Source organism: Vicugna pacos, chromosome X, assembly GCF_048564905.1.
Source record: "Vicugna pacos chromosome X, VicPac4, whole genome shotgun sequence".
Lineage (NCBI taxonomy): Eukaryota > Metazoa > Chordata > Mammalia > Artiodactyla > Camelidae > Vicugna > Vicugna pacos.
Window position 1 is genome coordinate 92023691 of NC_133023.1, and position 72089 is coordinate 92095779.

Genomic DNA, 72089 nt, shown 5'->3' on the forward strand with positions numbered 1-72089 from the left:
TCAGATGTATCATTTGCAAATGTCTTCTCCCACTCAGGTTTCTTTTTTTATTCTATTAACGGTTTCCTTTGCTGTGCAAAAGCTTTTAAGTTTGATGTAGTCCCTTTTGTTTATTTCTGCTTTTGTTTTCCTTGTCTGAGGAGACAGCTAGAAAGATATTGCTGAGACCAATGTCAGTGAGCACACTGCCTACCTTTTCTTCTAAGAGTTTTATATTTTCAAACTTTTCATTCACACTTGAATCCATTTTGAGTTGATTTTTGTGCATGGTGTGAGACAGTTGTCAAGTTTCCTTTTTTTTTTTTTTGTTTGTTTGTGGCTGTCCAGTTTTCCCAGCACCATTTATTGAAGAGATTATCCTTTCTCCGTTATATGTTCTCTGCCCCTTTGTCATAAATTAACTTTCCATATAAATACATGGGCTTATTTCTGGGCTCTCAGTTCTGTTCCATTGATCTCTGTATCTGTTTTTCTGGCTTTGTAATATAGTTTGAAATCAGGGAGTGTGATATCTCCAGATTTGTTCTTTTTTCTCAGAATTGCTTTGGCTACTCAAGGTCTATTGTGGTTCCAAATAAATTTTAGAATTTTTGGTTCTATTTCTGTGAAAAGTGTCCTTGGGATTTTGATAGGGATTGCATTGAATCTGTAGATTGCTTTAGGTATATGAACATTTTGACAAAGCTAATTCTTCCAGTTCATGAGCATGGATAACTTTCCACTTATTTGTCATCAATTTCTTTCAACAACATCTCATAGTTTTTGGAGTACAGGTCTTTACCTTCCTTGGTTAATTTATTCCTAGGTATTTTATTATTTTTGTTGCAATTGTGAATGGTGTTATTTTCTTAATTTCTCTTTCTTCTAGCTCATTGTTGGCATATAGAAATGCAACAGATTTTTGAATATTGATTTTGTGTCCTAAAACTTTACTGAATTTTTTAATTAGTTCTAGCAGCTTTTTTGGTGGAGTTTTTACGGTTTAGCTGTGGGTTTGTAATATATAGTCTTTATTATGTTGGGGTAAATCCCTTATTTATCCACTATATTGAGAGTTTTTATCATAAAATTGGTGTTGAATTTTGTCAAATGCTTTGTCTGCATCTATTGAGATGATCATATGGTTTTTATCCTTCATTTTGTTAATGCACTATATCATGATTGAGTTACAGATATTGAACTATCCATAAATCACTGGAATAAGTCTCACTTGATCATGATGTATGATCCTTCTAAAGAATTGTTGAATTCAGTTTGCTAATATTTTGTTGAGGATTTCTACATTTATGTTCATCACAAATATTGGCCTGTCATTTCCTTCCTCCCTTCTTTCCTTCTTTCTTTCCTTTCTTCTTTTTTTTTTTTTCCTTGTTGTTGTGTATTTGTCTGGTTTTGCTATCAGGGTAATGCTGGCCTTGTAGAATGACTTTGGAAGCATTCCTTTTCTCTTTATTTTTTCGGAATAGTTTGAGAAGGACAGGCATTAAATTGTCTTTGAATGTTTGGTAGAATTCACTTATGAAGCTGTCTGGTTCTGGACTTTTGTGTTTGGGGAGCCTCTTGATTGCTGTTTCAATCTCTGTACTAGTGATATGTCTTTTCAGATTTTCTATTTCTTCATAATTCAGTCTTGGAAGGTTGTATGATTCTAAGAATTTGTCAGTTTCTTCTACACTGTCGGATTTGTTCACACAGTTGTTCCTAATATTCTCTTGAAATCCTTTGTATTTCTGTGGTGTCTATTGTTATTTTCCTCTTTCACTTGTGATTTTATTTATCAGATCCTTTTCTTTCTTAGTGAACATAGCTAAAGTCCTGTCAATTTTATCTTCTCAAAGACTCAGCTGTTAGTTTCTGATTCTATTTATCATCTTACTCAATGTTTTGTGTACTTTTTACCTTTTCATTTCTAGCAGAAGAGCTCATTTCAACACTTCTTGTAAGGCAGGTCAGTGCTGATGAACTCCATCAGCTTTTGTTTGTCTGAGAAAGTCTTTATTTCTCCTTTGTGTCTGAATAATAACTTTGCTGTAGAGAGTACTCTTTGCTGACAGTTTTTAATCTTTCAATATTTTGAGAATGTTATTCCATTCCCTCTTGGCCTATAGAGTTTCTGCTGAGAAATCTGCTGATATCCTAATGGGAGTTCTTTTCTAGGTTACCATCTTTTTCCCCCTGGCTGCCTTTAAAATTCTTTGTCATTGACTTTTGACAGTTTTATTATAACATATATTGAAGAAGATTTTTTGTACTGATGTAATTAGATGTTCTCTTAGCTTCATGAACTTGTATATCCAGTTCCTTCTTCATGTTTGAGAATTTCTCAGCTTTTATTTCTTTGAATTCTCTTCTCCCTTCTCCCTCTCCTCTCCTTCTGGGATACCCATAATCTAATGTTGCCCTTCATAAAAACAGTCAGATAGCTCATGTAAAATTTCTTCGTTTTTAAAAATATCTTATCTCTCTTTCCTCTTCTTCTTCTATTGCTTCTAGATTTCTATCTTCAATCTTGCTAATTCTCTCTTTCATATGATGTGCTCTATTTCCAGTGTTTTCTAATGCAGTCTTCATCCCATTTATTGCGTTCTTCAGATCCAGGATTTGTTTGTTTTAGAGTTTCAATCTCTTTGGTAAACTATTCCTTCTGTTCATTAATTTTATTCCTGAATTCATTAAATTGCCTTTCTGACTTTTCTTGTAGCTTGCTGGGTTTCATGAGCAATATTTTGAATTCTCTATCAGATCACAATACTCCATAACTTTAAGTCTGGTTTCTGGAGAATTGTTGTTTCCTTTTTGTGCTACAGTACAAAAAGCTATTTTGTTATTGTGTAACACAGGCTCATTGTTACTGTAGTTCTTCACAGTGCTTGATGAATTTTTCCTCTGCCAGTGCACTTGAAGTTAAATGATAGGTTGGAAGTTAGAATTCTGTTTTTGTTCCCACAAGGTTTTGGTTTTGCTTACCTGTGCTGCCTCTGGTTATATTGCCTCTGAGAGTTGACTTTCCAGCCTCCGATGTCTTTGTAAAAGGTGTGGTTCCATGCTTTTGTCATTGCTTCTTGTGGCTCTGGGGTCTTTGCTGCCTTGCTTCTACCAGAGACACTGTCATCACAGGGATGGTGGGTTCTTACCTTGTGCCCAGGATCCCCTGGGTTGCAGAATCTTCCACGGGTTGAAGGAGACATTTAAAGAGGATCCAGGATGACTCTAGTCCCTCTACCATGCCCAGTGTTGTAAGATTTGTAGTCTCCACCTCTGCAGATGGGAGTATGGGGACCAGAGTTGTGAGTGCTTAGTAGCTGGAGAAACGGGGACCCAGAGTCCCCATTGCCACTGCTGCCCCATTACCTGTGGCCCAGGGAGGCTGCAGTCATGTGCAACCCTTTCACTGCTGTTAGTGAGTTCTCTAAACCTGCATACTCAGCTGCTACCTTCAGAGGGCTGGGATTATAGGCACCAACTACACTGTTCTGCCTCTTCTATGTGTCCTAGTACACCTACCTTTACATATACAGATGCATAAAGTTCTCTGGCTTCCTGTTGTATTGGGCAGAGGCATCTTTGTTAAACTGTGGATGTTTTACTGGTTGAAAGCTGAAGGGGATAGAGAAGGGTAGTTTTTCAATTTGCCATGTTGCTGACTTCACCCCTTCTTATCTTTTTGATAATAGCCACTCGAACATAAGTGAGGTGATACCTCATTGTGGTTTTCATTTGCATTTCCCTCATGATTAGTGATATTGAGCATGATTTCATATACCTATTGGCCATTTATATGTCTTGTTTTTACCTTTTTTATAATTGAGATATACTTAATATATAATATTATGTAAGTTACTGGTGTACAATATAGTGATTCAGTTTTTAAAGGTTACACTTCATTTATAGTTATTGTAAACTATTGGCTTTATTCCCTGTGTTGTACAATATATCCTTGCAGCTTATTTATTTAATGCATACTACTTTGTACCTCAAGCCCCTACTCCTATTTTGTCCCTCCCCTTTTCCTCTCCCCTCTGATAACTAATTATATCTGTGAGTTTGTTTCCTTTTTGTTATGTTCACTAGTTTGTTTTATTTTTTAGATTCTACTTATGAGTGATATCATACAGTATTTGTCTTTCTTTGTCTGACTTATTTCACTTAGCATAATACCATCCAAATCTATCCCTGTGGTTGAAAATGGCAAAAATTCATTCTTTTTCATGGCTGAGTAGTATTCCTGTGTGTGTGTGTGTGTGTGTGTGTGTGTGTGTGTGTACCACATCTTCTTTGTCCATTCATGTGCTGATGGACACTTAAGCTGCTTCCAAATCTTGGCAATTAATAATTCTGAATTAATTAGCAGACACATAAATCAGAATTATTAATTCTGCTATGAACATTGAGGTGTATGTATATTTAGTGTTTTTATTTGGGGGGAAATTTCTGGGTCATATGTTTAGTTTTTTTAGAAACTTCCATAATGTTTTCCACAGTGGCTATACCAATTTACATTCACACCAACAGTGTTATGAAGGTTCCCTTTTCTCCATATTCTCACCAACATTTATTGGTGATCTTTTTGATGACAGCTACTTTGACAGCTGTGAGGTGCCATCTCATTGTGGTTTTAATTTGCATTTCTCTGATGATTAATGATGCTGAGTATCTTTTCATGTGTGTTATCCATCTGTATGTTTTCTTTGGAAAAATGTCTCTTCAGATCTTTTGCCCATTTTCAATTGGGTTGTTTGTTTTTTTGATGTTGAGTTGTATGAGCTATTTATGTATGTTGGATATTAAACCCTTATCAGTCATATCATTAGCAAATATCTTCTCCCATTCAGTAGGTTCTCTTTTTGTCAGTGGTTTCCTTTGCTGTGCAAAAGCTTTTAAGTTTAGTGAGGTCCCTTTTTTCATTTTTGCTTTAGTAGACAAATCCAAAAAAAATATTGCTATCATTTATGTCAAAGAGTGTTCTGCTTATGTTTTCTTCTAGGAGTTTGATGGTTTCTGGTTTTACATTTAGGTCTTTAATCCATTTTGAGTTTATTTTTGTATATGGTGTAAGAAAGTGTTCTAATTTCATTCTACATGTAACTGTCCAGCTTTCCCAGCACCACTTATTGAAGAGACTGTCCTTTCTCCATTGTATATACTTGCCTCCTTTGTCATAGATTGACCATAAGTTCAAGGGTTTATTTCTGGGCTCTCGATTCTGTTCTATTGATTTATGTGTCTGTTTTTGTGCCAGCACCATACTGCTTTGATTACTGTAGCTTTGTAGTATAGTCTGAAGTCAGGGAGCATGATACCTCCAGCTCTGTTCCTCTTTCTCATGATTGCTTTAGATACTCGAGGTCTGTTGTATTTCCATAGACATTTTTAATTATTTGATTTAGTTCTGTAAAAAATGCAATTGGTATTTTGATAGGGATTGCACTGTATCTGAAGATTGCCATTGGTAATATAGTCATCTTAACAATATTAATTCTTCCAATCCATGAACAGCATGTATCTTTCTACCTGTTTGTGTCATCTTCAGTTTCCTTCAACAGGAAGGAAACTGTCTTATAGTGTTCCTAGTCCAGGTTTTTACTTCCTAAGTTAAATTTATTCCTAGGTATTTCATTCTTATTGATGCAATTGTAAATGGGTTGTTTCCTTAACTTCTTTCCCTGATTTGTTGTTAGTATATAGAAATGTATCAGATTTATGCATATTAATTCTGTATCCTACAACTTCACTAAATTCATTGATGAGCTCTAATAGTTTTTTGGTGCCATCTTCAGTATTTTCTATGTAGAGTATCATATCATTTGCAGTGACATTTTTACTTCCTTTCAATTTGGATTCCTGTTATTTCTTTTTCTTTGTCTGAGTGCTCTGGCTAGGACTTCCAAAACTATGTTGAATAAAAGTGGTGAGAGAGGATGTTGCTGATCTTATGGGAAATACTTTCAGCTTTTCACAGCTAAGTATGATGTTAGCTGTGGGCTTATAATATGTGGCCTTTGTTATGTTGAGATATGTTCCCTCTACATGGACTTTGTGTAGAACTTTTTTACCATAAATGGACTTGAATTTTTGTCAAAGGTTTTTTCTTTATCTATTGAGATGATCATATATTTTTATTCTTCAATTTGTTAATATAGTGTATAACATTGTGTTGTTGATGTCAAACCATCCTTGCATCCCTGGGTTAATTCCACTTTATCATATATGATCCTTTTAATGTATTGTTGGATTCAGTTGCTACTATTTTGTTGAGGACTTTTGCATCTTTGTTCATCAGTGAGATCTGACCTATAATTTATTTTGTGATATCTTTGTCTGTTTTTGGTATCAGGGTGATGCTAGCCCCATAGAATGGGGTCAGACTCTTTCCTTTCTCTGAAATTTTTTGGAATAGTTTGAGAAGGATAGGTGTTAAGTCTCCTTTAAACGTTTGCTAGAATTCACCCATGAAACCATCTGATCATGGACTCTTGCTTTTTTAGTACTGATTCAATTTTAGTACTGGTAATTGATCTGTTCATATTTTCTGTTTCTTCCTGGTTCAGTCTGGGAAGATTGTACATTTCTAGGACTTTGTTTATTTCTTCTAGTTTGTCCATTTTATTAGCATATAGTTGTTTGTAGTAGTCTTTTATGATCCTTCGTGTTTCTGTGGTATTAGTTTTAACTTCTTTTTCATTTCTGATTTTATTGATTTGGGCCCTCTCTTTTCTCTTGACAAGTCTGGATAAAGGTTAATCAATTTTGTTTATCTTTTTGAAGAACCAGCTCTTAGTTTCACTGGTCTTTTCTAGTGGGTTTTTGTTTTGGTTTTTGTTTATTTGTTTTTGATTTCTATTTCACTTATTGGTGCTCTGATCTTTATTATTTCTTCTATTAAGTTTGGTTTTGTTTGTTCTTATTTTTCTAGTCACCTTAGGTGTAAGGTTAGATTTGAGAGTTTTCTCATTTTCTGAAGTAGGCTTGTATCACCATAAACTTCCCTCTTAGAACTGCTTTTGCTGCATCTCATAGATTTTGGATGTTGGATTGTAACAATCCTGTATTTGTACTCTCCTCCCCTCATGATTAGTGTTTGATACTATATTTTACATCTAATTGTTTTGTGTATCCCTTAACTGCTTATTGTAAATATATATGATTTTACTTCTTTTGTCTTTTAACCTACTAGCTTTGTGTGTGATTTCCAACCTTTACTATATGTTTGCTTTACCAATGAGCTTTTGCATTTCATGATTTTCATATTTCTATTTATAGTCTTTTATTTTTCACTTAAAGAAGGTCCCTTAACATTTCTTGTAAAGCTGGATTGATGATGCTGGACTGTTTTAGTTTTCACTTGTCTGTAAAACTTGATTTCTCCATCAAATCTGAATGAGAGTCTTGCTGGGTAGAGTATTCTTAGTTGTAAGTTTTTCCCTTTCATCACTTTAAATATGTCATCCCACTCCCTTCTGCCCTGCAGAGTCTCTGCTGAAAAGTCAGCTGATGGCCTTATGGGGGTTCCCTTGTATGTCATTTGTTTCTTTATCCTTACTGATGTTAATATTCTCTATCTTTAATTTTTGCCATTTTAATTAGAATGTGTCTTGGTGTGGTCCTCTTTGGGTTGATAATCATTTTATATTTTAATCAGACTTACAGTAGGGTGAATATTTTATTGATATTTTCAAAGAATCAGTTTGGAATTCATTTATTATTTTTATTGCACTTTTGGATTTCTATTTCCTTGAATAGATTTTAATGATGATTGACTCAGTCATTCCTTTTGAGGAGAATCCTTTGATTGTTTATTAACATTTAGTAAAATGAGTTCATTTTTTCTATCTTATTTCTTTAATTTCAAAATTATAAAAGCATTTATAGATGAAAGTTTTCCTCTGAGTAAAGCATCTACAGGAATAATAGAATTTGATTTGGTGTCTTCTTTCTTTAATTCTTTCTTGAATGCTATGTCAGTTCCCTTTTATTTCCTATTTGAGTCAAATGAAATTTAAAACATATACCTTAATTTCAAATTAGATAAAATTTGGTAACTTTTATTAATCATTTCTAAAATTACTAGTAAGACAATGGACAATGTGAACTATAAAATACTATCTTAATATATTAAGTGATTTTTGTCCCAAACAAATGACTAATGCATATAAGTATTTCAAAACTTTATTTAATAAGTAATGTATGTTTATTGATTAATTCAATTCTCTATGTCTTCTATGAGGGCTTAAGACTGGTGTATGTGTAAAGCAAAAGAATCAGAAGTGAATACCCATAAATTTAATTGTTGATTATTTTGATTGATATGGTCCATTTACATCAGTGATTTTCTTTTTTGGAGAACATTCCCTTATTTCCTCTATCCATTTACAAATAAAAGGTATTTTCTACTGAAAAAATGGTAACACAGTTCAATAAATAATAAACAAAAATCTCAAGATATAGAAGAAAGCTATTTAATGAAACTGCCATCTTAAATGAGACCCACAACAAGCATATGCTACAAAAAGAGCATGTCTATTATGAAAGGAGTGTAGAGATATGTGTCACTGCACTTAAGGCATCATTTTGAATAGAGTGAAGAACAGTAAATAGGCCCTATTGTGAGGCTTAGAAAAGGGCTACTTCCCACAAAATAGAGGTTTCAGTGCTAAGACCAAAAATGGAATCAGAATCTCTGACAGCCTCAGAGATAGGCTGGACGGCTAGAGATATCCTATTCTAGGCTTTGAACTTCTGGGATTTTCCTTTCTCTCTTAAACTTGGATATCTCAGACTTCTCCCTTGAGGCACAAAACTTGATGCCAAGAGAAAATACTGAATATAAAATGCTGAGTGAAGAAAAATAGAAATGCATAGGCGAGGTAGGGCAGAAATGTAATTTCTGAAAGAACAAGATACCTGATGAGGGTGGATGGTTTTAAGCCTCAGTTTGATTTCAGATGGAAAACAAAAGCAAAAGTGTAGCAGTGTGAGCAGATTTCCTCATATGGGACAAAATGTTATGCAGTCTGGTTCTTTTGTCTCTTAGTGGCGTTTTTTCAAACTAGAAGGGCGGGAGAAGAGAGTGCTGAGGACAGGGCCTGTCGGCCTACCTGCAGCACTACTGCCATCGTGCGGAAGCAGTCTCACAACACCCTCGGTTGTCATAGCTTCCTTCCTGTGAGGCCCACCCGTCAAGAAGGTTGGACCTATTAGGGGATAGAACAGGCTTGGGCTCCCAGCTGGGTCTCCTTGTCTCTTCGCCTAAGGTCTTATCCGGATGTTGGCAATATCTTGGGGTAGAACCTGGAGTGCGAGGGGCCTGGAGTGAACCAGCTGCTGCCAGGAGGTCAAGGCACAGGAAGTTGTGGGGCGGGGCCCAGGTTTCCTTCCAATATGGCAGGCCTAGAAGAATTCACACAAAAACAAATCTCCTGTAGGCGTTTGTTTCCTGTTCCTTCCCCTTATAGCAAGAGTTAACAGGCTTTCACTTGGTATCCCTGTGCTATGGGACTTGAGTCCTTTTGGCTGAAGTGTTAAAGCACTTCCTGTGCCGTGACCTCCTGGCAGCAGCTGGTTCACTCCAGGCCCCTCGCACTCCAGGTTCTACCCCAAGATATTGCCAACATCCGGATAAGACCTTAGGCGAAGAGACAAGGAGACCCAGCTGGGAGCCCAAGCCTGTTCTATCCCCTAATAGGTCCAACCTTCTTGACGGGTGGGCCTCACAGGAAGGAAGCTATGACAACCGAGGGTGTTGTGAGACTGCTTCCGCACGATGGCAGTAGTGCTGCAGGTAGGCCGACAGGCCCTGTCCTCAGCACTCTCTTCTCCCGCCCTTCTAGTTTGAAAAAACGCCACCAAGAGACAAAAGAACCAGACTGCTTGCATGTTGTCCAGTATGAGGAAATCTGCTCACACTGCTACACTTTTGCTTTTGTTTTCCATCTGAAATCAAACTGAGGCTTAAAACCACCCACCCTCATCAGGCAGTTTGTTCTTTCAGAAATTACATTTCCACACGGCCTTCTCTATGCACTTCCAATTTACTTCACTCAGCTTTATATGGCCAGTACTTTCCTGTCACATCAAATTGTCTCCTTGAAGGGATAAATTAGGTAAATCCAGATGGAAAAGGAAGAAATTGCTTGAAGCCTGGACATTCTCTCAACCCAACAAATCACAAATTCAAGTGGTCTTTGACCTGGATCACCTGGCAGACAACCTGGGAATATTTCTCCATTTTGTCACCTTTTATGTCAAATTTTAGGTAAGTTTGGCATGAGCCATAAGAGAAAGTCCCAGACAGCTGCTATTACTGCATGTCATAAATGAGATGATACATAGACTTGCATATGACTAAATTCCAATTAGAAGTTAGTCAGAGTTTTGTCTCATGGTTTCATCTTTAACATTAGAACAGTCTTTTCTCATGCCATTAAACATTATTCAATTACTTCCTTTGACTTTATGGCATTTGTCTGTGTCTGTATGTGTTAAACATCATCTCTTAGGTAAAAGGCTTACAATATTTTCTTATTAGTAAATTAAGGAATCATGCATGCCAAGGATCTGGAAAATAATCATGTGATGATCAAGAAGAAAAGCACTATCTTAGAACATGTTTACAACTGATAACCTTTTTATTTATATCATGTATTTTAATATATATACACATATTTCTAGATTTAGTTTCAAACAACAAGTAAATCTGTCTTAAAATTTGATTTATGTAAACAAGGTGGTTTGGATCAGACCAGATGTTTACAAAAGTATTGAGGGGAACGAATTGACATTAATATTATCAATAATAAACCCTGTTTGCCAATATTACAAGCCTTCATTTTATGTATATAAAATTGTGTGTGTATGTGTATGTATGTATATATATATATATATATAAAGCTTAAAAGTACACCCTCAAAAGATTGATTTAGAAAGAAAGACATCATTAGTTTGGGGGGAATTTTTTTTTTGGAAATTTTATACATACAACACAAAGAACATATTGGCTGTCTAGAATATATACGATCGTGAGTTTGGATCAACATAATCATACATGTTAGAAACACAGTAAAACACACTTTGCCTCTTTACTTACCTGCTGTTAGCAAACTTTTATGGTTTGATTCTCAAAGTCCAACTGTTGGCTTTTCTCCCTAAAACACAAGAAGAGAATGTCTCTTCCTATTAGGACAAAGAGAATGGAATTCAGGCTTTGTGAGGGCTGAAGGGAGCTCAAATGAATGGATTTAAAAAATTAAAATAAAAACAAAATGATGGCTCTATTGCCCATCCACACTATCAGCTCTTGCAAAGGAAACACTAATGAAACTTGGCTCCATCACTGAGACGTTACGTGAGACTGACTTAGGCTTCCATTCACTACTAGGCACGGGGCCTCTAATAAAGATAGTCCACAAAGGATGAACACAACAGTGTGGAGCTGAAGGAATTTCAGGTCTAGAACCAACCACATTTCTAGCTTCAGATATGGGGACACTGTCTCCAAATATATGGCTGTACCCTTCCAAGAAAATGGTCAGGTCAGACTACTCCTCCATAAGAGGCAGCCCAGCTACACTGGTCCAAACTCTCTGGGTCTACTGAAGGTGAAACAGAAGGGGGACGTTAGAGGTCATTTCTCTCTTTCACACGACCTAGAGCCATTGAGGCATGTTTCCCAAAAGCTCTCCAAGAAACATATCTGCCAATAGCACCAATGTCTACATACCACCAGTGAACTCAACCATGACCAGCTTGAAGGAGAGCTAGGAGCAGGTGAGAATGACACAAAAGCCAGTTCTCTTCCCCTGGTATTAATGGAAGTTTACCTTTCAAAGCGGAATGCCTGCATGGGTTATCAGAGTTCAGGAGAGGCCATACCTAAAAACCACCTCGAACCACTAAAAGGTCACAGCAGAGCAACAGTCTGATATCACTTCCTTTCTTTTAAAAGCTTCATATACTGACATAAGAGATTAAGAAGGATGCCATGAGGAGAGAGGCACCCATGAATTTTTAGTCACCCTCTTGATTCTATAATTATTAGTCATGAGGTATTTGGAGTCTCCATACCAAGAGGGTGGATATCTTATAAGGTTGTTGAAGAATATATCTATGAAGCAGGCACAGAGAAGAACACTAACTAGTATTGTTAGTGAGCAAGACCCTATGGGGTCTTCCAGGATCAGATACCCATCTCCTGCAAGTCCTCCACCTGCCGCTTGTCTATAGGAAAACTTTAGTCTCCTAGGCTTCCCCGAGTTCCAAAGAGTACATTTAATTGGAGAAGAAAATGCAGAAAGAAAGGAAAACAGTCAAACAAGACAAAATAGTAATTGTTTAACCATTAAACAAAGCCAAGGACCTTTGGTTCTTCAGCAAGGGCTAGAGATAATGTCCTGAGCCAGATCCTGTGAGCTGTATTGCATACTGAAACCCCACCAGGTGGGAGAAGTTAACTGTATGCTGCCCACAAGCATGTAGAGCCCAGAACAGTTGGAACCAGTAGGTTGATGATGTTGACTCCTAATGACCTCACCACCAACTAGTCAGAAGAATGTCCACGAGATGATCACACATCCCACAACCCTGCTCTCTCACCCTGACTTTAACAACTTTTCCCTGAAAGCCGTCAGGGAGTTTGGGCCTTCTGAGCACTAGCTACCTGGATTCCTTGCTGGGCATTCTGCAATAAATGCTGCATTTTCCTTCACTGCAAGCAGACTCAAGTTTGGTCCCATATCAGTATGAGGCAAATGATGTTTCCTCAAGGCCAAAATAACGCCGTCCTTTTCAAGGGCATACCAACCGCCACAGCCACCTCTCTGCCCTCCTTACAACAACTGAGATAACATCAGGGGCCTGTCAGGACAAAGGGATGGACCTTGGCCTTTACAATGAACCTGCAAAGCAACAGGAGCTGCCAGACGGTGGGCTCAGAGAATTCCTCAAGGTGTTCACCCACTTGAGCAGCTCCAGTCTCCCAGAAGATGTGCTGGCCCACACTGGCACGTCAGTGTATTCCCACTCCTTCTATACAGGTCCTTCTTGCTCCAGGCAGTGGTACTTTAGACTTTTGGCATGCCTCAGCTCCATCAATGACATCGGCTACTTGGGGTTCTTGGCATTGGCCTGTCCAATGCACTCTGTCACTGCTGTCACAACGGGACCAGGCCCCACGACACACCGATAGCCAGCATGCCTAGGCCCCAAAGGGCATATTCACAGGACAAATGTCCCCAGCTTCTGCACTTGGCTCTATGTCCTGCCCTCACTATTAGCAAACACTGAGGCCCCGCCTCCCTACTTCCTGTGCCTGGACTTCCTGGCAGCAGCTGGCTGGGTTCCAGGTCCTGGGCCCTGGCGCCTCGCTCATCAGATGCTACACGAAGACCCTGACTCTGTCCACTGCTCCTGCCAGGCCACAGAGAGAAACGTAGGGAGGCCAGGCTGGGTTCAGGATCTGTTCTACCTCCCATTGGCCTGAGCTCCCTCAACTGCTAGGCCTTGCATGGAGGAACCATTCATGGCTTGGGAGTCATCAAACTATTTCCGCGTGATGGCAGTATAGTCCCAGAAAAGCCAACTAGCCCTGCTCCAAGCATTCTTCTCCCGCCCTTCGCATTTGAAAAAACACCATGAAGAGACAAAGACACCAGAAAATATGGCCACCCTGTATCTTGCTCAGTTTGAGGAAACCTGCTCATAGTCTTTGTATTTTGCTTTAGGTTTTCCTTGGATATCAAACTGAGATCTGAGCCACCCAACCTCATCAGGCATCTTCTCTTTTCCAGATTTCAATTCCCACTTGAACAATTCTTCCCATATCTGTTCTTCTTCCCTCAGCATTATATCTCCAGCATTTTCTCATACTATCAAATTGTTGGGGGCTATCAAGGGGCAATCCTCAGGGATCCAGGCCTAAGAAAGAAAAGAAAATGATTCTACACAAGGCTTAGAGAAGAGCAAATCTAGGCAAAAGGCCACATGGTTATTATCCTGACTCATATATTAGACCTTGTGTGTTGAGTTGGAGAAGCCATTTGGTGAAGCTCTAGGAAGAAGGTCCAGGTATCTCTTAAGACTGAATGCCAGACAATGCCCTAATTGGAATGATACATTCTTAAATGACTATAAATTCCAATCAGATGAGACACATGACTTTGTCTCATGGTGTCATATGACATTAGAAAACAAGCATTTTCCATGTCAAAAATGGCCTTACACTTTAGTATGTATCCTTGTCACTGCTTTTTACTTAAGGACTATTCTTATATTTTTTTCTCATTAGTAAGACACAGCTTGTTTTTACTTTTGCACAAAATCTTTAGCAGCACCATATACCATTTACATATATCCATATTAATAATTACTCTTTCTGAGTGCTTGAATTTTCGTATATTTTATTCCAGAACACACTTAGGAAATTATACAGTCAAAAACATATGGTATGTCACTCACTGTGAGAAAAAATAATCACTTTCAAAATGTCTTTCCCATGCATTATCATCCCTTCCCTATGTACATATAATATGTACTTTTATAAAATATTGTTCAAATTTCCCAGTACTATGATTGTTAAAGTAAGTTTTTATCACTTATAGCTTGAATGCTTTTCAAATACCATTTACAAATCTTTGGAATACTAACATGTTTAAAAATATTGCCACTTTTTAATTTTGAGGTAAAATTCATGTCACATGAAATTAACCATTTTAATGTGTACAATTCAACGATGTTTAGTATAGTCACAATGCTGTGCAAGTATTATCTGTATCTACTTCCAAGTCATTTTCATTCCCCAGAGGCAACCCTAGATCCATGAAGTAGTTTTTCTCCATTACCCATTTGCCCAGCCCCTGGCAAATACTAATCTGCTTTCTGCCTCCATGGATTTACCTACTCTAGTTATTTCATATAAATGGAACCACGTAGTATGTGACCTCTCCTCTTTCCTTTTCCAATTAGCATGATTTCAAGGTACGTCCATGCTGGAACACTCATCATTTTGTTTATCCATTCCTCAAGGGATGGACATTTCTCTAGTGTCCACCTTTTGGCTACTGTGAATAGGCTGTTATGGCATATGTATATACATGTACTTCTGTCGTGTAAATACTTATTGTCAGTTCTTTTGGGTATCCACCTTGGAGTGGAGTTACTGGGTCATAAATTTTTAAAACCATCTTGGCATTTTTCTGCTGACATTGGTTGGACTTTGAGATTTCATTAAATATTCAATTTCATTTGTTTTGCTGCAGGGTAAGTTCTAAAAGAACTCCAAATAACCTTTTCTTTTCTTTTTTTTTAACTTTTTTAAAAAAATTTTTTAATGGGTAACAAATAGCCTTTTTTTCCACAGTTTACTTGCCGTTTTTATTGTTCTCAAGTGAAAGATCCCGCCTTCAGACACAAAAATATGATACTAAAATTCTTGAAAAAACTCTGTGCCATATGGTACTTCTATGTTTAAATATTTGAAGCATTGCCAAACTGTTTTCCATTGCAGCTACACATTTTGCATTCCTACCAACACTGTATGAGGGCTCCAATTTCTGCACATCTTCATCAATACTTGTACTTTTCTTTCCTTTTTTTTTTAAACTTATAGTGGGCATGAAGTGGTATCACTTGGTTTTAATTTACATTTCTGTTTTGACTGTTGCATATCTTTATGTGCTTGTTGGCTATGTATCTTCTTTGGAGAAACATATATTTTCAAGTCTTTTTTCTATTTTTTAAATTGGGTTATCTGCCTTCTTGTTGTTGAGTTGTAAAAGTTTTTTTATATATTCTGGATATTAGAACTTTGGCAGATAAATAATTCACAATTTTCTCCCATTTTACAGATTGTCCTTTTACTTTCTTGCTAGGACCTTTGACACACAAACTTTTTTTTTTTTAATTTTGATGAACTTCATTTATTTTTTTCTCTTGTCTGTTCTTCTGGTGGCATAGCTAAGAAACCACGATCAGATCCAAAGACATGAAGATTTGTCTTTATATTTTTCTCTAACGTTTCATGGTTCCTCCTCTTACATTTAGAACTTTGACCCATACTGAGTTAATTATTGTATATGGCCTGAAGTATGTGTCTAAAGTCTTTCTTTTGTATGTGGATATCCTGTCATCTCAGCACCATTTGTTAAAGAGACTATTCTTTGCCTTTGAATTACCTAGACACCTTTTTTGAAAATCAATTGACCATAGTGTATGGGTTTATTCTGCACTCAATCTATTTATTGATCCATGTGTCTATTCTTAATTTGAGTACCAGACTGCTTTGGTTACTATAGCTTTGTAGCAAGTTTTGAAATATGGAAGTGAGTCCTCTAGCTTGTTCAAGATTCAAGATTGTTTTGGCTACAGAAGTCACTTGCAATTCCATACAAATTTTAGGATTAGCTTTTCCATTTCTGCAAAAACATTTGTTGGAATAATGACAGCGATTACATGAAATCTGTAGATCCCTTTGGTAGTATTGCCCTCTTGACAATATTTAGCATTCCAATCCATGAATAAAGGAAATCTTTTTTTTATTTAGGTCATCTTTAATTCTGTCATCAGTAATTTTCAATATACTAGTCTTTAAATATTGTCCTAAGTATATTATTCATTTTAATACTATTATAAATGAAATTGTTTTAATCCACAATGCTAGTGGATACAAATACTGTGAGTTGCTTTTCTATCCTGCAGTGCTTTCTGAATTCATTAATTAGCACTAATACATATTTTTCTTGCCTGATTCTCCCTGAGATCAGGAACAAGATAAGAGTGCCCACTTTGCCAATTCTATCAAACATTTTAGCCAGGGCATTCAGTCTTTTACTATTGAGCAAACTATCAGGTGTGGGTTTTTCACAAACGCCCCTACCATGTTGAGGAAATTCCCTTCTATTTCTACTTTGTTGACTATTTTCAGTTGCTCTTGCAGAGGGGTACAGAGCTGAAGTTTCCTCCTCTGCCATATTCATTGATGTCAAATTTGCCACCTGTTTTGGTATTTCTAGAAACAATCATGCTTCTTTAAAACATACCTTTATAACAGTCATGTATAAGGAAGTGAAGCAAAATCACAGGTAATGCCACTTCCAATAGAAAAGGACTTTTAAAATGTAGATTGATATTTAATCCTTTTCACTGTTTTTGGTACCCATCTGTTTATACTTATCTGCTCCACTCGAACACCTAAACCTTCTTTGCTTAGCTGTTCCACTTACATTCAGGTCCTCCTAGTTCCAAGCAGCGGGTCTTTAGACAATTGGGTGCCTCGGAGACCTTCAGGAAGCACAGTGGCTCCTGCAGTATGCCACCTGGTAGGCCTCACGGGATGGAGGCTGCAACAAAATTAGGGTATTTTGAAACTATTTCCGCACGATGGCAGTAGTGCCCACAAGCCCTGTCCTAAAGCCCTCTTCTCCCGCCCTTCCTGTCTGAAAAAACAGCACCAACAAACAAGAGAGCCAGAAAACATGGCGGCCTTGCATTTTGCCCAGTTCTGGTTGTACTTTTGACTTTGGTTTGTGTCTGAAATCAAATTGAGTTCTAAAACTACCATCAGGCATCTTATCTTTCAGAAATTAAATTTCCACCCAAACTAGTCTATATGCATCAGCTTTTTTTCATTTAATATTATGTTGACCCTACATATCTGTGGTTCAGCATCCAAGGATTCAACCAAGCACGGATTGAAAATTTAAAAAAAAAGAAAAATTCCAGTAAGGTCCAAAATGCAAAACTTGAATTCGCTGTGGGCCAGCAACTGTTTACATAGTATTTACATTGTATTCGCTATTATATGTAATCTACAGATGATTTAAAGTTCAGGGGGGATATGCTTAGGTTATATGCAAATACTGCGCCATTTTATATAAGGGACTTGAGCTTCTGGGGATTTTGGCATCTACACGGGGTCCTAGATGATTGTACTTTCTAGCACTTTAACATAAAATCAACTGTCTGCTTCAAATGATAAGTTACATGGATCCAGGTTGAAAAGTAAGAAGAAATTGCCTGGACTCTGTAGGAGATCATCTCTAGCCACCAATTCACAAATCCAAGTGGTCTTAGACCTGGCTTCCTACCCAGGCAATGGTAAAGAGTCCTCCATTTTTTGCCTCATGTGTTGAATAATTGGCAAGTGTTTGGGAGAAGTTATTGGAAAAGGCCCAGGTAACTCACATCAGTATATATACCATACACTGCTCCACAAGGCATGATACCTTTACTTACATGAATATAAATTCCAATCAGAAGTTAGGCAGGGTTTTGTCTCATAGCTTCATCATTTAGCATTAGAACATAGCGCTTTCTCATGTCATTAAACATTCTTCAACTTCTTCATGTGACAGCTTCATGAAAATCTTAGTATTCACAAATATTTGAAGGACAAATAGAAATACTTGATCACAAATCACACTTTCCTGACGCAACCACCATTACCAACTTGATAGATACACACATTCAAATATTATATATGACTGATCATGATTGCCGATACCATTTAACTAAATAGATATAAGCTCATCAATATACTCCCCTATTTGTTCAAAGGAGTGTTCAAATCACATAAAACACATACATTTGTAGACAATGCATTAAATCTTTGTTCAATTCCATCCTGGTCACACTATACGTACAATTCAGTGCCATGGATATTTCACTCAATATTAGTTAATGGGAAACTTCCAATGACATTAAGTATTCACAAGGTAACTGATAGTACTTTATTGCTAAATCTCATAACACTTCTTTACTGTTGCTCAAATCCTAAGGATATTATAAGTATCTGGCAAAGAAATACAAAATTGAACAATTCTAAAGAAGTAAATGAGGGATATTTTTTATTGGCAAAAGCTCAACAGAAACTCAATATTTTGATTTATTGCATTCTGATCATTCTACTTATATTTTTACTGGATGTAACAGGTGTGTATATACATGAAAATTGTGTTTGTCATGGATTTCAAGTGACATCATTTATGTGGAATTTCCTTGTGGCTTGAGATTTCTCCTATCACTTTCTCAAGTCTTACGTAGAGAGTTTACTTGAATTTCATTAAATATATTTTGGTGATCAGATTTTGTGCTAAGAACTAAATTATTAAAAGCTTTTAGTTTCCTTGACTATAAAAAGCAAGATATTTAATCATTCTATCATGTAGATAGTGCTGTATGTCTTTTTTAGAGAATATAATTATTACACAGAATATTATCAAAACTAAGCCTTGTTTGTTAACATTTCAAGCCTTCATTATGTGGACAAAAAATGCTGCCTGCCATATCAGCAAACAAAGAATGTTATGGCCATCAGGCCCTCAGCCACTGCAGCTGCCCCCAGAAAGGGGAGCCCTGAGGGAGCTCAAGATGGAAACAAACAGGCCATCAAGCCCTCAGCCATTGCAGCCATGCCCAAAGTTACACCCTGAGGGAATTCAGGATGGGAAAGAATAGGATGCTGGTCCTAGACAGTTAAGGTGCCTAACAATGGAATGATTTCAATGAGCACAGTCTTCCATTTTCCCATACATGAAAAAAAAAAAGCACTAAGTTCTTTAACTTGAGATGTCCGATGTTTCTTTAATTAACAATAATCTTTTGATGTTCCCACTACCCAGTTTTTGTTGCAAAAACTCCTATATATCCTTGCTCCTCTCTTACCCTTTGGAAGTCTCTCAGAGCTATCTGAGACGCTGACTCCTGGGCTTAAGTCCTCTGAAAGTCCAACAAATAAAACATAATTCTCAATGTTCAGGTTCTGCATTTTTTTTCTAGTTGAAAATTATATATAGGCAAAACTTGAAAGTACACCCTCAAAAACACTGCTTTAGAAATGAAGACACTGTTAGTTGTGTTCTTCAAAATTTTAAACATATATCCCATATGAATATAGGCTCTGTAGAATACATAAATATATGTTTGGTTCAAATATATCACATATGTTAGAAGTAGAGTAAAACACAATTTGTTTTGCCATTTCTTTTACCTGGTGTTGGAAAACTTATATTTTAATCTTTGAGGTCCAACAGTTTGCTTTTCACCCTAAATCACAGGAAAGGAATAACACCATCCTTTTCAGGGGCATTCCAAGGACCACAGCCACCTCTCTGCCCTCCTTACAACAACTGAGATAACATCAGGGGCCTGTCAGGACAAAGGGATGGACCTTGGCCTTTACAATGAACCTGCAAAGCAACAGGAGCTGCCAGACGGTGGGCTCAGAGAATTCCTCAAGGTGTTCACCCACTTGAGCAGCTCCAGTCTCCCAGAAGATGTGCTGGCCCACACTGGCACGTCAGTGTATTCCCACTCCTTCTATACAGGTCCTTCTTGCTCCAGGCAGTGGTACTTTAGACTTTTGGCATGCCTCAGCTCCATCAATGACATCGGCTACTTGGGGTTCTTGGCATTGGCCTGTCCAATGCACTCTGTCACTGCTGTCACAACGGGACCAGGCCCCACGACACACCGATAGCCAGCATGCCTAGGCCCCAAAGGGCATATTCACAGGACAAATGTCCCCAGCTTCTGCACTTGGCTCTATGTCCTGCCCTCACTATTAGCAAACACTGAGGCCCCGCCTCCCTACTTCCTGTGCCTGGACTTCCTGGCAGCAGCTGGCTGGGTTCCAGGTCCTGGGCCCTGGCGCCTCGCTCATCAGATGCTACACGAAGACCCTGACTCTGTCCACTGCTCCTGCCAGGCCACAGAGAGAAACGTAGGGAGGCCAGGCTGGGTTCAGGATCTGTTCTACCTCCCATTGGCCTGAGCTCCCTCAACTGCTAGGCCTTGCATGGAGGAACCATTCATGGCTTGGGAGTCATCAAACTATTTCCGCGTGATGGCAGTATAGTCCCAGAAAAGCCAACTAGCCCTGCTCCAAGCATTCTTCTCCCGCCCTTCGCATTTGAAAAAACACCATGAAGAGACAAAGACACCAGAAAATATGGCCACCCTGTATCTTGCTCAGTTTGAGGAAACCTGCTCATAGTCTTTGTATTTTGCTTTAGGTTTTCCTTGGATATCAAACTGAGATCTGAGCCACCCAACCTCATCAGGCATTTTCTCTTTTCCAGATTTCAATTCCCACTTGATCAAGTATGTGTAATTAATATATACTTTATATTAAATAATAAATTAGTTTTTATAGTATACAAAACCTGCCCCTCTACTGGTTCAGAATCTCTTTTTCACAAATTATATCTTCAGACACTGTACGCCTATTAACATAGATTTATAATTATTGCTTGTATACTTTGCTTTTTAAGTTACATAGGGAAAGAAAGAATTACAAAAGAAAATTACAATATTCTGGCTTTTATATGTATCTATGTAGTTACCTTTGTTTTATTTTTTCGTATGACTTTGAGTTATTGACTATTGTGTTCATTTCACCTTGAAACACTCCCTTTTGCATTTCTGTTAGGCTAGGTATTCTAGTAACAAACTCCATCTGTTTTTATTTTCTAGGAATGTCTTAGTTTCTCCTTTTCTTTTTGAAATTTAGTCTTGCTGGATGTGGACTCCTTGGTTGACAATTTTTTTCTATTTTTTCTTTTAAAATTTTAAATGCCTCTTGGCTTCCATGGTTTCTGAAGAGAAATCAACTGCTAATCTTAGGAGATCTTGTATATGATGAGACCCTCTTGATGCTTTCAGGATTCTTGCTTTGTGGATCTTGTCAGTTTGATTATGTGACTTAATGTGGATCTCTTTATGTTTATGTTACAAAGAGTTTCTTGAGCTTCTTAGATGTGTATATTCATGTCTTTTATCAAATTTGTAGTGCATGTCATTATTTCTTCAACTCTGCTTTCTGCCTTTTTATCTCTCTCCTCCTTCAGTAACTCCTTTCAAGTATAAGATGATATACTAAATCATGTCCTACAAGTCTCATAAACTTTATTCATTTTTCTTCATTATTTTTTTGTTCTGCTCCTCAAACTGGATAATCTCAATTGATCTAGTTTCAAGTTCCCTGATTCTCTCTCTTAACTATTCAAATCTGCTTTTAGAATATTCTAGTAAATTTTCGTAACATTTATTGTACTTTTCAGTTCCTCCAACACATTTCCTTTCACATTCTCTTCCTTCCTATGCTTGTCCATCTATCTATTACTTGTCCTAACTATTGTCCCTTGCCCCAGAGAGCGCTGATCAATACTTAGACCTTTAAATTCTTTTAGTAAATGCCTTTCTGCAAGACTGCCCAGCCCTAGAAACACACCAAATAAGTCAAAACAAAGGCAAGCTCTTGGACCAACCCTTCAGGGAGCCTCCAGATAGGTCAAAATGGACAACCACAATTCTTTAAGAATAAAGTCCATATTGCTCCCTCAGGGACTAACATCATGCACCAGCATGGCAAGAGCCATCTTTAAGGCAGTATGGTTTGGGGGAGTAGGAGGTGGGGAATTTAAAATGCCACATCCCCCCCTCACTGCTAAGTAGTCGATTCTTTCTTCACCAAGCTGTGTTTGGTTTTCTTAAGTTTTCAACTAGATCTAGAGTTTCATAAAATTGCATTCTGAGACTTGTCAGCTCATTAGTTCCTTTTATGGAGGGATGAATCACTGGAGTTCCCTACATACCACCTTCAGTAACATCATCTTGCCACCTGTTTTTGCATTTCTAGAAATAATCATGCTTCTTTACAATGTGCTTGCTACAACAGATACATATGAAGGAGTGAGGCAAGGTCATGGGTAATGCTACCTCTGGCAGGGAAGGATTTTTAAATGTGTTCATTTTCAATTCTTTTAACTTTTTTGGTACCTTACAAGTTTTAACTTCTCAGTTTGGCTGGGTGGTTCTTCATCACTTCAGGCCCTCTGAACTCCAGGCAATGGGCCTTAAACATCTGGATGTACCCAAGAACTTCAGCAGGGTCACCTGCTTCTATCATGATGCCATCTGGAACTGGCCTCTCTGGTGTTCTGACACTGCTGCCACAAGAGATCCATGCTCCAGAATACCAGGACAGCCCTTGATAGCTTGTTACCTCTTGTTACAAGGAACAGCACCAGCAGACAAATGGCCACCGGAGCCTACATTTGTCCTTCAGTGGATTTCTCTAATCCTGTCCACAGTGGGTGGAGAACAAGGCCTTGCCCATGACTTTCTGGACCACCTGGCAGCTGCTAGCTCAGTTCTAGCCTCTCACTCTCCAAGCTGTACACCAAAGATCCCACCAATGTTCAAGTATCTTATAAAGCCATAGAAAAGAAGGCAAGGAGGCCCAGCTTCGGTCCAAACCTATTCCAATTCCCCATAGGCATGATCTTCCTCAACTTTTGGCCTCATGGGGACGAAGTTGTGAGGGTTTTTTGATGTTCTGAAACTATTTCCGCACGATGGCAGTAGTGCTCCAGATATGCAGGCAAGCCTTGTCCCGGCACTCTCATCTCCCACCCAACCAGTCTGAAAAAATGCCACCAGGAAAAGGCACCAGGAAACATGGCTGCCTTGTATCTTGCCAGTTTTTAAGAAATTTGCTCACGCTGTTATTTTTCTTTTTGTTTCTATCTGAAATAAAAACTGAGGCCTAAACTATCCATCCCCATCCGGCATATTTTGCAAGAGCTCAATTTCTACTTGACCTGGCTCTGCCCTTCTTCACTCAGCTTTACAAATCTGATGCATTTTCCCAAGTTATCAAGTAGTCTGCTTTTGAGGCCAAGTCTCAAGGAGCCAGGCCTAAGAGAAAGAAGAAAATTCTGGAAAGTCAAGGGCAGGATTAGGGCATTTCTAGGCCATAACAATTGCTAATAATTATTGAGTATTTACAGTGTACCAGTAAATATTCCAAGGATCTTGATAAAAATTCATATATTTATTGATTCTTCACAACATCCCTCTGGGCAAGAAGTATGATTCTTGACACTTAATAAATAAGGAAAGGTAGCACAAAAGGTTTAGAAAACTTTTCTAAGGTCACATAGCTAATAATAGAGACAATTTAAAAATCAGATTAGCCAGACTTCAAAGCGCACACTCTTAAGCATTAGGAAGGCAAATTATAACCCCTCTTCTGAGGCACTTTGAGGAAGCCTCCCAACTTTTTCTGGTTTTCTTGCATTCTCTAAGACCCAGGTGCAGAGAAGATTCAGAAAACAAGTTCAGTTCTATCTTGGATTCTTGGCAAACAGGAACAAGAGGTAGAAATAAGTCAGATTCTGTTGACCTTCCAACCTTTAGTCCACTTATTTCTCAGGTTCAGCCCTTTCCACAATGTGTTGCTTTTTATTGCAAACCTTGAAACTTCCCAAAGCTCCCTGATCTAATTTTTATTTCCTTAAGCAGGCCAAGGAAGAAATTCCCACAAAGGCCCCACTTAATGCTCAGCTACTTATAGATCCAAGGACTCCTTTGGCTCAGAAAAAACAGATGAAATGGGAGTAATAGGAGTGGAGAGGGATGGAACTACATTCAGGTCCCAGTGCTTCAATAATCAGAAAAGCACTGACATCGTTTAATCGTGTATGTGGTACATGTGTGTTGATTTTATGTATTTTTTAGTATCCTATTATGATATTTATTTTGGCTATTTACCAAATATTTCCATTACTCTTCCTGGATACTGTTAAGATCAGTGATATCTGGCTAAGGGATAGAGCTAAATCCACAGTTCTGATTAAATAAATACCCCAACCTATCTCTGAAATTCTACCAGAACCCTCTATGGCAGAACATAACCAGGACTCAGAGCAAGACAGCCAGATTATGTAATCAATACATGTCAACCATTTGAGACACAGAGAAGTAGAGAAAAATGAAGAGTGGAAAAAGAGGAGGATATAAATAAGAAAAAGTATATGTGCATGTATGTATAACTAAATCACTATGCTGTACAGCAGAAACACAGCATTATAAATCAACTATAATTCAATGTAAAATAAATAAAATTTTTAAAAAGTGGAGGATATAAAGACAGCCAGTAGAAAAAAAATTCCAACATAATTATCAAAGTTGTGTATAAAGATAACATACATAGTTTACAGTAATACTATAGGTAACTTTGTGTTCACTTTATCTGAATTCCATATTAATTAAATATTTTATATTGAAAAAAGGTTATTTTTCATACACGGAAAAATTGCTTTTTTCACATTTTAAATTATGCTTTGGGATAACTAAAGTATACTGTCAAAATGCTCATAAAATACAAAAGGGAAAAAGGTATAAAAAAGACATGCAAGAGAATACCTAATTAATGTAAACATGTATGTATATATATAAATGAAAATGTATCAATATATTTATGTAAATCATGGTAAGGATCAAATAAAGATGTAATCAGTATTTGTCTCAAGACTGCAGAATTATAGGGTAAACATATCTCTTAGTTTTCCTTGGGAAATCATAGTTTATAGCAGCTATCCAACTTGGACAATAAATTATGTAAGCACTTAAGGAGAGTAAACAATTTATGTTCTCTATTTAATTACCAAATTCATTATTAAAGACACATTTCTATATTCTTATAAAGTATTAATACTTATGCCAAAATTAAAATATGGATATATATGAGGCATCAAAGTGTAAAAACATAAGAAAAACTCATATGACAAAGTTGAGTTTTAACATATGCATTCAAAACCTATGTAAAGCTTGACTCTTAATTTCTTTTAAAAAGAAAACCTCAGGCCCAAAATGAAGTCACTTATGCCAGGCCACTCCAGCAAACCCAGTCTTAATAGCTAATCTAATTGAAGCTTCAACCTCCCCCAGAAATGTATTCTTAACTGAACCAGTCAGTCAGTAACTTTCTTATCAGCATCCATGAGGTAGTATGTCACAAGGGCCCTCTCCATCCCCCAAAGGAAGGTGAGGTAACCCACTTGATAAGATCCTTTTTCCTAAAAGAGAGATGACCTATTCTGAAATAAAACTTTTTTCTGTTTATGATTTTCTTTTCCCACCTTTGAAAACTTTTCCCCTTTGGTAGCCCTTTGGAGCTCCCCTATACCTGCTAGGTGAGGGTCTGCCTCAGTCACTAATTACTCAATAGAGCCAATCAGATCTTTAAAATTTACTCACTTGAATTTTTTTTAACGTATCCTTAAGTGAAATAACTAAATATGAATATTTATTTTGAGCATCAGGTTTGAGCCACTGACATACTTACTAGTGAGCTCTCCACCTGTAAAGACTTTTAAAAAGAGAGACGCCATTTTGGTTACTTTCTAAATGTGTGGGCCAGAAAATGGAGGACGCCACAGGAGCCTGAGAAATGAGCCTAGTCAAACACCACAGATCTAATGGCTGCAGATGGCTTCCTGCAAGCTTTGAGATGACAATTTCTTGTCCTCATGCATGGATCCCTGAGACTTGAGTCCTGCATCAGAAAACCTGAAAATGTGAAAATCCTACAGGCCAAATATTGACTGAAGAAGAGATCGGATCGGCAAAGCTGTGGTCTAGTGGAAAGGGAACTCTTGAAAAGACCCTGATGAGGGTGGGTGGTTTTCAGGTACCTTTCGATTTCAAGTGGAAACCAAAAGCAAAGCTGTGGCACTGCTAGCCGGTTTCCCCAAACTGGGTTTGATTCAGGGCAGCCATGTTTCCTGGCTTCTTTGTCTCCAGGTGGTGTTTTTTTCAGACTAGACGGGCGGGAGAAGAGGACCTGGGGGCAGGGCTGGTTGGTTTTTCTGAAGCCATACCGCCATCACGAGGAAGTACTTTTAGAAAAGCCAAAATTGTTACCATGAATTCCCGGAAGATCTAGCCTTTAATAAATGTCTGGCTAATTCCAAGGCTGAATGGGCCCCGACCAAGCTGGGTCTCCTTTACTTGAACTCCGAGGCCTTCCAGGAGCTCTGGACAGAAGAACAATATTGGTAAAGAAGCTTCTGAGTGAAGGGCCAGGACTGTGGCATGGTTTTTGTTTCCTCCCACTGTGGGCAGAACTAGAGGGAAGCACTCAGAACCTATGCAGAACTTCTGGGCATTTGTCTGCTGTCCGTATCCCTTACAGAATGAGAGAGTTGGGGTGGCACAAGACATCCCTGTACTCTGGGGCCTGGACCCCCTGTGTCAGCAGGGTCAGAGTTGGGGTGGGGGATAAGAATCTCATTCCATGTGACATCTAACAGCAGCTGGTCTGTGATCTGGAGTTTTCAGGGACACCCAAAAGTCTGGTACACCCATTGCCTGGAGCAAGGATGGCCTGAGAAAGAGTGTGTGTCACCCTGCCATGCCAAGCCAGTGAACTCCAGAACATCAGTAGGAGTACTGATGTAACAACTAGAGGGAAACCAACAATTGAGAAGGCCTGGAGCTATTTCCTGAGCCCTGGAGATTAGGGCTTTGCAGCTGTTTTTCTAGGGCTCAATGTGAAGGCCTACCCACTTAGAGTGACCTGCTCTCATCAGGGACAGAAATGGGTTCTTTACTGATTGGCTTTCCCCTAAGGAGGATGAGACCCTTGGGGCTTGGGACCTAATCTTTCATTCATATCAAGTATTATTCTCTGTGCCTGCTTCTTGGCCTTTTACTGATGAGGGTTCCTTGTAGGCCTCACAAGATAGCATCCTTTGGAGAGTTGAGCACATCCGGACCCCCAAACACTTGCCTATTTTAATGCTACTCACTCTTCAATACCTGAGATGATCTCAGTATATAACCCCCTAGAGAAAGGTGAGCAGTCCATGGAAACAAGCTTTCGTATTTTTACCTTCTTTTTCCTGCTCTCTCTTCTAAATTTATCTCATTTGAATGTTTGCATGTGTAGCTTCCATGGGGTTGTTGGTATGACTTTAATATAGGGATATCCTTGGGTTTTGAGTTTTTTCCTTCTGTCATACATTTCCCAGTCCTTAGATCACAAGGCCACCTCACATGTCATTAACTATCCTTAGGATGATTGGATTTTTGTATTGCTTAGAAGTTTGGTCAAAGATTTTTGTTTTCTTTACTATAAAAAGTGACCTTTTTCTTTTCCGTATGTAAATAGAACTACGCATATGTTTTGTAGAGAAATGGAATTTTACACTGGAGGTTATTTTATAGCCTGAGGGGTATACCTTGTTTTCTTGATTTGAAACATAAGTCAGATTTGTTAATATTTCAATTGCAGATATGTATAAATTTAGAACCTGATAGCATAACCTTAGAAAAATTACTCCAGAAAGGTAGACATAATGAGTAGTTTGCCTAGAACCCTTCCTTTGTACATATTCACTCTTTAAAATCCATATATATTTATGTATTCAACTTTACGGTAATAATAAATGTGATAAGCATAGACTATTTTTCCCTTTCTCTTTTCTTATATTAACGAACTAGGATGGTTTAATCCTGAAGATGTAATAATTTGCTTTAATCCTTAATGAAAGGTGTAATATATCTTGCCTGATCAGGACAGAGAGTGGAATTCAGTCTTTGCAAGGACTTAAAAGGACTACCTAGTGTAGCTGCACCACGTTGAGAGCCAATATATCTGTAAACAATAGGTCCTTTCCCTTCCACAGTGTCAGCCATTGCAAAGGAAAGCTCAGAGAATCTACTTTCCAGTGGGAATGTGGCTGTGTGATCACTTCTGAAGGGCAGAGTCTCTGAAAGAAGGGTATGGACACGTGAAAGGTTAACTGATGCACCCAAATTGTCCTCAAACAAGTTAAACCAATTGACAATGCTTCCCAACTCATAGGAACTTGTCTGTTTCTACAGATAATCACATAAACTGGGCAATATAGATGTCTTCATTTTCATCAGCTCACTCTGGATAAATTAGTTGGGACTGAGGCATAGCTGAGAACTTCTTGAACTGTAATTTACTTGGGTATTGGTGAATCTGAGAACCTCTGCCAACAGATTGATTTTTCTGTTCCATGGCCCCCTTCTTCTAGGAGTTCGAGCCGTGCTCTTTTTTTCCCCTTTCCTGTTACACTGTTTTCCTTTAGCTTTTCATTTTGGGACAGCTACTGATGTGTAATGGATGTCAATGGTTGAAGGGCAGTAAACATTAACAGCAGTTGTTCTTGGTTTCCAGTTTTTGCTATTTCCATTATTATAACTAAAACACTGAAATACAGCTAGGGGCTAATACCTTAGGCTTCTATCCACTCTCAGTCCATTTGGCTTCTGTTCAGGATCGCTGGGGTGGGGTGAAAACAACATTCTTAAGCCTGCAGAATTCCAGAGCTGAGGCCACTTCTATTGTTGTTTACACTTCTGTCTCCATACATTTGACTATTTAAGCATGTGGCCAAGTTAAAGACTATTCCAAGGCAGGCACCCCAGCGTATCTGGTCCAAGCTTTCTCTCTTGGTCTGTTTTAGCAGAAATAATTTCTGGAGGTCAGTGATCACCTTTCACATGCACAAGGCACCTGGGATTGTTGAGGCTTGCTCTGCCTAAATGTCTCCAAGACACTCCTGAGATATAACAACACTTTGTCAATGATCAATTATTGCTTCTCAGCTTGAAATATACTCTCCAATATATCTTCTATGATAAACAGTGAATTTTTTCTCCTTCAACTCTGAGCTCTGACGCTGCTGCCAAATGGGACCAAGGCCCCATTGTGCCAAGTACTTTCTCCCAGAATGTTAACTTCATGCTCAAGGGACAGGAAGACACAAATGATCATAAGCTTTGCACTTGGTTGTGAATCACTTCCTTTAGTCCTGCCTGCACTGGGAGGGGGTCCACACCCATGACATCCTGTGCCTGGAGTTCCTGTGTCTGGACTTCCTGGCAGCTGCCTGTTCAGTCCTGGCCACTCACTAGCCAACTTTTACAATTATATCTAGCCTTTGTCAATGTATCCTGTAAGCCTTGGAGATAAAGGTAAGGATACAATGCTTGGAGCTAAGGAATGCTCAACCTCTCCGCAGGTCCACCATTCTTCAACTTCCTGGTCTCTTGGGAGGAAATACCAGGGGCTTACGGCTTCACCAAACAATTTCCTCATGATGGCAGTAGTGCTCCAGAAATGTCAACCAGGCCTGCCCTTAGGCCCTCTTCTCCCACCCTTCTAGTCTGAAAAAAAAAAAACGCTAACAAAAAGTAAAAGACCACTAACAAAATACTGACAAAACTGCCTTAGTTTTGCCCAGTTTGAGGAAACTTGCTCAGTCTACTGGGATCTTGCTTTCCATTTCCATTTATAATCTAACTGAAGCCTAAACCACTCCTCCTCATCAGGCATTTCCTTTTGTTGAGCATTACCTTTCCATCAGATCTTGGCCCCACAGTTCAGCTCTTCTTCACTCAGCATTCGTTCTCCAACATTTTCCCAATTATCAAGTTGTCTTCTAGGGACGAGTGTCAGGATACCAGGACTAAATGGAAGAAAACTCTGTAAGTTCCAGGCCTGGGGAAGGTCATCTCAACGCACCTGACTTCAAGAGCTTCCTAGATTCCCAGGGAGTCTCCATCCATTTTCTAGGACACATTAATACTTTTGTTTTCAGTGGAAAGCTGTTTTTTGACTAAGCCACTGAGATTTTTAGGCCATAAGGCCTAAAATATCTCGTACTGGTTCATGACACATCATCCTACCTGGTACACCAAGTGTACCCTTATATTTATGTTTTAATTTTAAAATGTATATTTATTATTTTTCCATTGTTTCTGTCACTTCTATAGCAGAAGCTAATTTCTGCCTTTCTATTTAAAACAGATATAAGATTATTCTGTTTCCAGTGAATCTTGGGAACATATTATTGGAAATTAGGATTTCAATGCATTCCTGTCTATATTTTTGAACTTCCATGTTGTTTCCAATGTCTGCTTTTCAGGTGGAATTACTATATTTTATTGTATGTACATTTTAAATGATATTTTTCATACGTATTTCTTTAGTAATCTTTTTACACACATTGGTATGAACTATATAATTCTGCCAACAGAAATGTATTTGGTGTATATGTTTGCACATGAAATTTTTTTTAAATAACATGTTGGATCATATTGAATCCAGTTTTGTCCTATATGTTTAACATAGTAATTATTTCACATGGGTCCATATCCTTAATTTCTTAATTTTTAACCATGAGAATAGCTTTGTTTTCCAACATAGATTAAGGTGATACATACCTCTTTAAAATATTCAAAACTAAAGAGATTATGAATTAGAAATTTTAATCAGTGTTCATAATCCCACCTTTTATACATAACTAGAATTTTTTAAATTTTGTGGCTCTTTTCTTTCCCTTGCAGATATAATAATGAATAGCTTTTATTCATAAAATAGGTTTCTATTTACTATATACTTTTATGTCATTCTATGTTCACATACTGTAATATGAACATCTTGCCAAAATCTTATATTCTTGCGATTTGTTTTCTAGATCTTAAACAAATTAACTCTAACTCCATTTTTTTCATTAATTGATCATAGTTATTTATGAAATACCCCTATACTTCAGATATATGATGACAAAAATGTTATTTAAAATCCTATTTTGCTCATGCATAATGACCAAAATAAATTTATTATACATATCCTCTATGGAAGTATACAAGCTATCTAAAGCATCTCTCAAAAAATTTGTAGATACTGACAGGCACATGCAGAATAGATAAACAAGATTATATTGTATAGCACAGGGAAATATATACAAGATCTTGTGGTAGCTCACAGTGAAAAAAATGCGACAATGAATATATATGTACATTCATGTATAACTGAAAAATTGTGCTCTACACTGGAAATTGACACAACATTGTAAAATAACTATCACTCAATAAAAAATGTTAAAAATAAATAAAATATCTCTCAAAAGGATCTCATTCATAAGTAAGTATTTGTACCAATTTGATCTACTTGGCAATATTTATTTCATAATTTTATGACCCCCTTCAATGTCTCCTGGTTTCCCGTATGTCTGGGGAATGATACTTAACTGTCATTCTGACATTCCTTTCATCAGCATTCTGGGGATTTCTTTTTCATATCTCCTCTATTGGATCTCCAATTTCATAAAACCCATATTTTCCCCTTTTTAATAGTTTCTAGAACTTTTTTTAAAAGCACAGCCTAAGGTAATTTTTTGAAAAAGGTTACATGGCAAGTAAATTTTTAAGACTTTGCATATCTGAGGATATCTTTCCCCTTACACTTCACTGTAAGTTGGGCTGTGTATAGAATTCTAAATTGGAAAAAATTTTTGGTTTTTTTAGAAGACTTTTTTTTTTACTGCATTCTGGTCTTCAGTGTTGATATTCAGAAGTTCAGTCATTCTGATTCTTCATATTTGTATGTTAGTTATATGATATTCCCCGTTACTAGTGTTCTGAAATTTCATAATAATATGTCCTCAGGTAGGTCTCTTTTTAGCCAGTGTGCTGGCAACTTGGTGGCTCCTTTCAATCTGAATTGTCATTTTTTATATTTCTGTGAAATTGCTGGGAACTATTATCTGGATAATAAATCACATTTACAGATGTACTATAATTTTCTTAGTTGTTTTCCTTTTTCAGTTTTGAAAATTTTAAGTATGGTCTTTTTCCAGTCTCTTTGATGAGTTTTATATTTCTGCTATATTATTTTTAATTGCTGTGTTCCTTTTCATTGTAACTATCTTTTTCGTTGTATCCTTTTCTTCTATCATAGTTGTAATATTGTCTCTTGCCTGTCTGATGATATTTATAATAATTTTTTTAAAGCTCTCTTCTCCCTTTAGGTTGATCTTCTCCAATATAGTTCTATGTTTTGGTCTATATCTTTCATTGTTAGGGGCTCTCTTTTGATTAGTGTTTGCTTGGTATATATTATCCCATCATTTTTATTTTTTAACATATCAATATCTTTATATTTAAAGTGGATTTCTTGTAGCCAGAATGTACCTGGCTCTTACTTTTATAAGTAAAATCTGAAAATCTGTCTTTGAAATGGATTGTTTAGATCATTTACATTGAATGTAGTTATTAATATGGTAGAATTTTAATCTATTATTTTGCTGGTTGTTTCCTATTTGTTCCTTTGTTCATCATTCCTGAAATTCTAGTGGAGCAGCTTATTATTTTTTGATTCCAGTTTTATCACTATTAGTTCATCATTTATACTTCTTTGTAAATTTGTATGTGGTTGACCCAGTGTTTAAAAAAATACATGTTAACTAATCCCAGTTTGATTTCAAGATTTCAAGTAATACATTGCTTCTCACATAGTATAAGAACCTTGTGACAATACATTCTTTCTTCCCATCTTTTGCGCTGTCATTTTACTTCTGAAATATGCTGCTATCTTTCTAATAGACGGTCAAATATATTTTAAAATAATTAGAAATAAGGGAAAATTTTTTTTGTATTTACTTTCATTTAAACAGTTTCTATAGATCTCTAATTCTTTGTGTCAATCTCGGGTGTCTGTCTGATATCACATTCCTTCTGCGTGAAGAGTTTTCTTTAATATTTATCATAGTGAAGGTCTGCTGATAATGAATTTTCTTAGTTTTTGTCTGAAAAATTATTTCTTCTTATTTTGAAAGACATTTTTGGTGGTACAAAATTCTGGATCGAACATTTTATTTTTGTTTTGAGTACTCTTAAGATGCTAGTTTATGTCCTTATAGCTTAAATAATGTTTGACCAGTCTGCTAGAAATCTCAAGAAATATCTTGTATCCAGCTATCCTCTAGATTTTCTCTTTATCTTTGTTTTCAGGAGTTTGACCATTGATGTGTCTTTCTATGTGTATTAGTCTGTGTTTAACTACTTGATAGTTTTACCCCACAACTTCCTGTTCCAGGACTTCCTGGGAGCTGAGAGCTCAGTCCAGCCAATCCCACCGGCCAGCTCCTACACCTGGACCTCACCTTTGTCACACCACCATCAGGCCTTTGGCCAAAGCACCTATAACAACTCAGAGAAGCCAGGAAGGCCCAATTTGGGACCAGGTCCTGCTTAGCTCTTCCGCTGAATGGACCTTTTGAAACTGAAAGTCCTCACAGAAACAAAGCAATGCCGCAGTAAGTATATTTTAAACTATTTCCTCATGATGGCAGTAGTGCATCAGCTATGCCAAAAAGTATTTTCCTCCCTGCCCCACCCGCCCTCTTCACCCGCCCATCCTGTCCGAAAAAACGTTACCAAGAGGCAAAAGCAAAAGGAAATATGGCTGCCTTGTATCTTGCCCAGTTTGAGAAAACCTGCTCATGCTAATGTACTTTTGCTTTGGTTTTCATCTGAAACCAAACTGAGGCCTCAAACTACCCACCCTTATCAGGCATCTTCTCTTTGCGAGAATTCAGTTTCCACTAGGCCTAGTCTTCACGGTTTGGTTTTTGTTCTAGCATTACATCGCCAGCATTTTCACAAGTTGACTCCTCCTGGGAGCAAGTCTCAAAGATCCAGGCCTAAACAGAAAAAGAGAACACTGAAAATCCAACCAGGAGGGTATCTCTATACATCCATGGTCTTTGCCTGGCTCATCTCTGCAGCTCTCAAATTCTCCTACATCTTCCAGGTAAAGACATAGGTTCTATGTGTTGAATTGTTAGCAGCCACTTGACTGTGGCCCTAAGAAGAAGGTCCACATAGCTCTCATCACTATATGCCATTCAGTGCCCCAGTGGCAGGATGTCAGAAGTTACTCAGTTTTGTCTCATGCTTTCATTTACCATTTGGAACACAAGCACTTTTTCATGTCATTAAATGGTTTCCAATTACATTTCTATGACTTTATTGGAGGTAGAGGTGTATGTGTCTGTGTTACCATTTATCTTCTTTTTTTCTTAATGGAGGTATTGAACCCAGGACCTTGTGCATGCTAAGCACGTGCTCTACCACTGAGCTATATATCCCCACCCCACCATTTGTCTCTTAGAGGTCAGTCTTAAAACCATTTCCTCATTAGTAAGTAAGATGTGCTTGCCAAGGATTCAGAAAGCACTGCCGTAAAACTTACGACCACTGATTATCTTTTGGATTATGTTTCCACTCCTCTCAATACAGAGTTCTATATTTGTGTTCAAACACAACAATAAATTTATAGTAAAACTACAAGTTAGAACATTGTGGTTCCACAAGAAATCTTCACTCCTGATTCCTAGGCATTTGGAGAATATTACATCAAATTTGCAAATCCTCATTTTAGCAAATAAATCATGAAAAGTAGGACTTTTTATGCCCTATTTATCATATATTTAATATATAGTATATATAAGGTATTTGTTACATGCATATATATATATATATATATATATATATACACACACATACATATTTGTTTCTCCTTAATTATAATTTGACTTATGGGTTTAGTTTCTGCACAAATTCTTCTGCATAACCTTATATAAATTGTATGGCCTCATATTAATATATATTTTCCCCAGCTTGATATTTCTTTACATTTTATTCTCTTCCAAGCAATTAAAAGAATGACACCTACTGTTGGCAACTTGTTCATATTTTGAGAAATTAAAAAACCAAAAGTAAATGGCACCTGAATCAAAAGTAGAAGAAATAACTTTTAAACCATCCCTGCCATACAATCTTACATGTTTCCCATGCATATATATATACACACACACACACACACACACACACATATATATATATTTTTAGCCTAAATATATATATATCTTTTTTTAGCCTAAAATCCCAGCTCCCTTGTAGGTCAAGTATTCAAACACTGATTATAGTTTTGAGTTGTTAGCAAACATCATTACCATGCCTTTGAATACTTTATATTTCTAACATTGCCTCCTTTTGCATTTCTTAGGATTAAGCAGACTGTCTAAAAAATTACCAGCTACATTAGCCAACTATAAAGTTCAGTGAGGTCACAAGTAACGCTCATTTGAGCAGACAAGGATTTCCAAAACATGGGTGTCTTGAATCCTCTTGTTTTCTGTGATTAGTTAGAGATATAAATACATAAGGTCTCAAATGGCCACAAATAAGTTGTATCAATAATTTTTTCTGTACACATTTGAGAATTTCTGGACTGGTTCTCAAATTACAAATATATTATTGGCTTCTTAAAATACACAATCTATCAAAAACAAATGGAAACACTTTATCCCAAATCCCACTTTTTCCCACGTGAACTATTAACAGCTTGATGAGTATGCTGGTTTAAATTTAATAAAAGTTATTAAAAAAACTATTCTTGAGAGCTAAATAGATTTTGTCTACATGTCATCATTATACTCCCTATATTTTTCAGCACAGTACTAAACACACACACATACACACTAAACGTTTTCATTTTTCTTCAAACCCTGGTCACACAGTACATGGAGTTTGGTGCTATGAAATTTTGACTACTTAACACTGGACAGTGGGTAATTGTCAACAGTGTTCACTATTCATGAGCAACATGGTAGTTTTTCATGGTTAAATCTCACATCATTCCTTTATTATTGATCAAATCCTAAGAATAACATGCATCTGGAAAGGAATCAGTTATTTCAGCAAATATAAAGTAGTAAAGAAGCGACAGATTGATCTCACTAGGACTCAATAGATATACTACTGATGTTTGATCTATTGCATTCTGCTTTTATGTTACATTTATTATATAACTGTACATGTGTGGGCACCTGTGTAATGACTGTCAGGGTTTGTTGGTGTGGATTTTGACTTACATGATACATATGGAATATCCTTGCAGTTTGAGTTGGCTGTGTGATTAATTTTGAGAGGCAGTGTCTCTTGGACTTTAATCTGTGAAAGATTAGGCCTTCTGTCATAAAAGCCTCTTCATATGACATTAAATATGCTTCAGAAAAGTAGGTTTTCTGCTAAGCATAATTTGGAAATACTATTCTGTTTGAACAACAATTAAGAGTGAGGCCTTTAAATCTTGTGTATACACAGACCTGTGCACATTTTTAAAAGAAATACAGATTTTGTAACATCCCCATCTTAATTGCATATTAGGGTGATGTTCATTGCTTTTTTTTTTTAATTTCTAATGCTTTTTTTGCTTTCAACACTTCAAGACTTCAGACAAGTAGGTAAAACTTGAAGGTGAGCCATTGGAAACATCACTCTAGAAAGCCAGACACTGTCAGTTGTTTGGCTGTACACTTTCTAGGTACTTCCCTTGTGACTATTCACTTTTTAGAATTCGTGTGTTTATGTGTTCGACTTGAATTAATCTTGTATGTAATAAGTAGAAAAAGACAGCCTTTATGTTTCCTTTTCATTTTCCTTGTATTAGCCACCTAGGATGGTTTGATCCTAAAATTCCAACACTTGTGCTTTTTCCCCCTGAATCAAAGGTATGGACATCTCTCCTGATAAGGACTCAACAGAATAGATTTTAATCTTTCTAAAGGCCAATGAAGGCTGCTGGCTATAGCTGAACTTGCTGTAGCCGAACCCAGAAAATGGACCCTTTTACCTTCCCCACTATCCACTCTTACAAAGGAAGCCTCAATGATCCTCCTTGGCCCTGCCTCTCTGCGTTCCTGTGGGAGTGTGGCTGTGTGATCAGTTTTGAGAGGTAGAGTCTCTTGGACTTTTAATCTGTGAAAGATTGACCAATGTTGACCAACTGACCTCCAAAGAGTTTAGCCAATTGACAACGCTTCTCACCTGGTTAGGAACTTGTATAATTCTACAAATCATTACACAGACTGGATGATATTAATGGCTTTATTTTCAGTGGCTTGCTCAGGTTTATAATGAAGAGCAAAGGGTATTATGGGAGAACATGTTGAACTGCAGTTTACTTTGGTACTGGTGATTTTGAACATCTCTGCTAATAAGACTTCGGTGCTGCATGGCCTTTTACTGTGCCTGCTCTTTCCTTTGCCACCTTTCTCACTGGGTGGGGTTTTTGAAACTTTTCATTCTGAAACAGCTTTTGATCTGAGATGAGTGTCAATGATTGGGGAATAGTTAGGGTTGGCAATAGTTACAATCTCCTGTCACTAGGCCAAGGTGTCATGCTTGAATTCCTGAGACTCAGAAAGGTGCTGTTGCTTCAGTTTTCCATCCACTTCCTGGCCAAATGTAGTCTCTTAATGTATACCAAAAGGTGTAAACTCCAAATTCTTGAGCATGAAGAATTCTAGGCCTAGGGAATTCTGTCACACACAACTCTAACTTCAGATATGGTTGACTGTCTTCACACATCCAGCTTCCCCAGTCCAGCATATGATCAAGTCAAACTGTTACAACAAAGCAGGCAGCTTAGCTCATCTGATGCAGGCTTTCTTTGCTATCTGCTTAGCTGAAGTAGAGTGAAGAGGTCACTGCACGTCTTCATAGGGTACTTGACCATTGGGACATGCTTTCTCAAATGTCTCCCAGTCTTCCTTGGCTACCCTTAAGCAAGAACAGCTTCAACGGATAGCTACACCCAAATGCTTCAGATGTGAAATGGAGGCCCAGCTCAGGGACGTCCACTCAGCCTCACAAAAGGCCAAACCTTTCTCAACTCCTAGGCCTCACAGGAGTTCTAACAACTTTGGGTTTTGTCAGACTACTTCCTCTTGGCGGCGGTATTGCTCTGGAAAAGGCAACTGGCCCAGCCCCGCCCCCAACCCACACCAGGCCTCTACTCCCGCCTATTCAATATGAAAAAAAGCCACCAAGAGACCAAGGGGTCAGGAAACAAAGCTGCTTTGCTAATCACCCTGTGTGGTGGAAATCTGCTCAAAAGGACAAATTTTTCTCCTAGTTTCCCTCATAAATCAGGCTGAGACCTAAACCACCTACCCTCATCAGCCAAGTTTTCTTTTCAAGAATTTCATTTCTACTCTACCAAAGCTTTGCAGATTAGCTCTTCTTCACTCTGCCTTGATCCCCAAATTTTTCCATGTTATTTGCTTTCATGGGCAATTCTTAGGGATCCAGGGCTAAAAGAGTAAGGAAAATGAGGGAAATAAAGGCCTGGAGAAGAACAAATCTAGGCACTAAGCCATGTGGCTCTTCACTTATCTCACTGCCAGTTCCATTGGGAGTCCTCCATTTTCTGAGTGGGCACTAGGCCTTGTGTTGAGTGGGAGGCAACCATTTGGCTGGAACCCTAAGAGAAGGGTCCAGATAGCTCTCAAGTCTGAATTTCATACAATGTTCCACTTGGAGTGATGCACATACTCGACATAAATGAATTCCAGTTAGAAGAGACATGATTTTGTTTCAAAGTTTCATCATGTAACACTGAAACACAACTATGTTCCCATGCATGTGATTATGACCTTCAGTGGCTTCCTATGACTTTATTATTATGCATATATACGACACTAATTAAGTCTTAGAGATCAGTCTTCTAGCGTTTTCTCATAAGCAAATAAAAAATGGTGCTTGCAAAGGGTTCAGAAAATAACCATGTGCTAGTCAAGATTTAAAAAAGGGCTGTCATAAAACCTGTATTAAGCACTGAGAACCTTTTGCACATGTACTTCCATTCTTTTAACACACACACATAGTTCTCTATTTATGGTAATAAACTACAATAAATTTACATTTAAATTGGATTTATATATGCATCCTATTTTAGACCCAAACTTCAGATTTCACTTCTGATTCCTGGGTAGTTTGAAATTATGAAACATTTGCAATACCTGGATTTTAGACAATAGAACATTTGCAAGGAACAACTTGATTGATCTATTAATTAAAGAATATTAATTAGGTTCTCACTTAATCATTTTTAATTCATACACAGGACATAAAATTCCTATAATGCCACCACTCAGGAATCCTGATTTTGAGATTTGCCTTACCTAATCATTAATATGACATACATATACATGTATTTTTTTCCCTAAAACTAATAATGAACACTGAACAGACACTGAATACTTATGCACCAGAACATTAGGGTTTCTTTTTTTTTAATACTTCTCGAAATTTACACCCAATTTTTATCTTAAAATTTTCTTTAAAACTATAAAGAAAGAAAACAGAATTCAATAATTGAAGGTTGAAATTCCATCACCCAGATGTGTACCCTAAGAAAACTTTACAGTGGATGCATTCACACCCTTTACATGCAGCTATAATCTTTCATTAATGCCTTGTTTTATATAAATATAAATATGGATATAACAATGTCGACTGAGTTGAAAAAGCATACTCACTATAACACTGACCATCATTGTAGATATGTAGCTTCCTAAAATGCTTATCTATAAATATATTTATATATAAACAATTTACACACACACACGCAAACACACACAGGTTGCCTCTATTTAAACATAATTGCACACGTACTGAGTGTAATTTTACACAGTCTTCAGCGCTGCCTTATACCGTCTGCATACTTGCATATCAAAATATATTTTAAATGATTGAAAATATTTTTATAATTTACTCTAGAAGACCTTTCTATTCCAAGAAATTACAAAAGTTATACCTCCTACTAACAAAGCATTCAAATTCTGAGAACTTTTAAAGTAGAAAACAATCTGTATCTCAATCAGAAGAAATAACCACTTAAAAACATCTTTGCCATGCATTCTTATCTCTTCACTTTGCATATATGTGTACTTTAAAAAACAATGTTCAAATTCCCTTTTACTTTGAGCATTAAAACAAGTTTTCCTACTTTGCAGCTTGGATGCCTTTTAAAACATCATTAAATATTATTTGGAATTAGGATATGTTTTTAAGTTTTGCCACCTGTTTTTGCATTTCTAGAAATAATCATGCTTCTTTACAATGTACCTGCTACAACAGCCATATATGAAGAAGTGAAGCGAGATCACAGGTAATGCCACCTCCTGCAGACAAGGACTTTTAAAATGTGGGCTCCTCTTCAATCCTCTTCACTTGTTTCTGCTTCTCATCTGTTTGTGCCAGGTCTGCTCTCATAGCAGAAGCCCACCCTTCTTGGCTTGGCTGGGAGGTTCTACCTTGCTTCAGGCTCTCCCAGCTCCAATTTGGTGCACCTGAGACCTCCAGCAGCACACTGGGTCCAGCTATAAGCCTCCAGGAATTGTCCTGTCCTCTGCGCTCTGCTACCACAAAGGTCCCAGTTCTCAGCATGGGAACGCCACGTGCTCTGAGGGCTAGGAGAGAGAAAAATACCCACAGGCCTAGTACTTTGTTAGTGCCTTCCTCTGGTCCCGCCCACACTGGCAGAATACCAAGACCCCACCCCATGACTTCCTGTGCCTGGACTTCCTGGCAACTGCTGGCAGTCCTGCCTCCCCAATGACTGCTCCTACACCTGAACCCCACCTTTGTCTAGAGCTCCCCGTTGGCTTCTGGAGGAGGCTCTGAGCCCATCTTGGGGCCCGGCCCTTTAGCCTCCTCACAGAAGGGACCTTTCCAAACTAAAAGTCCTTTCAGAGAGGAAATCTTGGGACATTTTCCAGAAATTTCCTCATGATGGCAGTATTGCTGCAGAAATTCTATCTAACGCTGTCCCATGCCCTTTTCTCCCGCCCGTCCAGCATGAAAAAAATGTGACCAAGAGACACAGATGGCAAGAAATATGGCTGCCTTGCTTCTTGCCTAGTTTGCAGAAACCCACTCACACTATTGTGATTTTGCCTTTGGTTTCCATCTGCAATCAAACTGAGGACTAAACCTACACTCTCATCAGGTGTCTTTTTTGTTTAAGAACTCAGCTTCCACTTACCCAATCTTTGTGAACTCGGCTTTTTCTTCACTTAGCATTACATTGCCAGTGTTTTCTCTTGCTATCAAATTATCTTGGGATATCAAGAGGCAAATCTCAGGAATCCAGGCCTCAAAGGGAAAAGAAAATGGTTGCACCTAAGAGCTTGGAGAAGAGCAAATCTAGACACTTGTATACATGGTTCTTGACCTGACTCACTTCCCAGGTTCCCTGGGAATCCTCCATTTTCTGGCCTGGGTACTGGGTCTTGCGTGTATTTAGGGAGAAGCAACTATTTGTCTGGAACCCTAAAAGAAGTGTCTAGATAGTTCTCAAGAGTACGTGCTATACAATGTCCATGTGAAATGATACACATACTCAAATATGTATAAATTCCAATCAGAGAAGACATGATTTAGCCTCATGTTTCCATAATTTAACATTGGAACACAGTCACATTCTAATATCATTACAGGGCCTTCAGTGGCTTCCTATGACTTTATTGTGTATGTGTGTTTCACTGATTATGTCTGAAGGATCAACAATATAGCATTTTCTCATACATAATTATGACATGGTGCTTGAAAAGGATTCAGAAAATAACCATGTGCTGATCAAGAGTAAAGCTCTGCCATAAACAGTACTCGTTAGTACCGCTGATAAACGTTTGGATTATGTTTCACCATGCCCATACAAACTCGCTTCCCATATGCTCATGCACTCATTTCAGTACACACATACACACATGTATATTTAGCTTTATACACAAACATTAGTTTACACTAAAACAAGATTTATTTGTATTTCACGATTTGGTTTGTATTTTCATGAAAAATTTGCACGACCTGATTTTTAGTAAATAAAACATTGGCAAAGAGCTTCTTGATTGCCACATTCACCAAAAATGTTAGGATCTTAATGAAGAAATGTTCAGTTCATAAGACACTTATTTAACAACTGGAAATTTAATGCCTATGATGCCACCCCTCAGGTATTATTACTTGAAGAACTACTTTCTAATCTTTATTATGCTAACATGATACATATATATACATATGTATATTCTTAAACAAATATTGAATGACAACAATACATGTGTGCCTCAGAAATTAGTTTTTCTCCCTTCTCAAAAATTTAACCTACATTTTAATCTAAAATTTAATGTTAATATTTTATTATTAGAAACTATAACAGATTACATTACTATATAAATAAAGTTTGTCTCTGTATCACTCTAACATTGTGAATCCAGATGTGTATTCTATCAAAGATTCAAGGTGAAAGCATTCACATGTTTTATAGTCATCAATACTATTTCATCAATGTTTATTTATTTATTTATTAAAAATGAAGTCTTTCAAATTTTTCATGATAATGACAAACTGTCCAGGAAACAGAAGTGAAAATATGATCCAAGCCATTACATATGAATAAATCCCATTTTAATATAAACGTATTATTGTGTATGAAGCTAGATATCAGTTTACATTTGCATACATATATACACATATACATACACACACAAACTCCACAACATGCATATATGGACACAGAGGGTGAAGTTTGGGTGAAGTTTAACGGCATTCTTATTATAATAATCACAATGATTAAAATACATAATTTTTATACATATGTACATATATAGATGGCTATATATAAATGTACAAATACGTGTTTGTTTCTCTTTAAACATAACTGGATGCATACTGAAGTTAGTTCTGAACAAAATCATTATCTTATACAGTTTCTATATTCTCATACACATATACGTATCTGGAGAACTTGGAAATTCTTTATTCTCCTGTAGGAAGACCCTTATTATTCAAGAGATTTACAAAAGAAATACCTGATGTAGGCAAACTGTTCAAATTTTGAGAAGTCATAAAGCCAAAAATAATAGTAGTTCAATCCGAACAAGAATAAAGACTTTTAAAATGGCATTCTCACCTCTTCTTTACATAACACACTAATAACTTCTGAAAAATCAAATTCCTTCAGACCTCTGATGTTCAGATATGTTTTCTGCATTTATTGTAGCTAGACTACTTCCCAAACTTCATTAAATATTCTTTGAACTACTGGTTATTTTTTTAAAAATAGCCTCTTAAGTTTGGAATATCTCAAAATTAGACATGCTTATTAATAATAAGTCCAGGTATGACAGCCAATTTATGAAGAAGTCCAAGGAAGTCACAGCAATGCCACTTTCAACAAACAAGGACTTGTAATACGGTTGTATCTTCAGTCCTCCTGTTGTGTATGCTCAGATTCCTTAGTTCTCATGAGGTCAACACAGCACACTTGTTATCAATAATTTTTTCTGCACATGTTTGTCCTGGATTTGCTATTGAATTACAGCATTAATATAAATATTGTGAAGAATTTTGCAGGAGGCACACATCTCTGAATGACAACCTATCCCCAATCAACCTATCCCAAGGGAACTACTACAGACAGCTTAATCGGTCCATGTGATCAAATGCTGTAAACAAAATATACAACCATTCATTCATGAGAGCTAATATTATTTAACTAAATAAATATAGCCTACTGCTCATCAATAAACTCCCCTATTTGCTCTCACAGTGCTTAAAATACACAAACACTCAACCACAGATGAACACATCATTATTTATTTTCCTCAGCTATATCCTGGTTATACTGTAGGTGAAGTTTTGCATCCTTGCTTCTTTACTCAGCAATGGATAATGGATACTCATAAATTTCCTCTGCTGTTGATCAACTCTACTGATAATATGCATTCGGCAAAGAAATGATAAATTAATAAATTATAAAACAGGAAAGAGGATACTCTCGATGACATAAACACAATTGATATTTCAATCTATTGCATTCTGCCCTTTCTTCTATATGCATTGAATTTGTCTGCGTGTATGTGTGTTTCTGTGCTTCTGGACAGGAGTTTTTGGCTATAACTTTTAGCTGACATCACCTAAATATGGGATTTTCTTGTAGTTTGAAATTTATCCTTTTTCCACACTTTTCTCAAATCTTTTGTAGCAAGGCCACGTCAAATGTCATTAAATATACCTAAGAACACTGGATTTTATGTTAAGTAATAATTTGCCAAAAGCTTTTGTTTCTGTGAGCATTAAAAGTAGGACATTTAATCATTCCAGCATGTACATAGAACTATGTCTATTTTTACAGAAAAAGTAGCATCTTATAATAACTGATCCTTTATTACTTGCAGTTTCATTAAATTTATATTTGGACCATTTTTGCTTTCTTTTCTGTGAATGTCAAAAGTAGCCCTTGTTTGTTTTCAAAAGTTTAATCCTTAAGACATGCATAATTAAACCGTGTAGTTTCTACCTTGTACTATTTTCCCCCCAGGTTTATTGAGATGCACTTGACATATCATTTACCTTGTGTTCTTGAGAGGTAGATCCTATTATTAGTTTGCTTAGAAACTTTCCAGATACTTTGCTTTGTGCATATTCACTCTTTAGAATCCAAATGTGTTTATGGTTGTAGGTAATCATGAGAGAGAGAAAACAGTATTTCATTTTCTGTTTCTTTTTCGGAGTAAACTGAGAGAGTTTGATCTCGAAGGTCAAATAATTTGGTTTCCTCTAAGTCAATAGTGTGAGATAGAGAGATTGGAAGTTAGTCTCTATGAAGTCTAAGAAAGATTCCCTTATGTGTTTGTAGAAGTATGTGTGTGTATGCAATTTAAAGTTTTAGATGTACATAGAAGCATGAAAATGTGACCCATAACCAAGAGAAAAATTAGTCAATAGAACCTGGCCCAGATATAACTGGATAAATTGAATGAACAAACAAGGATTATAAAAGAGTTCTTATAAATACATTCAAAGTTATGGAAAATCTGAGCATACAAAGAGAGCAAAACAAAAAATTAAATTAAAAAACAGAAACTAAACATCAGAACCAAATGGAAATTCTAAAACTGAAAAATTATATGAAATGAAATGAAAAATTCACCAGATGCTGAATAGCATATTCAAGACTGCAGCACAACTAACTGGACTTCAATGAAAAAAAATTAATTAAAATTATGGCTAATGCAAAAAACTGCAGGAAAAATATCAGTGAATATGAAACATAACAATAATCACCCAAAATTAAGCACAAAGATAAATAAGACTAAAAGATGGAAAGAGGCACAGTGACCTTTGGAACAACATCAAACTAATATTTACGTACTTTGAGTTCATGAAGAAAAGAGAGAAATTGCAAGAGTGAAGGGCAGAACGTATTTGCAGAAATAAAAGTAAGCCATTTGTCAGATTAAATAAAAATTATAAATGTTCTGAGTGAGGAAGATCAAATAACCCAAATAACCCAAAGAAAACCAAAATAAGGAAAATAAAATCAAATTTCTAAGTATCGCTGATAAAAAGAAAATCTTAACAGCAGGCTGAGGAAAGACTGGTTACATAGAGGAGAACAGCTATAAGAATGATGGATGACTTCTCATTAAATTTGATGCAAAGTATTCAAAGGATTACCACCCATAAATTACTGTTAGAAAAATCTGTCAATCTAAAATTTTCTATCCAGAAAATGCAGCCTTCAAAAATTAAGGCAAAATAAAGATATCTTGAGGCAAACAGAAGCTGATAGAATTGGTTATACCAGCAGATCTGCTCAAATATAAGTGTTAAAGAAAGTTCTTCAAGCTGAATCTTAATGATGACATATGGAAACTCCAGGCTGTAAGAGAGGAAGATTGATGGAAATAGTAAATATATGGACAAATATAAAACAGGCCTTATATTTTCTTAATTTCTTTAAAGGAAATTGACTACATAAAATAAAAATAATAACAATGTATTGTGGTATTTAAAACATGTAGCAGTAAAATATTTGTCAATAAAACCAGAAGATTTGAGTAGGGAATTACCCTCTTGTAACTTTATTGCATTATTTTATATCTAAACTAGTATAATAGTATTTAAGAGTACTTTTATATTTTAAATTCCAGCATTGACCACAAATAGTGGTATATCTAATAAGAAAGGAAATAAAATGGTATTTTTAAAAGCACACAAGTAATTCCAAAGATGACACAAAAGGAGCAAAAAGGAAGAAAGATCATATTAGACTAAATGAGAAGAGCAAAATGGTAGATATAAACCCAACCATACGAATATTAAATATAAATGGACTAAACTCCAATTAAAAGGCAGAATTTGCCAGTATGGATAAGTAAGGAATACTCACCTATATGATGTTTAATGTATATTACAATCACAGAACATAGACTAAAATTAAACAGATGGAAAAGTTACATTACATAAACACAAATCATAAGAAAACTAAAGTAGCTATGGGCATACCTCATTTTATTGTGCTTCACTTCATTGGACTTTACAGATAAAGTGGTTTTTTTTTTTAACAAATTGTAAGGTATTTTTTTTAACAGTGCCTGATTTATTAGCATCAAAAACAAAAACAAAACCCCCTAAACCAGTTCTTATATACAAAACAAGCTGATTTTTGTTTTCAAGTGTTAAAAGCACTCCTTAAAAATTAAATAAAATTTAAAGCATGGATTAATGGATTGTTCTTCCTGGAAGCACTTAAGTGAATGAATATTCGACAATGGAGATATTAAATGCACACCATGCAGGCACTGGACGGTCACAGAGGCCGCAGGGACAACCCTGCGTTGTCAAATGGTACACTTTTTAAGCAATAAAATATTTTAAAATTAAGGTATGCACATTTTTTAGACATAATGCTATTGCACAATTAGACTAGAGTATAGTGTAAACAAAACTTCTGTGAGCACTGGAAAACCAAAAATTTGTGTGACTTGTTTATTCTGATACTTGTTTTATTGCAGTGGTTTGGAACGAAACCCATATCTCCAAGGTCTGCCTGTATGTAATTGTTATGAAAGTAGATTTTTAAGACAAAACGTATTATCAGAGGGGAAGAGGGATATTTCATAATAATAAAAGTTTAATTTGTCAAAAAAATAGAACACTGTATAACATATGTGACTAAAACAATTTCAAAAATTAACCAAATACTGACAGAACCAAAGGAAGAAATGTAGAGAACAACAATTATACTTGGCAATTTCATAAGTCTCAGTAATTGTAAGAGCAAGTGGACAGAAAATCAGTAAGGATAGAAGAGACTTGAACAATAGTAAGAACCTAATCAATATAATTGACTTATGGAAACACTCCACACAACAATGGAAAAATATATGTTCTCTTTAAATAGACATGGAATAATCACCAATGAAGACTATATGCTTGGGAATAAAAACCAGTGTCAACAAATTTTGAAAGGATTGAAATTATTCAGAATATGTTTTCTGACCATAACAAAAAGAAGAGAAATAAAAATACCAAAGATATTTGGAAAATCTCCAAATATTTTGAAATTAGACAACACACTTGTAAGTAACTCATGGATTTTCAAAAAAGAAATATAATAAGAATTTTTAAATATTTTGAACTGGAAGTAATAAAAATATGCCAAAATCTGTGAGATATAGGTTAAACAATACATAGATACAAGTATAAAGCTCTAAAATGACTGTATTAGGAAAAAAAGTATGTTTAAAAACCATTCATTGAAGCATCCACCTTAGAGAGCTCAAAAAGCAAGAGCAAATTCAGCCCAATGTAAGCAGAAGAAAAGAAATAATAAATATATAAGAGCAAAAATGAGTAAATTAGAAAAAGAGTAAACAATTGGAAAAAAAAGTAATGAAATAACTATGTGTCCTTAAGTTTTCATACTCTACCTAGAGTTAAAGGGTTACCACTTCATGCAAAATATGGAATCCCTACAGCAATAATGGTCCACTTACCATTCCCTGCTGTCCTTTATGCTATAGTTGTCATATGCAGTTCATCTATATAAATTATAAACTCCACAAAATAATGTTATAATATTTGCTTTAATAATTTATATGTATTTTAAAGGAACTAAGTGGAAATAGTCGTTCCTCGGTATCAACAGGGTATTGGTTCCAGGACCATCCCCTACAGATACCAATATCTGAGGATGCTTAAGTCCCTTATATAAAATAGTGTAGTATTTGCATATAACCTACACACATCCTCCCGTACACCTTAAATCATCTCTAGATTACTTATAATACATAATATAACTTAAATGCTATGTAAGTAATTGCAATACAATGTAAATGCTATGTAAATAGTTAACGGCACACAGCAAATGCAAGCTATGCTTTTTGGAACTTTCTGGAATTTTTTATTTTTCAAATATTTTCAATTCACGGTTGGTTGAGTCTGCAGATGCAGAACCCATGGATACAGAGTACTTAGTGTATAGTCTTTTGTATTTACCTAGATATTCAACATTTCTGATGTTCTTTGTTGGCTCCTGGAGATGTCTACTACTCTCTGGTGTCACTTCTCTTCAGCTTGAAGAATGTCCTACAGCATTTATTTTAGTGTATGTCTGCTGGTAACAAAGAATTTTAGTTTTATTTTGTCTGAAAACATTTCACTTTCATCTGTGAAGGATATTTTCAGTGGATACAGAATTCTGGGTTGCTTTTTTTTCCTGTCAGCACTTTCAAGAGGATGTCCCATGTGTACCTAAAACTAATATAATATTGTAAACCAACTATACTTCAATTTTTAAAAAATGAAATCACAAGAAAGAGGATGTTCCATTGTCTTCTGCTTTCCATGTTTACTGATGAGAAATCCTAGCTATCTGAATTAGACATGTGACATATGATAGTAGTAGCATTTCAAGTCTATGGGGAAACGACTGCCTTTTCAATAAGTGGTCTTGGAACTATTGGGTATCCATGTGTACAAGTGAAACTTTGCTCCTCCCTCACACTACATACAAAACTTGATTCCATTGTCCCTTTTCAGGTAGTCAGAGACGGCAAATTCATCACAAGTCTGTACCGGTACTATGGAAAGCCCAAGGAATGGTGGAGGGCTTTGAGGGCTTTGGGAGGTGAGACAGACTCTCTAAACAAGGGTTGGAAAACTATGGTTTGCAGAATAAATCTGGCCATTGATCTGTATTTGTAAGGCCTAAAAGCTAAGAAAAGTTTTTACATTCTCAAAGAGTTGTTAGAAAAAAATTAAGAATATACGACAGAGACCATAAATGGCCTGCAAAGCTTAAATTGGTCACTATCTGGCCCTTTGCAGAAAGTTTGCTGTCCTCTTCATCTATGACTAAAGATATCTTCACCCACATTATTTCCTAGTTAAAGAAAGCATTTTCTTAGAAACCACAGTGTGGTCATACGTGCACTTCCTCTTCACAGGGATGGCATCACTAAAGTGATCCGATAATGATCTAGACTAGTATTTGTGTTAGGTCAGGCCCCAGAAGTATATTAGAATGAATGACTTCCACATACAAGTATCAACCTTATCTATGATATGCTCTTACACAAAACCAGCAGAAATCATTCCTGAGTGAAAGGCAGAGCCCTAGTGAATGGGGAGGTAGGAGGTCACCATTTCTCAAAAGCCTCTCAGACCACTGTCACACAGAATCAAGACGGCACCTCGTGGAGCTCTATTTTTTATCTTCCGGTCTAAAGGCAGCATGCTGAGAAGAGAGGTAATCAAGGCAGAATCTGAGAGACCAATGGGACCTTGGATTAGGGACTGTCTAGGAGTCAAAAAGAAGCTGGGAACCACAGAAACAGGAGAATGATTTTTAGAACTGTTAGGTTCTTTTAAATCTGTTCCTGCAAGTGTTGGCCCTGCTATGCCCTGAATGCTTCCCAGCATGGTCAATAGTTGTATCCTTAAAATGACAATTATCTGGGTGCTGGTCATCTGGGCTCCCAGGGAAGGGACGAGGAGAATGGCTATTGTACCTCCCTCTGCAGCCAAGTTTTGGAAGACAAGGATGAAGAACCGCAAAGGACAGTTCTAAATTGCAGTTACAGGACAGATAAGAGTGAAGAGAGAGGAAGAAAGAGATGAATTTCCCTGCATACACACATACACACATACACACACACATTCATTAACACCTCTAACCTCATCCTCCCAGAGTAATGTGTTTTGTTTTTTTCTGATGCACAGTTATGGAGCTAAATGATGTCCACAGGTATACAAGAACCATCTCTGTTATATTACTTGGTGATTTTGGAAAATGGAGAATTTACATAAGACATACAATAGCATGGTCATCAAGTATGACATAAAGATTAGGATGACTGAGTGGCAGATGCGATGTAAGGGTTAGTGATGGATGAGGATCATGTGTATGATGAGTATTACAAAGGTTCATTGTGGGGGGAGATACTTGATAATATAAAATAGTGGTTTAACTTAAATGGAAGAATTACATGGCAGCTGTCAATAGTGTGAATGAGGATCAAAGAATTTTGTTTACAACATGACTCAGAGTACAAAGAGTGATTTTAAATAGGATGATGGTTAGGGATGGATTCAAAATTAAGGATATCTCTTTCTCATATTCTTTGCTAAGCACACAATCACTGGTATTACAGTGGATAAAAGAGCAGGTGTAACTCAAATAGTTGGTGAGGTTTAAAGATGGTTTTGGGGTCAGTGATGGGATGAAATCAGGGATGTTTGTTTTGAACATTACAAGAACACTGAGACTGATCTATAACTGAAAAGGGGCTTGATAGGAGTAAGGTACCAAGTGAGTGTCAGTGATGTGTTGAGGGTCATGTGTGTCCATTTTTCACACTAAATGGTCAAAACAGCATTTTTACTATTATGATTATTATATGAATGTTAGGCCAGGAGTTAGGGAATGGGATGAATCAGAAATTTTGTGAGCATGGGGGGACACCTGTTTTCTGTATAATCAGTCAATGAAAGTACTGATTTTACACATGATAAGTTATTGGATTGGAGTTAGGGTTAGAGGTCAGGTGAGCAGTGAATGAAAGGTGAAAGAAAGTGCTAGGTTAAGGGATGGATTCAGGATGAATAGTTTACATATTACTTCACCAGGAAAACAGCATATGGTACAGATAGGGGTGGATCAAAGACCTGATGACAGTGACGGAGAAATGCCCCAGAATTGCTTTTACACATGGCCCAAGAGGTTTTATGTTCACAGAACCTCCGTGCCCTTCCCCTGGACCCCTAAGTTCAGATCTTCTGCTCTCTCTGTCCCCCCAGGTTGCAGTCAGTTTCACACCTACGTGATCCACACTGGGTGTCCTATGCCCCAGTGGCCACTAGATGCCGACAGAGACCTGGCTGGATGCCTCCTGTCTCAGGGGCTGAGGGCGGCCTTTTCCCAGCTCAAGTTTGTCTTCATCAGGTGGTTGAAATTAGGGCTCAGGACAAATTGGCACCCCCATATCTTCCTCTCACCTCTCACACAGGTCTTTGAGTGAACGAAGGCTGAAAACGACTTCCTGCTCACACTGGAACACTCCTCCCTTTAGAATCCTCTCCCCTCCCTGATCACACAGTGCGCACGACTATTTCCACCAATAAAATCAGATGGGACCGGTGCTGTGCACGTGGTAGAGGACGGGGGTCCAGGTTCTGTCTTGGCCTCAGCATAGCCCAGCCAACAACTAGGAGTACTGTAGGCTAAGGTCATGGGCCACATCTGACTAGCCGTGTGACTTTGAGCTGGTCACTTAACCTCTCTGCGTCCTCATGTATACCATGAGGATTGTAATAGTACCTCCCTCGTGGAGTGATTATGGGATTATTGTCACACTTGTGGCAGTACCTGGCATATGTGTTAGCTATTCAATTTGTCATCTTAGACTCTCATAGTTAGGCCGCAGAAATTCTCTCTCTCTCTCTTTTTTCTTTTTGGCGTTTCCCACTTAGAGGTCCTTGTTTCTGTCTTTGGAGTTTGTCCCTGGTTTCATCAAACAGTGTCTGGCGGTTGCTAACTGCTTTCTGGTCCTAGTTGTCTACGAAGCCCTGGTGTTGGTGATGCTGCTGTTACGCTCTGTGTGGAGACAGGCCTGACAGTATATTGCTAGAGTCCCAGTGCTCTCTGGGAACATCTGGGAGAAAGGAGAATCTCCCTCCAGCGCAGATAGAAAGCCTTGCCCTCTGGCGTAAATATTTACCCTGGGAGCACAGCTTTAGGGCCCATGGATAAAATGCTGCTCCTGGGACACTAGCCAGGCTTCCACGCAGCCGGTGCTGAGCCCACTCAAGTGTATAATTCTGCTTGATAGTGACTAGTCAGAGGTCCCAGGGTTCCCCAAAGGCTGACCTGCCGCACAAGCGCAGAGTTCTGTTTGACCAAGAACTTGCACAGCTCGCAGTTTCCCTCATTTAACTACTTTTCTACCCCCAAATTTAGGAATGTCTTAAATGCTCTGTATGTTAACGATGTCGAGTTGTTCACTGTCCTGGCTGAACCCCAGCTAAGAAAACTGGAAATGAAGGCAGTCCAGGCAGGCAGAGCCTCAGTGCAGAATTAGGCACCTTCCTTCAAAAGCCAGCCTGCAGGTCCTTTGGAGAGCTAACTGGCTATATCACATAATCAACCAGATGTGTCCAGCCCATGACCCCTTTGCTAATAAACTAGGTATAAATTCAAGAAACAGAACCAAGTGTTCCTAATAAATGTATCTCAAGAATAATCTTAGCAAATAGAAGAACAGGGTCGTGCACTAAGACAATGTTTTCAAAGACAAGAACGACCAGCTAGTGTATGATCAGGTTGGGCAGTTTCACTAGCATCTCTTTGCCAAGGTCGGAGGCCACCCTCCAAAAATCTATGGCACACTTCCAGGTTTTTGTTAAGATAAGCTAGGTTATTTATACCAACCTTCCCTCTGAAAACAACTTTAAAAAGCTGCATAAAATATAAACAATACTTTCTTATTTGAAAAGCTGTAAAGTGAGGACAAAATAAAGGGAAAATGGAAACCTAGAGAGACATATGAGGACCACAGGCCACATCTATCTACCATGTGAGTATTTCCCAAATCACAAAACTGTTCTGATAACCTCTTAGGAGAAGAGGAGCACAAACCAATGGACAAGATGTATACAAAGTAGGGAGTCTAACATGAGAGCCTTCCTTTAATAAGCTGGCACCCAAAAAGACTCCACTCCCAGGGTGTAGAATGTGGCCCAGCCCTCAAACAGAATTTCTTCCCAGGTTCTACTTGCCTGATATGTAGGGAATCCCAAGCCTCAAACTTTAAGATTGTCCTCAACTGAGAGTTCCCACAATAATTCCCAAATGCTCCATTTGGAAGAGGCAAATGGAAATCCTTTCTGGAGAAATATGACTCCATCCCAGCCTAAAGTTATTGCTACAGATAATTGATAAAGTATGATGACCAAAATAACCAGGCACATAAACAGACAAGGCCCCATGGGCAAGAACAAGCAGAAAAACAGACAAAAATAAACCACACAAAATCTCAATGAATGTAATTATTAGACACAGAGCATAAAACAACTATGCTTACGATGCTTAAAGATCTAAAAAAGGAAATTCCACTGCTGGTCAGTATAGAATAATGGAGACCAATTTACTCTCATGCATGAACAACCAGAAACTACTAATAAATGAAACAATGGTTATCAAGGCACCGGTCATCGTGTTACAAAGGATAGTGACCCTTAAAGATGGACAACAGACAACGTACCGCAATTGTCCCAGCTTACTGCCTTGAGTTTCCAGGTCTCATCAGCAGAGCCTGGCAGACTCCCTGAGTTAAGATGGGAAGAAGTGTTGGGAAAAATGAAGTGGCTACAGTTTGCTAGACAGAGTACCAGGAAGGAGATTTCACAGAGAGAAAACTACCCAAAACTGGGGAAAGAGCTATCCAAAAGGGCTGGAGGGAACAGTACCCAGCACTCACGCAGGGCTAAGAATGGAACCTATTTCTACCTGCTAGACTTAAAAATAACAGAATTCAAGAGCATTGGCTAGAGTACTCAGAAAGTTCTTACCTCAGTAGTAGGAGACAATATTTCCTGCACGAAACATGGTTCTGGTGCTACCTAACAAATCCAAAGAATCAAAGTGTTTCCAAGTAACTAAACTGCATCCTGGTAAAAGGTAAAAAAATATTTCCAGAAATACAAAAAAAACCAGTATCCAATAAGGTAAAAGTCACAGTGTCTGGCATGCAAACCAACATTACAGGCATGCAAAGAATCAGGGAAATACAACCCATAATGAGGGAGAAACCAATTGAAATTGACCTGAATCGGACAAAGATGTTAATATTGGCAGAAAAAGAAATTAAAACATATTATAACTGCATGTCTTTGTTCAAAAGGATAAAAAGAGACATGTAAGATATAAAAAAGAGCCGAAATCAAAATTTTATAGCTTAAACTACAGTATTAAAAATGAAGACTATGCTGGATAAGATGAACATCAACTTAGGAATGGCAAAAGATTAGTGAACTTGAAGATTAGCACTTGAAACTATCTATGTATCTATCTGTTAACCTGTCTTCTATCAAACCATGAGTTCATACTAATACCTTCAATTCCAACTTAATAAAACATGGCTCTATTTAGTATTCTCCTGTTCATATTTGTAACCACCTTCTCTGACAGTGAGAAACCTGGCCTCCATTGCCACAACGTATTTACTTTTTTGCTTAACACTAGGGTCCACAGAAAGTAGTTTCAAAACTGGTAATGTGTAACTGTAAAAAACAAACTTATTACCTGGGATATCTACACAAAATTTACTTTTGAAGTAGCTATAGATAGATAGATAGGTAGGTAGGTAGAATGACAGAATGACAAATATATATAGAAAGAGATATAGGTGTATGTCTATATGTATGTATGTATGTGTATATATATATTTACATACGCACATAATAATGTACATATATGTGTATACTTGCACATATTTCCTAGTTCTGTCCATGAGAGAGCCTAGAAATGTGACACCACGCTAGCAATGAGTATACTTAGTATTCAAATCTTATTTATTCAAATCTTATTTCAGAAATACCATTCTCTACCACAAGGAATCAAGGTTCTTTGAAGAACTGGCTAATCCCAGGGCTGAGACGGGGAAAGCACATGATGACCCTTGAATATCATGTTGTTGAGAAGAGAAGAAAGTGGTCAAAAGATGGTGTGATGTGTCAAAAGGACAGGGAAGCTGGCTTAAAGTGTGTACCAATGGCCAAATGAGGACCAATCTAAACATCAATATAAATAATGGCAATAACAGATTATAATTCATTGAGGAAAAAAAGAATCCATTATACTGAAATAAATAAATACATGTGGAAGAAGGAAGAACTCTTCCTTACAATGGAATATGAATATGAATAAGTGTAGAAGAAATGATAAAGTTAGAAAATCGCCACTTGGCAGCCATCATAATAAAACTGATTCAGGCAAGAATCACAATGGATGCTAAAACGAGGGTTAAACATTTGGTGTATAACTGATTAATACCTAGTCTCAAAGCCTCTCTCAGGATATCTTTATTATTTATAAAGGGGACTATTATAACTTCACAGTGGGAGATACCACCTTAATGAAATGATCAAAATTATAGCAGTTAACAGCATCAGTCATGGGATAAATGGACTTTTTTTTTTTTGCCTCTGGATATAATACACTGAGAAGAACACATCAGCTCTGTGATACTTCTGCCAAAAAGGCATAACCAGAATCTAATCATGAGGAAAAATCAGACAAACCCAAATTGAGGGACATTCTACAAAATAACTGCTGTGTATTCGTCAAAAATGTCAAGGTTATGAAAGACAAAGAAAAACTGATGAATGGCTCCAGATTAAAGGAGACTAAATAGAGAAACCTGACAATTGAATGCAACTCATGATTCAAATTTTCTCTCCCTATAAAGGACATTATCGAGATAATTGGTAAAAATTTGAATAAGGTCTGTAGATCAGCTGTGTTAAGGTTAATTTCTTGGGTTTTGTAATTGTGCTATGGTTTTTAAAGAGAATGTCCTTGCTTTTAAGAAATAGAAACTTAAGTATTGTGTCTGTAACTTATTTTTAGTGGTTCAGAAAAAATCACATACACATACATACATAAATACAGAGAGAATGATAAAGCAAATATAATAAAATAAACTTTAAAAATTTTTATTGAAATATAGTCAATTTACAATGTGTTAGTAACCTTTTGGTAATCCTAGTGATAAATATAAGGAAATTCTTTGTACTATGCTTTCAAATTTTCTGTAGTTCTGGAATTACGTTTAAAAGGTTTTAAAAAAATCTATCATGCTTAAGAAAGTGAGAATGTTATGTTAAAACTATTAGGTAGAACTTTTATAAGAAATAAGATATTTACAAAATATTTCCCTATGAAATATGAAATATCTGCAAAGGGGAAAACAGTAGTAAACTCTGACATACATCACCATTACCAAGTGTTCAATGTTAACAGCATTAATATTGGAACAAAACAATGCCATGTGCCTCCGATATTGATATTATGAAATTAGAAGGAAGTAAAATAACTTTTGTGGTATTTCTGACCCCTCCGCCCAAAACGGATAGGATAATCTGAATCTAATTATGAGGCAACATCCCATGAACCCAAATTGAAAGAACTTTCTGAAAAACAATTGACCTATATTCTTCAAAAAATATTGAGTCATAATAGACAAAGACTGGAACTATTTCAGATTGAAAAACGATTAAGAGACACAACAACTAAATGCAACGCATGATCCTGGACAATAAATGGAAAAGTCTGGGTGAAGGGTATAAGATAATTTTTGTACTATGCAAAATTTGTGTGAAATAATTTTAAAATAAAAGTTTAAAATGAAGCAGAAGGCATTGATTACTTTGCTCTGAAGTTGTTTAAATTGTATTGGAATAAGATTATTATTAAAGGTTTTGTAGAATTCTCCAGTGAAGTCTTCATAATTTGGTGCCATTTATTGGAGAAAGGGAGATCTCTATCTAAATTTATTTCATTTTCTTTTGCATCTGGCCTACTAGACCTTTTATCTCTACTGGAGTCCATTCAGCAAGTGGTAGTATAATAAAAATTATCCAACTTTCCAAATTTACTTACATAGAGTTGTGTAAAATAGTTTCTCTTTTCTGGCTTAAAACAACCAATATTTATTTCTCACTGTCTTGTGGGCTGATTGGTTGATCCTTCTGGTTCAGGATGCCTCAGATGATTGTGAGGTCAGTTGGCAATGGGGCTGAATGATCTTGTAAGGCATCAGTCACATACCTGTTGACTGGCAGGCTGTGGACTGAAGCATCTCGGTTCTCCACGGGACCTCTTCAGTAAATTATCTCAGGCTCATTCACAGGAAGATGGACTCAGGCTTCCGAACTCAGCATGGAAGAGAAAGCACCAATTCATAATCACTTTGAATGCATCACATTTGCTAAACCACTGCTAACCACAGCCAGTCACCCAGTGAAGCCTCAATTAAGGAGTGGAGTAACAGGCTCTACCTCTTGATGGGCACAGTGGCAAAGTCACTTTGCTAAGAGACATGCATTTAAGGAACAGGAATCATTTGCAGTCATTTCGCAACCTGTCACACCTTGCCTGCTTAAGTATGGAGAGCCTTCTCTAAAGTGGATATATTCCGGTGGGCATTTACACAGGACATAAACATCTTACACTCTGTGCTCACATGGAAAGGTACGTCTATATATGTCTTCCCACTTCCTAGGCACCAGTCTTCCAATGTTGCCCTTTCCAAGTCGCTAACCAGTTGGTCAAGCTATTAACTACTGCCCATGAATAGATACCTATTCTAGGCCATTTCTCCTTCCAGTATACACTTGGAGTTCTGACCAGGAGTACTATTTCACTACTATTTTTCTGGGCTAACCCTGAGTAAGGCTGCAATACACCATCCATCAACTTCTGGTGGTTCCAACAATCCATGCAGATCTATGTGTAAACCAGTTCTATTCTTTTCTTTCCTTGTTAACTGGCCACAGGAAACTCTATGGGGGTTGAAGGAAAAGCAGCGAAGCATGAACAATGGAGGCCGGAGCCATCTGCTCATGCAGTTTCCTCCTGCCTTCCATACTTATTCAGCTCTGCCCTTCGATTCTATTTTCACTGGACAGTGGAATACTGCTCAATATATCCAATGTTATGATTTGATGGATTAACAACACACATTCCATGATGGGAAATTCAGGTTAAATAGTTATTTGGTATTCCATAATACAGTGTTCCGTGTCTACTAGGGCATAGTAGCAAGCCAGGAGTTGCTTTTCTAATAGAGAGTTGCTGACAAAGAAGGGCATGCCTTACTCAAAAACTCTAGGCATCTGGGCAGTAATTCTCCCATTGCGGTTTGCCAGAGGCTACACAGAGCATTTCTGTCTGCCACAGACACTTCAACAATTCTAATACTCTAAGATCTGCTGAATAACAACCAAGCAGTAGGGCGGTTTTTTATCACAGCTTGGCTCTCCTGAAGTACCTTTTCTGTCTTCTGGCCCCACTCACAAATGGTAATATTATGGATCTCCTGGTAAATGGATTCGAGCAGCACACCTGAATGTGGTGCCTGTTCTCTACAAAATCCAAAGAAGACTATAAGGTATTGTGCTGTTTTCCTGGTGGTGGAAAAGAGTGCAAAGGTGTGGCAACTCATTTCACGCCACTGGACTTCTAATGACATCACTAATGAGGTAGGCCCCTGACTTTGATGGGGTTTCTCTTTCATGCACTGGCAGGCACGTGTCTTCCTAAGGTACGCAGAGCATCTTCTACTTGCTGTTCATCAGCTCAAGTTAGCATGATGCCATCACTGTCAGAGTCCTGTGCAATGACCTGTATGATATCAAAATGATGATGACCTCTCTAAACTATCCTGTGATAGAGAGCAGGAGGGTTGACATAGTAAGAAAGTGAAGAAAGTGAAGCAATCTCCTGTTCCCTCAAAGGTAGACTTCTTCGTATCTGTTGTTGGGGATGGGGGGATGGGGGCAAATGCATTTGATAGGTCAGTTTCTGCACTCTGATGAAGGAGGCCTTGGTTGTCCGGGCCCAGATAAAGTGAGGTGAAGAAGGCTCATATTAGAAAAGACGTTCTTGCTGGGATCCCAGGGTTGGGTAGGAATTCCACTAGTTGAGAATCACATGGATTTTGCAGACACTGCATCAGTCCTGTACACAGAGTTGGACATACATGTTAACTGGAACAGTAGTAAGTTTGATTGGGGGGATCATAAAATTACTCTATGCACATGGGCTGAGTCCAGATCTTGGAAGGCTTGAAGCAGGCCTGAAGAATCAGATCCTCTTTAATCAGGGCTCCCATGCATGAATTTCCTTTGTGCACTCAGTACACTTTGTACATGACTTTACAATACAGCACTCCCCCTGTGGCTAAACGTCTTAGAAAGCAGGGAAGAGGGGCATCCATGTGGGCCAATGGTAGGACATACCCATGCTGCTGTGTGAACTTCTCCAGACACTCACTGAGATGGGGCTTCAGCAGCCCACAGAACAGCCTGCAGCAAAAAGAAATCCACCACTATTCCCCTACTCCTCTCAATCTCATTCCAGGGCTGTCTCTTGGCCCGAAGCCACAGTAGTCCTTTTGCTTCACCCCAAGGCTTGTGTTCAGAAGAGCTCTGGGCCTGAACTTGCTGGGGTGGGGGTAAGGGGTCAGACCTTTCTTCCTAGAAGTCCTTATAAACCAGTGATGTTGCCTCCTGGCAGATGAAAAGGATCTGAGCAGCTGGACCTCTCATCACAGCTGACTCTTCCCAAGCACTAAGGACACCCTGTTCACCGTTCCCTGGCCTGAAAAGTCTCAAGCGGCTGGAACCTACTCATTGTTACTAAATTCAAGATTTCAGAAGAAATACTGGCTGGAACTCTGTGTCTTCATATTTTTTTTCTTTTTGAAAATATAGAATCTCTGTCTATTATCAGTCTCTTGCCTCCAAGTCTAGAGTCAAGTGGAACAAATGCAGAGAAGTTGTCCTATTTTCTGCACAGTTAAGGAATGGGGAATTCAATATGTATTTACACATGATAGCAACGTTAAAATAGCTCGTGCTGCATTGCCAAATGAATGGTAACAGAGATATAAACACTGTCTTTTAAAAGATTCTTTTAGAAGAAAAAGTATGAATTGAATCATTTACTGAAGTACTGTTTGAACAGATGGTGTGATTAACAGCTAACATGTAAGCCATCTCGGGAGCTTGTGGAAAAGTAAACAAGTGGAGCTAAAAGGAAATCACTTTATTCCCCAAAAGCATCTTTCATTCATTTTACTAGGAAAATTGGAAAGCCTGTGTTTTGAAGGCTGTGTTTCCTTGGGGGATGTTAGGAGTGAGCAGGGAGAGTCTCCTTAGAGCAAAACCACATCGATGCGGGTTGAGTTCTGAATCTGCTTCCTGAGGGATGAGCTACGTCCGAGCAGTAACACCCCCAGTAGGCCTGACCCTTGCCAAACACTAAGGACACTCATCACCTCTGCTTTTCCTGGAAGGCCTTATGCGCTAGAGGTGAGGAGAAGGGAGTTAAGAGTTGAAAACTAATTACATGAGAGGCACTCTGCTAGGAACATTATACACACTCTTTCCTCTCAGGCCAGCTCACAATGGCCCCGGGAGTCACATGTTGAAAGGCCGATTTTCCCAACGGGGAAGTTGAGGTGGCAAAAGGGAAAAGGACTCCCCAGGCCATGCAGCTACTTCCTTTGTGGAGCTGCCACGGAATGCCCAGCCTGTAGAGCTCCAGAGCTCTTCAGAGACGCAGCTGATTGCAGAGGCACAAACACTGACCAGCATGTCTGGAGAAACAGGTATGAAAGTCTCCTCTGCTAGCTAATGCCTTAGGGACCACCTCTATTCCTTTCTGGGCTGCAGTTTCTCCATCTTTAAAATGCTGGCACGGTACCAAATGGGCTCCAAGGTCTTCATTTGGGGATGAAAATGGTACCAGGATATCACACTGGCTTCCCCAACCCCATTCCTGACCTCCCTCAACTGGCGTGAGGAAAAAATCCTTGCACACTGGTGCAGCTCTAACCATGGCACCACCACCCACTTAAACAAATCTCCAAGGTATCGGCCGACCCTTGGCAGCGTCCTTTCCCTACTGCCTTCACCATAGAACATTCCATTAGGCCAGTGTTGGAGACACACAAGTGAACAGATAATTAGAACATAGAGAAGTAAGTGTGAGCATGAGAAAAGGAACCAGATTTCTTCCCGAGGAGTCAAGGATGCTACCCTCAGGTAGTGATGTTAGCACCAAACTAAATGTTTTATCAACAATCCAGGTGACTATTGCAGATTTGCTTGCTTTTCATCCTGGTATTTGGTACCACCTAATGCACATGTTGGATTCCCAGGCCATTTAGAACCAAAAGTTGGAAGAAGGCAATGAAATCTTTTATGTTTCCAAAGACCTGGAGAATTAATTAAGGAGGAGAGCAAATTTAGCACTAATAATGCAGAAAGAAACTCTTTCTCTTGGGCGTGTTCTTGTAAGTACTTCTGAACTCTTTCACATGAATGGCCTTCTAATTGCATCTCGGGGACGTAATCCTGGAGGATTTGAAATCATTTCCCTTGGCGACTTTGAAACCTTTGATACCATGGCCTATAGCAGGTGTGATTCCACCTCCTTCCCCGGCTGTTTTCATAAACGGACTTTGGGAGTGTTCACCTCCCCATTTACTAAAGGTGCTGCTGTTTTTGAGTTACATTTGGGATTCGCTTTAGGTCTCTACTAAGTGGAAAGGAAAAGCCTACTACTGCCTGTTCTGTGTTGATACATGACAATGCTCAGCCCAAGGATTCTTTCCTGGGATGGAATGATCCATTGGAACATTGCTCCAGGTCTAAAGAAGAAAGGAGAAAGAAATTCTTACAGTACCTCAGATGCCTGTCTGCTAGGACGCTTACCAATTTGCACCTTATCCCAGTGTCACCCCTCACCCCCCACCCAAGCTAGGTGTGAGTTCCTGCAGGCAACAACAGTGTTTTAGCTGTCCTGAGATGCTATGTGCCAAGGGCCAATGCCTTGTATGTAGAAGGTGCTCTGCCAATATTTTGCCAACATCTAAACCTTCAGCATTGTTTTATTGTGTTCTCAATCATGTTTTATTGTCACATAAAGTCTGACATAAATCATCCTCAAAGGCAATCATCTTCATTTGTTTCCCACAAAGCATAGACATTGTTTCAATATTTTATCAGGTGGTAAAAATGTAGACTCTGTACTACTTCATTTAGAGGATCTTTCAGGGTTTTAAAACATTATTTTTGTTCATCTTCATTACTTTGTCACAAAATCTAACTTCTAGCCTTATGGACAATATGGTTCTCCCAGGGGAGAAAGGCATTGTATAGTAGGTCTTCACTTTACCATACTGGCCTTTTCTTTGGACTACAATCCAATCACTGGACACCAAATGTAAATAAAGGATTGCAATAATTCTTTTTAAGTTTCTGAATAATTTATTTTTACAATTGTTACATTTATTTTCCATGAAAAGCTTTATACTACTGGTTAAAAAAAATCCAATATTATTCATCATGATTTTTGATGGTCTATTTTATACTGACTATAAGAAACCAAACATACCTGAAATCATAGAGCTAGCAGAGTCCTGAACGATTGTCTAGTGCCATGGGAAAATGCTGGAACGGGAAACAGGTCATAGCATATTCTAAAGTTTGACATAATGACTGTGAAAACAGTTATAGGAATAGGGAAAGGGTCCAAATGTTGTTAGTGATTATGACTGAACAGTGGGATTCACTGTGGCTTTAGTTCAATTAAACATGGAAAGCTACAGTTTTCTGTGACTTTCATGTTTTCTCTTTTGATTAGAAAAAATCGTGGTTAAAATGAAGAATTGTCCAGTGAGATCCATTTGTTTTGCAGAAGCGAAAATGGAAGTCCCAGGTGTTCTGGAAAGACCCGGACAAGAAATCTGGCCCCAGGACTTCTAGCCTGAGTTGTCCTTTGAATTGAGACTGGGTAAGACAGAGTCTTATTATTCCATTTTTTCCAGTTAATCTAAAATTTGAGTAAAATAGAATTCTAAGCATTTGAAAAGCTAATACTCAGTCTAGAGTCAAGTGGGAACCATGGTTTTACATAAGCAGTGGAAACGACTACCAGACTTCTGGTCTCTTTTAGGTAGAATAGTCATTTGGACTCAACAGCTTACAGGGATCCCCTTGCCCTACTCCCTAGTTTCTCTTCTCCATCGTCTGCTCTATCCAAGTGCCTAGTGCCAATAGTGGCTTCAGTCATCCAAGGATGCTCATAACTTCTGGTGCAAATGGAGATTAGACTGTTTTGGTGAATGGCTCTCAATGGGTCTGAGTATTGATTAGTTTCACTGAAGGAAACCTGAATTTTTACATGATGGGTACTAATTCCTGCAAATTGCTGTCACCTCATAATTAGATTGACAGAAATTTCACTCTCCAGGGGCAGAAGATATGAAAACTGGAAGGCTTAAATCAGCCTTCTCAAATGAGATTTGCAGATCTTAACTACTATATATAAAATAGATAAACAAGCTCATACTGTGTAGCACAGGAACCATATTCAATATCTTGTAGTAACCTATGGTGAAGAAGAATGTGAGAACAACTGTATGTATATTCCTATGTGACCGAAGTATTGTGCTGTACACCAGAAACTGACACATTGTAAACTGACTGTACTTCAATAAAAAATATACTAAAACTGAAAAAAAGGAGCCTTCTCAGAGGACTCTGGGGCTGGGGACTGTGAGGTCAACAGGATGTTTCCAGGTCTTAGTTCTAGGAGGGATTCAGAGGGCACAGAGAACCACAAAGGAGTGCTGTGTATGCTTAAGGAACCTCTATTTGCAGTGACCTGTAGTATATGAGTGGTGTCCAGTTAGTACAATGCAAAAAGCAACTGCAAAGCGGTGTCCAGGCTAGAGAATATGATTCCAGGAGTAATCATCATCCCTTCTAGAATCAGCAGTTGGTGAACTGCAGCATAAGAGCCAAAATTGGCCCACTGACTGTTTTTTTTTAAATGTTATTATTTGTTTATTGAAGTATAGTTGATTTATAATGTTGTGTTAGTTTCAGGTGTATAGCATAGTGATTCAGTTACATGTGTGTGTGTGTGTGTGTGTGTGTGTGTGTGTGTGTGTACATATATATATATATATTCTTTTTCAGATTCTTTTCCATTACAGGTTACTACAAGATGTTGAATATAGTTCTCTGTGCTATACAGTAGGTCCTTGTTGTTTATTTATTTTATATATAGCAGTTTGTATCTGCTAAATCCAAACTAACATGGATGGATCTTGAAGGAATTATGTTAAGTGAAATAAGTCAGACAGAGAAAGACAAATACTGTATGATCTTACTTATATGTGGAATCTAAAAGATTCATACTCGTAGAGTAGAATAGTGGTTGTGAGGGGCTGGGGGTGAAATGGGGAGATGTTGGTCAAACGGTATAAACTTTCAGTTATAAGATGAGTAAGTTCTGAGGATCTAATGTACACTATGGTGACTATAGTTAATACTATATTATATACTTGAAAGTTGCTAAGAGAGTAGATCTTATATGTTCTCCTTGTAAAAAAGAAATGGTTATTACGAGATGTAATGAAGGTGTTAACTAACCCTGCAGTAGTAATAATTTTGCAATGTATAAGTGTATCAAGTCATCACATTGCATACCTTAAACTTATGCAATGTTATGTGTCAATTATATCTCAATAAATCTGGGCTGGTGGTGGGGAAGTGCAAAAAAAAAAGAGAGAAAACTTCCTGAAAGCACTAATTAAACCGTTACTATGGGAGAAGAGAATGAATGCATCAAAACTTGCCCAAGGAGAAAAAAGTTTCTCTTAGAAGATCAGTCCTTCTTTCCCCAGAATCATTGCTGAATTTCCCATTCTTAGAAATTCTCAACAAGTACTTTAGGATGAAAGTAAACATTCATTTTAGTTAGGTAAATACAGCAACTGTCTAGTCTTCGGCCACCTTAGGATTCTCCCTCCCGCCCTGTTTGCATTAGACAATTCAATTGCAAAGCAGGGATCTTCTGCTTTTTGTTCCTAAAGTGGAAACATTACTTTGAGCCTGAAGTATGAATTTTTCAATCACCACAAGACTTTCTTTCCATTGTTGCACCTGAATTGTGAATTATTTTTTAACCTAGACTATACATTTTTGGTAAATAGGAGTATTTTAACAATTTGTACATATAATCAAAAAGTCCTTTCTTTAATTTATTTTTCTGTGGCTGGGATTAAGAAAACAATATCTTGAACACTGCAAGCAGAAATATTATTTTAATATTTGTACAGAGAAAGGAAATTCATGTGTCATGAATTGGCATCTGTATTATTATCATGGATGCTAGAAAATGCATTCTCTTTGGTGGTTTTTTGACACCAGTGTTTAATGGCAGTTTTACTACAAGCCATCTCTGTGTACATAAAGGAAAAATATATTCAAACAAGTAGAAATAAATGTGTATGATTCACCAGCACAGTTAACTCAAGATTTTCCAGCCTTATAACCACAACTGATAGGAAGATTTATCACCACAGCTGTCTGTGTTAAACTTCTTTTCCTGCAGTTGAAGGAGTCAAATTTCTTCTTGGAGATTAGTCATTTGTGGGGGTGTCGCCAACTGCAAAACGCTTCTGTTATGAATGAGATGCACTTCTCTGTTGCTGTCCTCCAGTCCTAATTTTTATTTCTTTTTGTGTCTTTCCCACTTCTACACAAAGTTTAATGACTTACACAGTCAAGTCTTCTTTACTTGTTATTCAAACCTAAAACTTCAGGCTGCTTTGTTTGATGGTACTGTGGTAACCTCACAAGGAAGGATGGGATGAAATGGCATTTTGGTACATGCTCACAAGGATGAAATCTGAGCAGATGAGAAATTCTACATGGTGGTGAAAGTGGAAAGGGAGCTAACATTTCTTGGGTGGCTATAAATGTGCCAAGCACTGTGCTAGGCTCTTTATTGAAAGTATCTCATTTCATTCTTAGAGCAATCCTGTAAGAGGTTAGGTATATTCCCATTTCATACATGACTTTTTCAAGATGGTGTGGCTTATCAGTAACTGAGCAGGTATGAGAAACCAACTCCCAGTGACTCCAGAGCTCCTCTGTTTTCTTTCTCTAGTTGACTAGGTAGCCTCTGGAGTCCCAGAAGAATACAGTTGGACAAAGCATTGCTACAACTATACAACTTAGAAGGATTTTTAAGGTAACAGCTTTATTGAGAAATAATTCACATACCATACAATTCACCCATTTAAACCATATCATTCAATGGTTTTTAGTATTTTCACAGACTTGTGGAATATGACCAGTTTTAGAATATTTTCATCACCTCAAAAGGAAATCCTGTACAATTCAACTATCACTCCTGTAACACCAATCCTCCCTCCAGTCTTAAAGTGTCACTATTCTACCTTTTGTCTCTATAAATTTGCCAAGTGTGGACATTTCATATAAATGGACTCATATATGGGTCCATGTGTGAGCAGCTTATTTAACTTTTCATAATGTTTTCAAGGTTCATCAATGTTGTAGCCTGCATCCGTACTTTGTTCCCTTTTTGTGGCTGAATAATATTCGTATGGATATACTACATTTTATTTATTTACAACTTATAGGAATTTGATGCTATGTCTACATCTACAGAAAATTCTAAAGCTGAAAGAGTCATCAGTGGTTCATCTGCTCTATTATCTACCTAAATTGTGCAAAACTGATTGAATCTGTCGTACTTTTTTCTAGAGGCTTCTGGGAACACGCATCCCCAAACTTGCCTCGTCCCACCTCACAATCCCTGGTAACTGTTGTCTTTGTGAAATCATTTTGATTAATCAGATTTTGCTTAGGCCTATATGGAGATTAAGGAGCTACACATTTTAAGTCTTTGTCAATTGAAAACAAGTAGCAGAACAATTGAGCAAAGAGTGAGATTTCAGTAAATCCATCAGATGTTTAGTATATTTCATGCCACTTTCACTGGATTGACTGGTTGTTTTACCAACATATAGATAGTTTAACATATTAGGACACGTCTAAAATCGCAGCTGGAAAAATTGGTTAAAAAGCAAAAGTAATTCACGCATTCACTTAACATCATAACAGGTTGTTTGAGTACAATTTACAAAAAAAACTATGGATGGGCCAGAAAATTTGTTTAAAAACTGGCAAAATCATTTCGCGGGGGAGATACAGCATATATGCAAAGATTAAACTCTTTCTGTCAAAGTTTTAGTCAATCAACAACTTAATGTCATTTTATGAATGTACTACTATTTAATTATATGTTTGACTGAATTGATCAGAAATATTGACACAGTGTAACCTAGTTTAAATATCTTTCTTCAGGCTCCAATGGCCTAAACACCTTTATCTTAGGTCCTAAGATGGGAAGAGAAGGAAGCCCTTATTTAAGCAATGGCACAAATGTACAGTAGAATCTAACACATTGGTACAAACCCTAGAGTCATGGCTAGAAGGGAACAAAGAACTCTTTGGTATTTATCTTGATTAATCACAGAATGTAAGCACTTCAGGAAACCACTTTAAGTGCTTCACCACAAGTGTGCCCAAAATAGTGCACAGAGAGAGAGGGTAGTACTAGGGAGAGCCACCATAGCAGCCCATTGTGAGAAGTTCTTCTTCAGGGTAGGAACTACAATTTTTTGTTACCTACACCTTCTTGGTACTTGTCACACAAGATAAATGGAGTTAATATGCAAGATAGGGTTTATGCAACCACAATCTAGGAATTCTTCTTATCTCATTTTATATGCAACCTCCCTCTTTGAACTAATGTATAACAGACCCTCAAATCCTATGTAAAGGTGATTCTATCTCATGATAAGAATTATCTTTTGTAATGAAAATACTTTATCATCTTAGAAGAAGTATTGCATAAATTATTCTTGTTTATACTTACAATTTCTTATTTTAAAGTATTTTACATATAATAAATATTAATAAATGTTTTCTCAAACATCATTTTTACAAATATTAAATTTCCATCACATAAATTTTTCATAAAAAGGATAAACTGAAATTGTTATTCTTTCCCTTCTTCTGTTTCCTTGCCTTTTCTTCCATGGTGTGCTTTAGCAACCCTTCTGGCCATTTCTGCTCCCAATCCTCATACACATTTATGAGCTTAGCTTTTCTGTGCTCCCTGAGAGGAATGGCCAAGATTGTGATTCCTCTTCTCCTTCTTCCTATGAAATCTCATATACACTATGTACCTTACCTAATCTTTTTTGTTGTCTTGGCCAACTAGCTCCCAATGACTTCTCACATGCCACATTCATAAGGGTCCCTGAAACTGAGTCTCTTCCTTTCTGCTCTGTTCCATTCCTCTTCCCCCAACACTAATCCAGTCTTGAATGAATGTTATCCTTCTTGACCAAACCTTCTCAGTCTTTTTTTTTTTTTAGTGTGGGGAGATAATTAGGTTTACTGATTTATTTGTTTTTAGAGGAGGTACTGGGGATTGAACCCAGGACCTTATGTATGCTAAGTATGCACTTTTGGGCTATACCTTCCTCCTCCTTTTAAAAAAAATTTTAAAAAGTTTTTAATTTTTATTTTTTTTCCTTCTCAGTCTTTATCCTGATTGCCCTTTGTGAAATTTTTTCATGTCTTTCCCCACTCTATGATGCAAAATCTCTTCTCTGGAAGGACGCTGGGTACAAGGAGGGGGAAATATCAAGAATGACTCTCAGGTGTTAGGGCTAAGGTTTGTGATGTCATACCAGGGAATAGGGACTCAAGTATTTTTGATTGAGTAAACATATTTGCCTGAATTTCTGGAGAGAGGCCCAAGCTACTGATAAAACATTGGGAGGGATGAGGAGAGGAGAAGAGGTAACCACAGGATCTTGGCAAACATCAACACTTGGGTACAGGCAGAGTAACTGCTTCAAAAAGCAGAATGAGTAAAGGTGGCTAGAGACATGGGAGAAAAGTTTTCACCTTTTTCAATGAAGCTTTTCCCGACAATTTGTTTAAAATTTGCAACTCCCTCCTTGGCATTCTTGTCATTGGTGATATGGAAAGACAGTTTCAGAGAAGTGTGGGGTAAAATGTCAGATTGCTGTGAAGTTTGGATCAAATGCAGGTAAGTAAGTGGAAAGAGCTAATGTACTTCTCTTGGTTAAAAAAGGGAAGAAGTTACAAACTTTTGTTACAGGGGAACATAAGGGAATTTTTAAAGATAGGAAGGACTAGAGAATATTTGTGATCTGAGGAGCAAAAGTTAGTAGATAGATTCAAAGCTTACCAGAATATGGTTAACCGATGAAAGAAGGTCACTGAGGAGAGAAGAGGAGTTGGAACTCAGAGTATACATAAAGATAATTTAGGGGGGAGGGGTAGCTGAAAATTACTCTCTTCCACTAAGGAAAGTGGAGAGGAGAAAAGGATATTTTATGATACAGAAATTTTGTCAACTATGGGGAAAGAAAATGTGGGAACCTCTGCTCGAAGTTCTCTTTTTTTTTTTTAAATGAAAATAAAGAAAGAGTTTTGAGGCTGAGGGGGTTTGAGGAGATTGAGGAAAGTTTGAAATAGGTTTTGAGGGAAAGAGGGAAAGGCATTGATTAGGCGAGGCCCACAGAGGTTCTCAAACTTGAGGAAGCATCTAATCACCTAGGGGGCTGGTTAAAACACAGAATGCGGGGCTCCACCCTCCGAGTTTCTGATTCAGCAGGTCTCAGGTGGGGCCTAAGAATTTGCATTTCTAGCAAGTTTCTAGGTGATACTAATGTTGCTGGGCTAGGAGACCACACCTTGAGACCCACTGGCTGAGGAATATAGAGAGCAATTAGCAGAAAATGTAAAAGGGTCAGCTGAGTTTGAACACCAAGCCACAGGTTTTTGAAATTTTTCTCAAGTAGCTTTTAGCAGCCCAGGTGTGGAGAATTGGAGACTGTCGCTGGTTGAATTGCTGGATGTGTGTTGAGTCGCAAATATGAAATTCAAACAAATTAAATAAAACGCAAATGAACAGCAGATTAAATGAAATGCCAGCACCTAGTTGGTACTCAACAAATGGTAGCTGCATTACCAACAAGACAAGAAAGAGCAAGTGTTGGCGAGGATGTGGAGAAAAGGGCACCCTTGTGCACTGTTGATGGGGATGTAAATCAGTACACCCATATGGAAACCAGTACGGAGGTTCCTCAAAAAATTAAAAACAGAACTACTACATCATCATGAGAGCCCACTTCTAGGTATATATCCAAAAGAAATGAAAAACCAGAATATCAAAGAAGTATCTGCACTCCCATGTTATTGCAGCATTATTCACAATAGCCACGATGTGGAAACAACCTAAATGAACATCAAGGGATGAGTGGATAAAGATGTGATATATGTACATATGATATATGTTATATAAGATATATATCATATATAGTATATAAGATACATATCATATAGTATATAAGATATATATCACATATAGTATATATGATACATATGAATATTATTCAGCTATGAGAAAGGAAACCCTGCCATTTGTGACAAGATGGAAGTATCTTGAGAGCATTATACTAAGTTGCAATAAGTCAGAGAAAGACAAATGCTGTGCAATCTCACTTATATATGGTATCTTAAAAAGCTGAATTCATAGGAAAAAAAGAATAGAATGGTGGTTGCCAGAGGCTGGGGGGTGGAGGAAATGGAGAGATGTTGGTCAAAATGTATGTGAATAAGTCCTGGGGATCTAATGCACAGCATTGTGATTCTAGTTAACAATATTGTACTATATGCTTGAAAGTTACTGAGAGAGTAGATCTTAAATGTCCTCACCACAAAAAGGGAAAGGTAATTATGTGACATGATGGAGGTGTTCGCTAACACTACAGTGGTAATCATACTGCAATATATATGTGTATCAAATCAACACATTGCACACTTTGACTTAATGTCAATTGTATCTCAGTAAAGCTGGAAACCTAGATAGACAGACAGAGAGATGGATGATTAGCTGCTTCTCCATGCCTATACAATGCTTTTGCCAGACTCTGCTGCCCTCTCTGGGACTGGCTTCAAGTGACAGCCTGCTCTTGTCTTTTTTTTTTTTTTCTTTCCAACTGAAGGCATACCGGGCAAGCCCTCAGCTGTCACTCTAGACAGATGACTTCTGAAACATTGCCATATAAGTCACTGTATTTCAGTTTACCCCACCAATGCACAAAAGTTTCCATATTAAACTAAGTGGGTAACTTTTGCCTTCTGAATGCTCCCCGGCTCCTGGTCTGTACCTCTAATGCCAAATAAAGGTTGTTGCCTTGTGGCTTCATCATTGTACATATTTTGTCCCATGTCCCCCAGTGCAGGACTTGTGTCTCGCCTGTGAACACCGAAGTCATGCTGTGTAGGGGTCTTCCCTGCTTCTAGTCCCGCTGTTGCGTCAGCTCTCCCTACATTCACACCAGTGGCGGAGGCTGTGCCTCAAAGCAGATGGTATTTGGCCAGCCAATGAAACCACACCACAGAGAGAGCGCTTGTCAGACCAGGTGTTTAACTGTTGCCACGTCGTATGTACCAATAACACCTCATATCTTCCTACATGTCATATGAGGATGTGTTACATTCTCAAATACAGAGAATATGTTATATTCTATATGTTAGCCTGAACCCAGAACATGGCAACACTGCTCCTTATTTCACACTGG

At 37.6% G+C, this 72089-nt stretch overlaps 1 long non-coding RNA gene across 2 annotated transcripts; it reads right to left on the bottom strand.

Moving 5' to 3' along the window:
• Positions 1–10910: 10910 nt before the first annotated feature.
• Positions 10911–41558, bottom strand: LOC107034704 (uncharacterized). 2 transcript variants are annotated; one of them, XR_012067513.1, is made up of 4 exons: positions 41489–41558; positions 40570–40913; positions 30163–30275; positions 10911–11141 (listed from the first exon to the last, which is right to left on the bottom strand). It is a non-coding gene; the product is annotated as an uncharacterized lncRNA (long non-coding RNA). The 2 variants fall into 2 exon arrangements; XR_004186746.2 differs by lacking the exons at positions 10911–11141; positions 40570–40913; positions 41489–41558 and adding exons at positions 17210–17327; positions 34157–34292.
• Between the last annotated feature and the right edge of the window lie 30531 nt (positions 41559–72089).